We start from the raw sequence: 72089 nt of genomic DNA, 5'->3' as shown, positions 1-72089 counted from the left end.
TAACTATGTTGAATTAGTAATTTTGATGTTGTGTATAAAAGAAAGTATATTGAAAAGAAAAGTCAGTGAGACATAGGAAAGTCTATTAGCCAGATAGCATTATTAGTGAGATAGTTGTATTGGCAATGAGGCATTGTAAAAGGGATATTTATAGATAATCCAATGTGGCATTTTGAGTGATTTTTTTCATTCCCTAGGAGGATTTCCACTCATGACAGATCTTTTGTTACAATTTTTGTACATGTTTCATTTTATCTTGTTATCTATATTCCCTTCATTTGCAAAATTGTTATAAATTTGATACATTGTTTTTATATTATTGACACCCCCCCACCCTCCTCAATGATATCATATATCAAAATTATTTATCCCATCATTTATGAAATTTGACTTTTCTTTTTTGGACTTAACCCAAAGTTTACTCGCATCTCCACCTTGAAAAAATGACAATACGTCTACTCTACAAACTCACTAGCACAATCTTGTCAACCTTTTTTAAATATTGGCTTTTCCATCCCCAAGTCAAATCTCATCTAAAGTTTAACTTTTGTATGTTGGATTGAATGATATACAAACAATGTATCAATTTTTAAACTACTTTATGTAAATTTCACAAATGAAGTTAATATAGATAACAAGATAAGATGAAACATGTACAAGAATTGTAATAAAAGATATGTCCTAAGTGGAAACCCTCCTAGGCAATAGAACCACTCAAAATGCCTCATTGGCTTATCTAGAAATATCCTTTATTAAATGTCTCATTGGCAATGCAACTATCTCACTAACAATGTTATCTCAGTGATAGACTTTTTGATGCCTCACTAACATTTATTTCAATATACTTTCTTATACATACATAATCAAAAAGAATAATTCTTGACATAGTTATTACAATCCAATACCATTCATCATTAAACACAAATATAATTTTATGTTGACCAATGTCTGATATAAGACGATGAATCACTACCTTAATCAAGAATATATTATCACTCCACTGATTGTACATAAAGACAACATATGTTTCATGAAGATCCACACACACACAATACAAAGCTTGTAACATATTCATAACACTTGTTTAAGTCATCCTAGATTATTATAAGAGTAGTTTAAGTATTCAAACTAGAGCAATAGAATTATCCTCATACAATTTTTGGAAATAACCAATACGAGATTTGATGGCTTACAAAAATATAACACTTCAATGCTATTAAATAAAGTCTTTGAAGATATTTTTCCATATTGTCTTAAAGGCAATACAATTGTCTCAAATAATGTGAAAGTTTTAAGAGAAAACAATTAATAAATACATGATTGTGGAGAGAAGAAATAGTCACAAGAGTGCAAGAGCAAATCACAATGATAATTGAGTTGTGGTGTTAGTACAGAAGACTTGGCTAATTCAACACATTATAATTTTAAGTATTATAGTTGATAAACAATTTGAAAAAATATCTTCAATTTATTTTTAATATATCTATAACCACAAGTATAAAAATCTAAGAAAATCACTAATCTCTCATTTAATTTTATCATTCACTTATTATATAAACAAATTAAATCTATTACCTTAATCTACAACAATCTTAAACTAATATAAAACTAAAATATATATTTTCTTTTTTTTCACAACATAATATAATTATATTTAAAAAAATTATAATGTTAAGAGGGAAGGAATATGTATGATATCATGACCATAAAGGAAAGGTTAGGGAAAAAAAGATAATTTAGAATTGCTATTTTTTAATATAAAGATTCTAAATCTAAGTAAGTAAATATATATATATAGTAAATAATATAACTTTATAATACAATAAAATAAATATTCCAAGTTCTATTAATAGATTTTTAAAAAATCATTAAATAAAATCTTTTTTTAAGGTTAAATGTATTAAAAAAGTGTGGAAAATAATTTCTAAATATTTACTCATTTTTAAATTTATTTAATAACAAAATCTAAAACAAATATATTCACAATAGATATGATATATGATTTATATCTTCCAATACTATGAGACAAATTTGATAGAGAACCATCGAAATCAATAATTATTATTGAACAAAAAACTCTTTACTACCAAACAAAGACCTTGGTCCAAATGAATAAAACCAAAATGAGCCTCGGATTTGCATAAGAAAAAGACATGTCATATATAGTGTTCTAACTATCAATTCAAACAAAGAAGGAGAAGAAACACTTTGTATTAAAGGGACAAACTACATGTACTTTGACTAGCAAAATAAAAGTCATTATCCAAGAGCATTAGACTATTAGGTGAAGACATCATTAGCTCAACTAATATAAATATGTTTGATCTTTTAGTTTTATTATTCAACAAAGTAATAAAATATATATAAAATTAAAGTTATAAAAGTAGTTGGAAAAAATATCTATCAAACTTGAATTTACAACCTAGTCATAAGAATGACAAAGTAAATAAAATAATTGCTTAAGATATACCTACATTTATTGAATTTGACTAACAAGTTAAATAACATAATATAAGACTAAAAACTCATAAGTTAACATCATTCAAAAATATAGCACATCATAACCAAGAATGTTTAAACATGACATATCATTACTAAGTAGTGCCAAAATATAGGGATGATTAGTGATTTTAATACTTCGGGTGCTAATAAAGAATCAATGCATACATATATCCAATGGATGGAATTATTATCTCATTAATGTTTGACTTGTCATTTCTTGGTGGATGGAAGCATTGGTCCCATTAATGTTTGACTTGCCATTTCTAGGTGGATGGAAACATTGGTCTCATTAATTTGACTTGTAGTAATGGTAGTAAATCGACTATGGAGAAAAATCTAAAAATTTGGTGGCTATTGGAGTATGATGATTTTGATGAATATAAATATTTACTAGCAATCGCACCTTAGTGTGCAATGAGTACGTAGTAGAGCTATGAAAGGTCATTTAAGTATTTGTCCTTTTGTTCAATACTTTAGCACTCTTTATATCTCCTTATCTCTCTATCAATAGATCTCCCCAACTATATATCTTTGTATCTCTTCCTCTTTATCTCCCCCTCTCAATTTACCTCTTTGTATCTCTCTAGATCTCATTTTATCTTTATGTCACGATCTATCTCTTTCTCTAGTTTTTTAATCTTGTCATGTCACTCTATATCAATTTGTATCTCTATCTTCCTCTTCCCCCTTCATTAGACATATCTCCTCTCTATATCCATCCATCTTCGTCACCTTCTTACTATATCTTTAAATCTCTACATTTCTATCTTTTCACTCTTTTTTATCTTTATCTCTATCTCTATTTTGTTATCTCTCTATTCCTCTCTATACCAATATATCTCCCATTTTTTACTTGTCTCTCTATATAATTTATAGCTTTGACACCCTTCTTAAACCTATAATCTCTACATCTTCATATTTCTTCTCCATATTCCCTTTATATCTATCTCTATCTTGTTATCTATATATGACCCCTATATTTGTCCCTCCCCCTCCCCCAACCCTATCTTCCTCAAGAAGATAATTCTACTCCATCACCAACAAGTTCATGATATGAGAGAGAGAGAGAGAGAGAGAGAGAGAGAGAGAGAGAGAGAGAGAGAGAGAGAGAGAGAGAGAGAGAGAGAGAGAGAGAGAGAGAGAGAGAGAGAGAGAGAGGTTTAAATTTTTAGTCAATTATATGATTTTACCATATTTAAAACCGTAAGTTACTCAAAATTTTATATTTGAATATAAATTACAATGAAATATATTATTTAAGATAGCAAAGATTCATTAATATACATAATTTTAAAAATTAAATTCAACTTATCTAAATTTTTATTTGTTTATATAAATTATAATAAATAATCTTTTGTATCTCCCCAAACTCATTCACAAGAAATAAATTTATAAAGCAAATAAAACATCTTTTCAACACAAAAGAAAAATGTTGATGAAAATATTTTTTAGATATTAATTTTATATTGTTTCAATGTCAAATTATTAAACATCCATTAATACCTACTTAAACAAATAAATGAATGGATGCATTATTATTTAGAAAAAAATTATAAGAAAACATATTATTAAAAATAATAATCAAATGAATGTTTTTAATGTATATTTTTTAATGTGTCTATTTTTTAGTGTTTAAACTTTTATGCATGTCTATTTCAAAGTTTTTTGTCAAACCCAAAGATGATGTTTATGATCTATGATGACTATTCACTACTCACTCTGAAAGACATTCATGTATACATAAATCCTACACATCAAAAGTTGAATTCTGAATTCGTAACGTACTCAAAACTTGTTCAGAATCTGCATTTATCATAAGTTCAATTCTGAATTCGTTTATCATGGAGATTCATACTCAAATCTTGTTCACAATCTTCATTTATCATGGAGATTCATTCAATACAATTTTGTTATAATATCATATTTAAAATCCGCAAGAAAGTATATTCAAACACTTGTATGAATGCAACATTTACTGAACTTTTTTTAATTCTATGAAATTTTTTAGCCCTTATCATTATTCACAAGATGTTTGTACTACAGAAGAAAATTCAAGATGTTGGCTTGATAAACTTTTTCACCACTTGCAGCACACACCATGTGAGGGGCAAGAAAATACCCCATTCTTTGATTTTGAAGCTTTTAAAAGAGAGTTACATCTATTTGTTGTTACTCTTTATTTTAGTTGTTGGGTTAGTGTGAATGAAGGATGCTTGGAGGGTATTTTGTCAATGAGGCCTCCATTGAGACCATGGAGAATGAGGCTTCTTTTGTACTTGCATAACAATTTCCCAAAAATCTTGGTCTACAATACACCAAACATGAAAGTTAGAAAGGACAACCTAGTTTGTTGAGTTTGAGTTAGAAGTAAGTATTTTAATGAAGCCACAAAAGACAATAAATTAATGTTAAAATATGTTAACTATCAACTCGTCACAAGATTAAGGAGAATAGCATTTGAAACATAGCTAACCACCTTCCGCTACAAAGGTCAAGTTAGGCCTAATAACAATTTAAGAATTGATCATTTTGGGAGGAATAATAATGGGGATTAAAAATAGAAAATGGAAGACACTTATAAATCTAATTTTTTTATTTTTAATTATTATTTTTGCTAATTTGAATGATAAAAGTGCATTATGTGTTTCTTATTTTATAAGTTTTATGTAAATTTAATAATATTTTTTTAAAAAGATTAATTTTTATTAAATAATGTGAATATTTATAAAAATGTGAAATAATTTTATTTTGTAGTATCAATTACTAATTGATTTTATAATTTAATTTAATATTATATGCCTCTACCTCTGTGGATGATAATGGAGGGGTACTCATGTGTAGAAACTGTAACACAAACTACAATCTTTATCCTACGTTTTGTCTGTAGTGGACTACTTCAATGTTGTTATTTCTATCAACCCAACAAATACACTGTGCACTACCAGCCCTACTTAATTGAAGATCAATGGTAGCTGCAATAGTGCTTGTAATGTATTTTACACTGACTGGTACTACTACAGAGGTGCCAATGTCACCAACTGCCTTGCACTGAACTACTCGATAATGTTCAAGCAATATTATTTTTTCTCGATCAAAATGAAGTTTTTTAAGCCAAGTGCTTTCACTTACTATATGTTGTTCAATATGCACCCACCTTTGTGTTCCTTTGTCATCTCGATTTGTCTGGCCCATTTTTGAGTTTGTTAGTCTTTGACAGCTTGTATGACAATGTTTATGTTTTTAACACTTCAGTTTATATAGCCATTAATCTGGTGGTTGGTTGTTTATGTTTATGAAAATTTGTGTATTTTGCATTACAATTACAAATATGACTATCAATCATAATGCTTTTGCACCAAAATTCGAAATCTCCAAGTACTTGTTGGTTTGATATTATTTGCAATTTGACATTTTTAACACATAGTTGAAGAATTTCACACATAATATATAAATTATCATACAAGATACACATGAGGATATGCAAATTTATACATAGTGGAAGGTCATGGAACAAAGACTAACATGATAGCACTTTGAGTTGTGTGAGATGGTGTGCAATGAGACCATGTGTTACAAGTAAGCTATGTGTGCTATGAAAAGTAGCTTAAAAATATTAAAGATACTAAGGCACCCAATATTCCTAGGGGATTGTATGGTCACTCTGATTATTTATTCGCTCTTGAGAAGCAAGGCCATCATCACATTTTTAGTGAGTTGTAGAAATTAAAACATAAAGCTAATAAAGAATTGTACCACTTTGTTCAATATAGACACCTTATCAAAATAATGATAAATATATGATGTGAAAGTGATAATCTAAATGATCTCATCTTACATGTTTGTGTCTAAGTGAACATTATCCTAGTCTAAATGTTGTTGAGTTGATGCTTACCCAACAAGAGGAATAAAATACATCTCAAAAAAAAATCATGTTGAACTATTGTTTTATCCCCACTTCTACATAGGATAGTATATGGATCATACCACAAAGGTTTCATCTTTTGATACAGACCCTTGAAATAGTGCTTTTGATTGTGTAAGAAAACCTTATCATTGACCTTGAAAATGAGTTGTACAATGTGTCATAACACTCTTTCTATTTATATTGCTAATACAAGATAATCTATTGGAAGATTGATGAATACTATGTGTGAAAAAAAATGTGTGCTATATTTGCCTCCTATTCATGTGTGCATGAATCTAAGTATTATGGTGGATAATTAAATATGTAAAGTGTTGTCACAACTTAGAACCTAAAACATATTTAGAAAGGATAATGATGTACGATTGTATAAATCTTTGATGTAGAGAAATTAGAAGTATAGTAAGTTGTCTGCTCAAGAAAATAGATGTATGGTTGTAGATTTGTGGGAGTCAAATTTTTTCTTTGATCATTGGTCTATGAATGGAAGTTTATGGACTAATCACCAAAATGTGTTGTTGCATCTTAGGACATGATTAAACACAATAGATGTAGGTAGCATGAAATGTACCCATATGTATGATTGAAGTAAAGATGTATGTTGAGTAATTTATAAGCTTGTTATTATACAAGGGTCTATTGAATTATAACACATAATTTGTGTTAATGACCAAGTAATAGAAGTTGAATAAGTTATAAAATTATGTAATTTTATGTTGTGTAGATGTACCCAAACTTGAATCATCTAGGATTTATTTGTGTATCCTAGCAATTTTTTAACGAAAAGATGAGCAATGTGTGAGGCATCATTTGTACTTTTGCATGGCACAAAATGCACCATTTTACTGAACCTATCAACAACAACAAATACACTATCAAAACCTTGTTTGCTTCTAGGTAGTCCCATCACAAAGGCCATTGAAATGAACTCCCAATGTCTAGAAGGTATTGGCAAAGGTTGGTACAACCCTTGATTTTTGGATACACCCTTAGCTTGCTGACAAATAGTGCAACTTTCCACAAATTTCTTGATGTCATTAGACATTTTAGGCCAATAAAAACTCCTCTTGATCTGTTTAGATGTTTTATCAATGCCAAAATGGCCTCCCATGCCATCATAGTACTTCTCCTTAATGATGTTCAATCTCATAGAACACCTTGGAATACAGAGTTGAGAACCTTTGAACAAAAGATCATTTTGAATGATGTATTTAGAGAAATCAGTGTGATATTTACCTATAATTTCAGAACAAACCTTAAATGCTTCTCCAAAATCTGGATCTCCTATATAGAGATGTTTGAGTGCATCAATCCCAATACTCTACATTTGAACTTCTTCAATGAGGACAACCCTTCTACTGAGGGTATTAGCCACTTCATTTGCTTGACCCTTCTCGTGCTTCAATGTGAAGGTGTATGCTTGCAGTTGCTCCATCCATTTGATATGTTTGACACTTAACTTTTCTTGAGAATTCAAAAAGCTTAAGTCATGGTTGTCAGTATAAATAACAAATTCCTTCGAAAAAAGGTTATGTCTCCACTCTTTCAAAGCCTGCACTACAACATACAATTCAAGGTCATAAGTTGAGTACCTCTTCTTAGCATCATTTAACTTTTCAGAGAAGAAAGCAATGGATTTTCCCTCTTGACTTATGACAGCACCAATGGCTAGGTTACTAGCATTAGTTTCAACAATAACACCTTCCTAAAATCAGGCAAGGTTAGAATAGGATATTGAGCCACTCTATTCTTCAAGTACTCAAAAGCATTGTTAGCTTCATTAGTTCACAAAAATGTAGTCTTCTTACCACCTTTGATTGTATCAAGCATAGGAGTACATATATGACTGAAGTTCTTTATGAATTTCCTATAAAATGTTGCCAAACCATGAAAACTCTTCACATCACCTTGGTTTTTAGGAGGTGGCCAATTGATGATTACTTCCACTTTTCTTCAATCCATCTTTAGAGTTCCTTGAGATATAACAAATCCAAAAAAGGTGAGTTCCCTTTGCATGAATGTGCATTTCTCCAAATTGATGATCAACTTGTGCTCATGAAGTCTTCTCAAGACTTTCTCCAAATGGTTCAGATGTTCTTCCCTGTTGCTGCTAAAGATGAGAATGTCATCAAGATACACAACAACAAATTTACCAATAAAGTCAATAAAGATTTCATTCGTGAGCCTCATGAATGTACTTGGAGCATTACTTAGTCCAAATGGCATTACAAGCCGCTCAAATAGTCCTTCAGTTGTTTTAGAGGTTGTCTTCCACTCATCTCCAGGTCTAATCCTTATTTGGTGATATCCTAATTTCAAATCTATTTTGGGAAAATAGCAAGCATTTCCAAGTTGATCAAGTAGGTCTTCAATCCTAGGCATAGGAAACCTATACCTACTGGTGATTTTGTTTATAGCTCTACTATCAGTGCATAGCCTCCAAGTTCCATCCTTTTTAGGTGCTAGGACAAAGGGTACTGCACAAGGGCTTAAACTTTTTTGAATTAGACCTTTGGCAAGTATTTCCTTGATTTATTTTGTGATCTCTGCATTCTGATTTGGAGTCATTTTGTAGGGTGCCTTGTTTGGTAATGAGGATCTAGGTATGAGATCAATTTGATGAGTAATATCTCTAAGGGGAGGGAGGGAAGAGGGCATGTCACTTGCCATGACATCATTGTATTTCTCTAGCAATCCTTTGACTTCTACTTGTATAGGTGATTTCTTATCAGATTTATCATTATCCTTAGGCTTCATAATCAGTATGAAACCTCCCTCTTTTGATTCATCTATGGTTTTTATCATCTCTTTCTCCCCTATTACAATCCCTATTGTTTCCTTCTCTTTTTTTGATTTTTTATTAGGTGAAGGTTCCATTGTGAAGGTTCTCCCATCTTTGATGATTGTATATGTGTACTTCCTACCACTATAGGTGGCATCCACATCATATTGCCATGGTCTCCCTAGGAGGAGGTGGCAAACATCCATTTCCACTATGTCACACAAGACTTTGTCCTTGAAGTCCCCAAGAGAAAATTCTATTGTGGTTTGTTCAATCACTAAAGTTTGTTGCCCTTTAGTAAGCCAAGATATATTATAAGGAAAAGGATGTGGTGTTTTCTTTAATCCTAACTTCTACACCATTTCTTTAGAATCTAAATTCTCTGTTGAACCAAAATCTACAATGAAGTTACATACCTTTCCTTGACATTTTACCCTTGTTCTAAACAAGTTCTTCCTTTGGGGTGGCTCTTGAGTGTGTGGAACCTACAAGAAAGTCTACCTCATCATCAAGACTACTCCTTCTTCAGCCTCTAGTTCAAAATAGTCCTCTTGGACCAATTATGCTCTCCTTTCACCTTGGTTATTGTTATTTCTTTTCTCAGGGCATCTACATGCATAATGTCCCAACTGGTTACAGTTGTAGCATTTTATAAGGTCATTGCCTCTACCACCTCTACCTCTAGTAAAGGTTTTGCCTCCTTTATAGTTTCCTCTGGAGTTTGACTCATTCTGATCCTTGTCCTTTGGATTCTAATTAGTAGTTGTTTTGTTATACTACCCCTTGCTCCATGAATTATTCTTGCCTTTGAAGGATTTATTGTCATTGCCTTTGGCCTTGTTCTGATATTGTTTCCTCTTGTACTTTTCCTCCACTTTTATTACCAACTAGTAGCATTTGTTTACAGAAGTAGGAGTATGCAAAATCAACTCTTCTTGAATGGGTAACACTAAGCCATTCATTTATCTAGCAAGTTTCTCCTCTTCATCCTCTACTACATTTGTCTTCATGCATAGTTTCAAGAATTCCTCAGTGTAAGAACTTACATCTAAGTCCTTTTGCTTCAAACTTTGCTTTCTCCTATGGAGTTGAACCCCATAATCATCATGTACATAGGTCTCTCTCACTAATGCCACCATTCCATCCCATAATGAGATCATATTTCTTCCCTTCTTCACCCTCTATGTCTAGTTGAAGTTTGACCAACTTAGGGTTGCCCCCTTTAACTTGGATTTAGCCATCTTTACCCTCTGCTTCTCTAGAATGTCTTCACATTCAAAGAAACTAGTCAGGGCCTCTATCCAATCCAATGCTATGTCACCATTCATTTTGCCATTGAAAGTTGGCAATTCCAACTTCCTTTCCATGGTTCTTTTCTCCATGGATTTGAGAGCATTCAAGAGTGGTCTCTATTTAGCAGGTACTTTACCTTCTTCTTCAAAGTCATCAGCCTCAACATCCTAATCTTCATCATCAAATTGTGCCCCTTTTTTCTTATCTACCCTGCCTTCCAGTTCGCACAACCTCTTTGCAAGAGCAACATTGGTTGCTCTTTGCTCTCTCATCAATTTTGTTAATTCAGCATTTGTCACCCTTGTAGGGATCCTTCATCTTCTTCAGTAAGAGCCATGCTCTGATACCACTTGATGCCATGGAACTAGCAGTGGGTTTGAATAGGGTTCCTAGAATCCTCTTCACTGAAGGTTATGAAACAATAAGTATCTTTACAAAACCAAAATACCCCAAACACTCATCACAAGTGTTCAATAAGATGGATAAGGTTATCACAACCCAAAACCACTCCAAGGAAATCCCTATCACAAGGAAAAGCCTATGACAAAGACAACTAATCACTACTTGCTCTTAAGGGCATTAAAAGACATATTTTGACACAATACTCCCCAAACACATATAAGGACCAGGGGTGACCCTAAAGCCTAGACATGGTCTATTTAGGTCCTAAGAAACATGAATCAAACTTTAATTTCAAGCTATGCAACATTTATTGAATAGTTGGTTCATAAACCTAAGGCAAGGCTTATGGCCCTTAGAAAACTAAAAACTTGATTTAGATCCAGCAATCTCCACTCAACCCAAGGAATGAATCATAGATTTAGATACCCTTTTGGGGTTTACATAACATGTAAAAGCATTGGGATCCCAAGATGAGAATGCAACAAGTAAAACTTGAAATCTCGCTTGGTGTGATTAGGCAATTAGGCCTCCAATAACAAAGGAAGTACCAAACTCCTAATCAAAACTCAAATCCAATACTTGGAACATGAGGGGGTTCATATGACATGATCACAAACCAAATCCCAAGCCTTGAAACATTCTCTGTGTCAAGTTATGGGAGATGTTGCTATAGATCAAAACTCAAATCCAATACTTGGAACATGAGGGGGTTCATATGACATGATCACAAACCAAAACCCAGGCCTCGAAACAATCTCTGTGTCAAGTTATGGGAGATGTTGCTACAGATTCCTAGCATGCACATGGATCTTACATGCCTAGGGCATCAAGTTTCTCTCTCCTGTCTGCCTTTTCTGTCCTAAAACCAAAAGAATCTTAAAATACATTGTTTTAACTTGGATTTCACCTAGGGCCGTTAAATTCCCATGATTGAATCTCAAGATATTAGAGAAAATTGATGAAACCCTAGCTAGATATGCAACACTGTAATAACAGTTAGTAAAGTTAAAATATCTGAAGTTATCCAATGAGTCAAGATCTCATTCCAAGTGCAAAAGAAAGGTTAATCACCAGGTTATCCAACCATGTCAAAGTTCTGTACGTATGTGTTAGAGGGTGTCCGTACAACTTGCTAAAACATCAAAATTGGCAAAAAACTTGGTATATTTTATTGATTTAGAGAAAAATTACACATTGTTCCTAGGAAGTACCAAACTCCTAATCAAAACTCAAATCCAATACTTGGAACATGAGGGGGTTCATGTGACATGACCACAAACCAAATACCAGGCCTTGAAACATTCTCTGTGTCAAGTTATGGGAGATGTTGCTACAGATTCCTAGCATGCACATGGATCTTACATGCCTAGGGCATCAAGTTTCTCTCTCCTGTCTGCCTTTTTTGTCTTGAAACCAAAAGAATCTTAAAATACATTGTTTTAACTTGGATTCCACCTAGGGCCATTAAATTCCCATGGTGGAATCTCAAGATATTAGAGAAAATTGATGAAACCCTAGGTAGATATGCAAAACTGTAATAACAGTTAGTAAAATTAAAATATTTGAAGTTATACAATGAGTTAGGATCTCATTCCAAGTGCAAAAGAAAGGTTAATCACCAAGTTATCCAACCATGTCAAAGTTCTTTACGTATGTGTTAGATGGTGTTCGTACAACTTGCTAAAACATCAAAAATTGGCAGAAAACTTGGTTTATTTTATTGAATTAGAGAAAAATTACACATTGTGTGTCTACCACCCGCTTGAAAGGGCTATGTAAACTATTCCAATGGTTAAAACAACCATTTGAACCAAATATAGTCATTGGGAGTTCAATTTACAACTTCTACAAAAAGTTGTTGAAAGTTGCTTGACAACTTTTTAGCAACTTTGCAATTTTAATGCAACTTTTGCCTATAACAACCAAATTGGTTTCTAACTGATCCAACATGGATCAAAACATATTAAAACATGAAAAACTAATCTATCTTAAGAATCTAGGTTATATGACATCTTTGACCATAGTTGACCAAGAGCTTATAGGGCACCAATCTTGGAACTAGGTCTTACAAATGGGTTATTATGAATAGCCAACATTACTAATCAATCCTAAAGATTTAAAAGACTTCAAAGGAGTCTTAATATTGCATATTTATATCATTTATTAGGGTGCCCCTACACCAATGACTCTCATTTTGTTGTTCTTATGCACAAACACAACTATAATAATGCGCAAAATCTTCAATGAAGAGTTTGAAAGTTTATTATTGGTTAACACAACTACAGTAATGTTCAATCATGTTCTTAGTGTGAGTTCTTTTGGAGGCTAGGTTTTCCTCAGAAAATTTTATCCTTGGGTACATATTCTAGTCTTGGTTGTATACAATTTACATATTTTACAAGTTATTTTTTTTTGTCTTCGGATGCATTATTTGATTATTTTCCTACACATAATTAAATTTTGTTAGATCATTGTACAAATTTGTTCTATTAGTTTGTCGTTATTGTTGCTTTTAAATCATGCAATTTGTTTTGATTAAGGTAGAAAATAAGGAAGGGCCGAGCCAAAAAGACAACAAAACAAGTCTAGCAAGAAAGCATTGTGAAATTCAAAATAATATAATGAAGGGAGGACAACAAGGACTACGATATTCATTATTCATTTAGCTTTAAGTACAACAAGAGAAAATGAAACATTTAAGACTCTTTAAATCTAACATTGGCCAAAGAGCTCGAAATGAGGGCTAGAGCATTAAGGAACTTCCTATCATTTTTCAAAGAACAAAAGTCATTCAAATAACTCACAAACATATTAAACTCTTTTTTTCACCTCACATGAGACTCCACGCTCCACCATCCCCATTAGAGTTGTGATTTTCTCATTCATGCATGGATTTATTTCATTGGACGATCATTTACATTGATTTATATCTCTCGTAGATTGTATGACACAAAATAGTCATAATTTCATTTGCACATATAAATGTTATCTTTTACTTCATTTTAAAATCCAATCCATGACACAGTAGTATATAGACTATGATATTTATTTCATTTGAGCTCAGAACAATGTTCGCATTCACTAACTCAAACTACAGCAATTTTGGTTACATACTAATGCAATTAGTATACTTGTTTGCTTCCTAGATTCTAGCATCGTTGCTTTCTATATTTCCATTAAATATTTAAGGGATAACTGAAAATCACATAAGAAAAGAGCATGTAGAGAAAACTTAATAGGTATCTTTATAACGAGTATATATAAATATATATGAACGAGAGGAGGAAAGCAGTTCAATCACCTCTACATCTCTGTACATGCATGTGCTGTAGCATCCTTGTGAAGTTGCGAAGGGGAGATAATTTCTTGAACTTTTTTTATGAAAATCAAATACACCCCGCTGTAAAGCCTTTCAATTCAGAGGCCTAATCAACTGCCCCGGCCTACAAATGAGCGTTTTCCAAGAGCGTGTACTAGAACACGCTGCACATTCTTAATTCATAATGAGAACACACTGCACATTCTTAATTTATAATGATAGAAAGTTTCTAAATTTGCCTCAGACGGTACTTGTAAGGCGTCTCTGAAACACCATTCTATGGAGAGGATAAACTTCGAGGCATCGTTGACTAGATGTGCCACTTTGGCTAATGGTAAGATGGAGGAAGAAGTAATAAATCATTTTTGTAGCGCATTGAAGAATCACGTCACCAGGTTAGGTTATATAGTTCATTGGGTAGCATTCTCAAATGAGGCATTGGAAGTTGAGACAGTGCTCTTAAAATTTGTTTTTTCTTTTTTTTCATATGAAACAAGTGGACACGGGCATGGAGATTTTTTCTCGTCTGCAACTGTTCTTCAAGATTGGGAATCGCTGGCCTATAGGGTAATTATTCAACACTTTTTTTGTTGGTATCTTTTGTTCTGTAGTTTGTTTTTGGAAGAAGAGAATTACACCATGAGGAAACTCTATGCAGATTCCTGAAGAAATGTGCAAATATTATTCTTTGGGTGTTCAATAGACCAAATCTATTGTTAAATTACTCATATTACTGATTTAAAACTATTGAGTTGATGTATGTCTATTAAGTTGTAATTCTTCTGTGGGTTTAATGTTGAAGTCATCGCATGAACTAGATCACTGTTTATTTGGCTCCCTATCCTTATACATATGATTGTCTTGATTATTTTAATTTAATCCTTATTGGGCATGCAACACACATCCATAAGGCTTTATGTCGGTACAAAAGAATCGCTGGTACATTGTCCATTTTCAGTTGACAGTGCACTGAGTATTATAAACTACCCTAAGAACACATAGAAAAAGACCTTCACCATAATGGGCCATGCTAATTCCTTGGATTTATTTTGTTGATAATGAGGCTAGTGTTAATAATTTATTCTTACAACTAAAAAGAGGGCAGCACTTATTCGTCAATTACCGCCTACAATTGAGCATGTCAAGTCCAGAAGCTGCTCCCCGTAGTTTCAACAATTTGGTTATGCGTGCAAATAAGATGAATGATTTGCTCTGGCCATGTCGAGTGTGAAAACCCTACTTGATTAAACTCTCACTCGGTATTGTTTAGTATTGGCTGATGATGGAATCTAGTGGAAACCTTTTAGAAATATACCACGCTCAGCATTTGCAAAAATTGCAATGATTTTATTTGACAGAGATCCCCAAGGGAGCCATGTTGATGTTTATTGTACTAAGAAAAATATATGTCGAACTTCCTAGCAAGGCCAGGTTCTGAAGAAAATGGCGGTCAAGTGGTCATACTGTAGACATTGGCACTATATTAAGAACAGAAAAGGAAATTAATTGGCCATAATTTTTATTTCAAATTTGAATAAGTAACCTATGCTGAATCATTTTTAAGATAAACACAAGACTCTGCAGGACACGTTACAATTTTGGATTTCGCTGTTGTTCCATTTCTAGAATTCAAATCAACCATCTGATCTAATTTTTACTATTAAAATGGATTAGATATAATGTGAACCCTGAAACCTGAATTGAATGAAAATAAGACTAGTTAAGAACGTGTCAATTTTATTTTTGACTTGGTTTATAACAAATTTAAAACCCAAAACAAATCACAGTGCAAATAAATAATAGCTTACTTAACAAATGAGGATCATTTTGATCCCTTCCAACAAATTCAAATTAACCCAAGGATGGGCCTGCACAACTTTCTTTACAGACTATGTACAAAATATCTCTGGCTAGTGGCTGACATGAAGCCCTTTCTTAGCAATGCTAACCCAACAACGAGATAATGCCACTTTGCCTTATTATAATCTGAATTTCACTCAATATCTTTTAGGATTCTGGTCTGCCAAATGATTAACTGGAAACCATTGTTTGTCAGCTAATACATTATAAACATAATCATGCTAATCCATACTCTGGGTTTCATCGTCCCAATCATGATGGTGAAATCTGCAAGTTGAGTAGATTCTGGATTGGCTTAGCACATAGGGATGCCCAGCAGATGAAAATGCCCAAAAACCAGGTTAAGAGTCATCTTCTGGACTCCACATACAAGAAATCAACAATAATCTATAGAACTCTTCACAATCCCTACAACATATAAAGTTGATTAGAATTCCTTCATTTAATTTACAACTGAAGGGTTAAAGTTTATGTTGTCAAATGGATTTCAGGACCAGAAAATATTGAACACACTGCAGTTTCAAACATCATTCAAGCATAATCACTTGCAGTAGGTTAAGAGCTGGTTCGTACGAACACATCCAGTAGCTCATTCAGAATGATCCCATGCTCACTCTGTTATAACAAGAAATATGATCAGTTCTATAGTAGTTCTTGAAGCATTCACATCAACACAGTCCCTAGATAAATTGAATGTGACACTAAAATGTCTGTATTCTGTAAGATTCATTATGCAGAAGATTGAATTATTCTGTACTTCAGATATTAAAAACACATTCTATTTTTGTCTGAAAGCTACATAAATTTCTCAAAATAATAGTTAAAATAAGACAATTATACTTCATAACTATAAAATAGGTATATCCCTATGTAAAGATCTTAGAATTCAAAATCCAGCTAACAAAGCTTACCTTCATCACAGAAAGGGAACATGCCTCCTTCCCAGGCATCCTCTTCATGTTCCCCTCTCAAGGAATGCTCCTTTGTGCTACAATGGTTAGTGTGATTAGCATCCCCCACCACATCATCATTTTGAAACTGGATTTCAGAACCATTTATACTACACATACGACTTCCAATCAAATTCTGTGTTGAGATACCCCTCACAAGCACTTCCGAAGAAATGGAATGACTCTCATTCTCTTCGTCCACCTGACAAAAATTTCCCCTAGAAACTTTTGAACTCAAATGATAATCCGTATCTATCTTGACAGATGCAAGATCATCTGTAAAGCGTCCTTCAAAAATTACCCCTGCAGCATCACTAACATCATTTTTTATGACATATTTCTTGCCCATTCCACAACCATAGGCTGGAAGACTCCTTGAGCAATTATTCATCTGGATTGAATTCACACGTGCCTGGGTATTACAATCAGCTACTTTGTTACCTCTTGGAATATCTATAGGTTGCTGCCGAATAGCAGTTGGATGAGACTTTCCATTTAAATCCATCTTTGTGACCTTAAAATTTATTGCTGATTCTAATGATTCTTCTGTTTCTGATGATGTCGCACATGGGAGATGATGAAAAAAAGTGGTCGGTGAATCTGAATAAAATCCTCTATCCATGTGATCTTGGGAGTCTGAAAAAGTGTGTAAGGCAAGATCACACATTTATGGAACCAGTTTCCAACCTTAAACAAATAAAGTTTAAACAATATATATGTCTCTTCATATTCAAATATACCTTGATGTGCATGATGATAGCCATTTGCTACAATTGTATGTCCGGCAAGAATTCCACCTACAGAACCACAGCTACTACCACTGCTGGAACGTTGCATGGGTCCACAACTATAGTTTGTACCATCCATTCCATATTGAGTACTTTCATCTTTATGTTTGACGTTCATAGTTTTAGCAGCTACAAGACTTCCACGGAAAGAGGATCTGCATAAATAAGGAACTATCAGAACAAAAACAATTATATAAAGCTCTGGATTAAAGTTTATCAATTTGAAAACCAAAATACATTGACTCATTTGAATGGAGGGCTTCATATGAATTTGAAACAAAGGAAAATAAAATTAGTAAGGTCTACTAGACAAGCCAATTTTATATCTTTTCCCTGTGAGAGACTCATGAATTGGGTACCAACTCATCATGCACTGTTTTAGGCACAAAAATATCCCGAAATGACAATGCCCAGTACACATGAACACAAACAGCACTATTGCATTAGTAATAAACAGAATTGCTTGCCCTCAGCTCAACTATCCGGAACAAGATGTTTCAGGTTGTCACAGTAGTGCTCACTAAGCTGGACGTGATAGCTTTGCATCAGATATTCAACACCTTACTAAACAGATATGAATAGAAGTTGTCCAACATCAGAAGAATAGGTGATGGCTAAAAAAATTCAAAAGCTCTACTGGCAATCACAGTATTTCCACAATGAACTGGTCAAGAACAGCAGACTAAAATAGGACTGGAGAAAATTATAGATTGAAATAGTAATATAAGAATGGACAAAAGTTCTGCTATACAAACAGGAGAACACATACACAGTGTACTTTATGAATAGATGGACTGAATGCATCAGACATGTGAACAGCCAAAGTTGTCCTCGATGAAGCCAAAAAAAGGTTTCTATTGTCATTACTGATATTATAAGTATGAAAAGCATATACGAGTTATACTGAATAGTAACCTTGAAATATGATATTATATTATTATAACAGATTTTTGTGGGATACAAAGATATAAATGGCATTTAAACTGAATGTATCAGCAATAGAGTATAAATTATAATTCCACCTCATGTTTAATGATTCAACAAATTACATATTGTAATCCAAATGTGTGTAGAAATACAAGCCTCGATGCATTTTGTTAATTATTTTCTGTGTACTGCAACTCTCATGCTAATATATGCATGCTACCATGAATTTGAGACCTGACAGACTGTGTCTCCCAGCCAGCCTAGTAACATACTATCAAAGTCAGAAATACATCATGCATGTCTAAGAAACTTATAGCAAATGACCGAGGCCAATCAATATCAAATCAACCAAAATGTAGAGGTCATAAATGAGCTGTATATACAAGTATACACAAGAATGTTTTTATAACAAACAAAGAGAAATAGAAACATTTTGAAGAAAGAAAAAGAAAGTTTCCATATTGAACCGAGAGAGAATATGGAAAAATAGAATAAGAGTGACCATTAGAAATAGAAGTAAACCTATGGAAGAGAGAGAAACAAAAATAGAGAGACTTAACTCTAATACCCTCCTTTAACGATCAATCTTGTTAGGATAAACCATGGACAGAAATAAAAACTACATGCAAATATAACCAATAACAGAAAATAATAGAACACACAGAAATGAACACAAGGCACCAAGATTTAACGTGGTTCACCCAATCCCTGGGCTACGTCCACCAAACAGCAAGTCCGATCTTATTACGATCCAGTGATTACAACCTGATTACAATCCATAATCCCTTACAGCTCAATACCGCCGCAAGAACTAATTTTGTATCACCACATATGAAAAATACCCAACCCTAAGCCCTTTTTATACAAGTATTAAACCGCTTTAGGGTTATAACATGTCGGCCATATGTCGGCCATAATATGTCGGCTACCATGTCGGCTACTTCCCAAAAAAAAAAAAAAAAATTTCGGGGCGATGCCCCAAACCCCACTATTTATGAAGTATGTACAATACTTTCCTGATCAGTCACCACAATCTAACAAATCTAACTTCAAAACAAAAATTTGCAAGGGAATCCGCTCTGTATGTTCTGCAATAATGGTATGTGGTAGGATGAGTGTCAGTACCCAGAACAAGCACCTCAAGGGGATAGTATTTGAAAGTTGTCATCATTCTCTGCTTCCAAGTGTTGTAGTTCTTTCCATTAAATCGATGACTGCCTTCTAAGAGAATATTGGTGAGCAATGTCATGACATGTTTTGATGCAAAAGAAAGTGAATATCTGAAAAGACACAAACTTCGACGCAGGTTGACAGAAGATGCAGAAAAAATAAAAGGACACCCAAAAGAGATCTTGAAAAATACAGAAAGAATCTGAAATTAGTTTCTGAATCTATTGGCTCAAAAATTGATGCACAGAAAACAATGCACCCAGGAAAAATAGGGACTGACCTAGTTGAGATCTGCAAAAACCCACTAAATTGTCTGCAAAAATTTTTTAAAACAGCACAGAAAAAGAGAGTATTGAAAGAAACCTTAGCCATTTTTTTTTAAACCAAGAAAACAGCAGATTTTACAGTAAAATGGTGGATATGAAATTGCTCGATGAAAATCAGAGACAGAGGGTTTAAAACACCCTAGATGCCGCCCTTTGCAGAAGATTTGCAGAAAAAGTCAGGTCGAAAATGCCCAAAAAGGTGACGAAATTGCAGAAAAAACAGGCTCACAAAAAAAAAAAGTCAAATGCAGACCCAAAACACCAAAAAGCCAGACATTTTTCATAGGAACACCGCCCTTTGCAGAAGATTTGCAGAAAAAGTCAGGTCGAAAATGCCCAAAAAGGCCATGAAATTGCAAAAAAAACAGGCTCACAAAAAAAAACGTCAAAGGCAGGCCCAAAACACTAAAAAGCCAGACATTTTTCATAGGAAATTGGTCGCGTGGGCAGGGAGAAAGCAGAGAAAAAAATATACAAAAATCCTAGACAGATTTTTTTTTTAAATATCCCCGCAAACAAAATTTGAACATACCTAGGCAAAGGATGTTGGAAATCTTGAGACTAAAATTTCATGAAGAAATTAAAAAATTTTAAAATCTATTTCGAAAAATAACTCCGAGAATTTCAATAATGAATGTGTTACTAAACATAGATCATAAATGATCTATATATACAAGTATACACAAGAATGTTTCTACAATGAACAAAGAGACATAGAAACAGAGAAAGTTTCCATATTGAACAGAGAAAGTATGGGAACATAGAAGAAGAGTGACCATTAGAAATAGAAGTAAATCTCCAGAAAAGAGAAACAAAACTAGAGAGATATAACTGGAATTGATTCCACCTTCTCAAATTACGATAAACTTATGAAGACTATACTATGTCTTAAAGGTTTTACTATCCCTAAAAATCCTTCACAATACATCAGGAACCACTTAAAGACAATTCCTTGAAATGGAAATTTTCAAATGTTTCTGGGTTGTTTCCCAAGCCCAGAAACACTCATCTGTTGAGAAAAAAATCCATAAGAACAGAAATGGTACACGAGAATAAGTAACTGATCCATATAACTGAGACTAAGAGTCTAATTATTAATCTAGAGTTTAAAATTGAAATGCTTGTTGACATTAATTGGAATGTTTATTCTGAATAGAAACCTGATTCTATATCTAGGTTTAAATTAGAAATTTGTTAACACTTAGTTGTATACTAATCTTCACATACATGGGTTGAAGCAGAGTATTGAAGAAGAGTTGAGTTTGGTAAGAATGTCTACCATTGAAGATGCATACCAATTTTCTTTGAAGGTAGAAGCAAAGCTAAACAAAAGATTTGAGCCAAGCAAAATGCAAGAGGTCATGGTGAAAGGACTAGTGAATGGTCTTATGGAATCTGATGATAAAAAAACAGAATGATGAATCTGGTAGCAGTATGAATCAAAAGGAAGATTGTCACTACCACCCTCATGATCAAAATAATGGAATTCGCAGATCTTTTATTATTAAAAAGATGGTACTTTTCTTGAATCTGCTACAAATTCAAAAACTTTCTACACAATATATTATTCTTTCCAATATTCTTTACAAATGCTTTTACAATGGTCTTCTTTTACAATGCCTTAACAAAATTGAGATCTCAGTGGCCATGTTCAGCTTTTTTTGAAGAAAAATGAATACAGCAATTTCCAAGATTTGGGAGTTGTGTTCAAACATCATATCTGTTTTGAAACAAAACCTATTTCCCAATTTCAGGTAGCTTATCTAAAACTATCACTTTCAAAACTATGTAAGCATCCTTGGGAACTCATGTTTCCAATTAGCGATAAAGGGAATTAGCTTCAGTACATCATATACATAAAGAGTTAAGACTGAATTAAAAATTTGTTACTCCATGGCAGTTTCAGTGTCTCTAGAAAACCCAACAGCCTGGGAATAACTGCACATCAAGCTAAGCAATTGGATCAAACATTTTCTACCATGTCATCAGACATGTTTGCATCCAACGTTCATCTAAGATGTCCCTCAGACGTGTCTCTAGTTCAGTGGTTGCATCCCTGGGTTATGAAATAATCAGTTTTGATAACATAAATGGAAATCAAACTGTACAATGTAAGGCTGTGTGAATTGGAATAGCATACACGTGCAACCTGTTCATCTATTTGAAGGATGAAAGCATTTCTTTCAGTTTTACAGGAGCCATTAATAGACTACACAATTCAGAAATTTTTGTAAGATATGCTGTAATAAATATTGCACTGCCTGGGCCAAACTCCAAAACATGGTAGACAGAGTCATTAAAAGAATAAAACATGACAGGTTTACTTTAACATTATATACAATCAAAGAAAGAAAAGAAAGAAAGAAATGTGAAAAATTAAATACTGAATTTCCTAAAAGCAAATATCCCCAAGGACCTAGAGCTTCACATTAATTTTCCAAATTGAGATTAGCAAACTATAAAATAAAGTGGATCAATATTGAACTATCCTCAAGACATCTAGGAAGTATGGTAGCCAAAGTCATGAAAAAAACAAAACGTGAGAGGTTTAGTAAAATTAAAAACATAAAAAATATTCATCGAAAAGTAAAAATCAGAAGAAATGTGAAAAAAAAAAAATACAGAATTCCTTCCAAGCAAATATCCCTAAGTACCAAAAACTTGACATAGAATTTTCTGAATTAATATTATCAAAGTTTAGATAGCGTGGATCGATCTTGAAAGACCCTTAAAACAACTAGGAAGTATGGTTCTGTTTACAATTCAAAGGTCCTTTGCTACTGTAGTCCATACTCAGGAACGTCTAAGTCAGTATGCAATGAATCTCTGAGAAAATAAATGCATAAATGCAATACGTGGAAAATCTCTGGTGACATAAATGCAATACGTGGCTTGAGAATGAAGGACACTGATGATGAAGTTTAGAATTGGAGAGTCTAGAGTTTGTGTTTGAAGTCTTTTCAGGAGTTTGTAAAGTTTTTGGTAGGCTACAAAAGAGGCAGAGGCATTTGGTTTAGAGTGTGTGAAGTGGATTTACAACCATGAAGGCTGGAATCAACTTGAAGACAGACAGGCAACAGCTTGCCCTTCTCAAGCAGGTCTCTGTGAATGTTTGAAGGGAATTTTTTTAATTCAGGAGCCATTTTTTCTGCAGATTGTCGACATTTTTGGGAGAGGAGATTTTGAAAGCAGAAAACCACTGCAAAGTGAACATGGATATTGTTTAACATGATTCTCACCTGGGCACTGGAGCTGGGCTTTCTTGGGGAGGCAGAATGGGTATTGCAGAGCTGTGTTGAGGAAGAGTGGCTTTTTGGCTTGGATGCTTTGCTGGAGAGTGCAGTGCTTGGCCATGGTTTCCATACCAAGTTTGGAGATTGGAGGGACTGTGGATGTAATGAAGTCTCCACCCTTTCATTATTTGAATTTTTGTTTCTAACAAAGCCGAGCAGCGTGCAGAGGTCAAGGTGGAATGGGAGTCACTAAAGGAATTCTTGAGAGAATGGGTGGCTAAACGATGAGTGGAGAATGCTGCTAAGAAAAGGGAGCCAAAATTTGAACCCGGGGATTATTGGGTCCATAGTCCAGTGAAGGATATGAAGACAGGGCTTATGTAATAATGTGTCTGCCTAATCAGGTTTTTTGGATTTTTCTCCTCAGGTCTAATAGTGGTTTTTTCTACTGTTCGCTTGTTTCAGGTGTCTCTTTTTGTGGTGCCGGTCGTAGTTTTCATAATTGTCCCATCTGTTGCAATTAATTCAGCCATGGCTCTCAGTGCATTGGTTGCATAGGTATTGATCATTTGGTCAATCATTTTGGAAAAAATATTGTATAGGGGTAACCGAATTTTGTTCAAATTATTTTGGTTTATTCGTAACCACTAGAGGATAAGGAAGTTATGCTCGGGTGTTCTGGTAGGGGTGGTTGTTGCTGGCTAGATCTCTGTTGGTACATTCCAAATATAAATCTGATGTATGTAAATCTTTCTGCTATTAATAAAAATTATCCTAAATATTATCAATCAGAAAAAAAGCTTAATAATAATAGCTCGCCCGAAAAAATTAATACCTCACTAAGAAAGGTCATTTGCTCAGTAAACTACTCTCCAAATGATATCATCTGAAATTTTTTGGTCTTGTCTCATAAATGAAAATCAGAATGTTGGTTCTGCCCAAAATCAATATGCTTGCTTTTGACGCACGCTTATACCCATCCTTTATGACATGCTGTATTATATTGTACATAATTCTTTATATGATGCCTCAAATAGAATGGTTATGTATTAAGAATGGTGCCTTGGAAATAATTTTCCACAGGTATGATGTGTGCATTCAAAATGTATTTGCATGAATTCTTTGGGGAACTGTCATATTATTTTATACATAATTCTTGAAATGCTACCATAGAGGTAGTGATCAATACAATATATAAAGAGTTGTCCCTAGAAATAACTTCCCACAAGAATAACGCATGCACATGTAATATAAGCATACATCGGAAAGTGCATATATAATCACAACTATATTAGGTCACAGAATTTGATGAATTTTATTACAGAATATTGAAATCTATCAAATTTGATTACAATCCCCGATTATATTCATCCACAAAAATTGTGCATATGAATGTGCACAAATGTATTTGGAAATGCTGGTAAGCATTTTAATTCACTGAATAAAGTTCTATAATTCCAAGGATTATAGTTTTCCCAGGCTTTCATATTCTTTAAATCTTTCCATTTAACTGACTTCAAATTTTGTGTCATTTCCCCTTTTTGCCAGGCACATCACTAATTAAAATATTGGAATTAAATAATAATCAAGTGTTATTGGCTTCAAGCTTTATAAGTTATTCAAATTTAATTCTTATCAAACAGTCACTTTCACATGAGTAGGGATGGCTTAATTATGAGGCTATTTAATTATTATGAGGGGTTTAATACAACCCTAAGTTTGATGTCTCCATGAATGGTCGACTCTGTAAGGGGCAGATCGCATTCAGTTGGGGGAATGAAATACTATAAACCAAGACAAATTAAATAGTGGATGGCATCTTCAATTAGTGGCCAAGTTAACAATTTGTATGTATTATTGAAGAGGGGGAGAATCAGAGAAAGACTAACAAAAGAGAAGATTAAAGTATATAGGCATTGTGGAGGTCATGGCAATGGATTTTCTGATGTGATATCCATCTTGATGGTTTTTAACTTCTCCAAATCAAGAGTGGTGGAAATTTACAGTTCAAAACCCCTGTAGATAGTTCATTCTGGATGGCACCCCAGAGGAGGCAGTTCAGTAAATCCAGCATCAACTTTCAGCATGATAGGTGGTGAGTTTGAGTGCAGCTGAAGACAAGAAAAACTGCTCAAGGTTTATATACAGCAATCTGCAATAAACAGAGAGAGCCTCCATCAGCTATAATGCAAAAGTATCCAGTATATAAAAAGCAGCAACTTGATATCTCTGTTGTTGGCGTCAGGAAAACTTCCAGTTCATAGTCTGCCATACATCTGAAACAAATCCATAACAGCAATCTGACCATGGTTATTGGTATGTTCGATTTAGAAATTTGGTTGATGCCAAACCAGTTTATGAATTAGTTTACTCAAACTTCATTATAAAACTTGGTAATCATTGCTTAGATTTTCTTAGTGGAGTTGAAAGTCAAATAATTGTTGTACAAATCAATTTCTTTGAATGAATAAATACGTATTTAAAATTTTGGCATAAGTTTTCCTAGAGTGATGAAAAGAGCATTTAATTTTGTTTAGCAAGTTTACATGTAGAGACTTTAAATTTTAATATTTGGGGACAACATGATTGATTGTTAGGTATTTCCTCTTTTATCTTTGATGTGGAATAGTGTTGCAAGAACAGAACTGCTGGAGTGCTGTTGTAACATATGAATTTTACATAGCTGAAAATAGATAATCATGCCCTTGGGTGAGGTAACATATCATTTGTACTAAGCTAAAATTAGATAACTTTCCCTAGGGTTATAATCAAATGATCAAAACCATAGATGGAAAACTCGCCAAGTACTCGGCGATTTTTTCACCAGTTAACTCGCCGATTTAAAAACTCGGCAGTCTAGTAAAAACTCGCCGAGTAATCGGCAAAAACTCGACAAGCTTTTAATAAAAACTCGTGATTTACTAGTGAAAGTTTTGCCCGCAGCCTGTGACGGGTTAAAGCGGCAGTGAGCGTGTTTTTTCTCATTCTTTCTTGTATTTGCGTTGTTTAGAGCCTTGAGGAGTGAAGAGAAGGTGGTTTGGAGGCATTCTTAGCTGATTGCAAGTGATTCAAGGCGGATTTGAGTGGATTGTAGAGGATTCTAACCGATTTTAGAAGACAAATTTATTTCCAGGTATGTTCATCTTATCATAGTTTGAAAACTTTTTATAGTTTTATAACAAATGTTCTTTTGTTTTTGTTGTTGTTTGTAAATGTTTTCAAATCATTTAAAATCATTTTGAATCATTTGAAACCCTAGCTTCTAAGGATATGGTTGAAGTTTGTTGTTTGCTAAGGATATGGTTGAAGTTTGAAGTTTGAATCATTTGAAACCCTAGCTTCTAAGTTCTAACTTTGTTTATTCATTTTTCAATAAATTTATGTTAGGGCAGCGGTCAAGCATTAAAAAAAATGACAAATCCGCAAGAAGAGTGGCCACAAACACCATGCCCTTCTGGATATATAGGCACTCGGCCTAAAAATGCAAGAGATAAGACATGGCGGTTTGCCTATGAAGCTCCAAATGATGTTGGGAAAGTGATATGCATTCTATGTGAGAGAATTATTTCTGGAGGCATAAACCGCCTCAAATACCACCTTGCAGGCATAAAGAAACATGATTCAAATCCTTGTCTCAAGGTAACTGATGAAGAAAAAAGATTCATCAATGCCCTACTTGCAGCTGCTGAAGAGAAAAAATTGAATAGGGGGAGGGCAAAATTAGCTATCAGGGCAGCCATAGCTGAATTTGAAGGAACTCCTTTTGATATGCAAGAGGAAGAAGAAGCACTTGAGAAAATACTAGGATCTCTTCGTGACCCACGGATCCGCAAACAAAATTTCTCTTTTACCGGTTCCACTTCTTCTACATCTCCTACTTCTTCATCACCATCCGAATCCCCATCAACGATAGGGGGTTATTTTGTGCCCAGGAACACACCTGGAGCACAGCCATCATTAGAGGGCACTGCATGGTTTAAGGAGGTGCATGAGCAAACTGATATTGCAGCATCTGATTTTTGGTTTTTCAACAATATCTCAATGAATGCCGTTGATAGTCCCTATTGGGTCAATATGGTCAATGCAATAACAATATTAGACAAAGGGTACAAGCCGCCTAAACGCAAGGATATGAGTGGAGGTTAGTATTTTACTATTTAAATTTTAGTAATTGTAAATAATTGTGATTCACTTTAGTTCATTGTTATATTTTAAATCTTAATTGTTATAACTTATTTCCTATTTTTTACTAACACTTACACTTTATTTAATATTACACCTAAATTTTGTAGGTTGCTTGACAAAGCGGTTGGTAGGGCAACATTATTGATAGAAGACCAAAAGAAAGAGTGGAAGAAGTATGGCTGCACCATTTTATCTGATGGGTGGACAGATGGAAGAAGTAGAACCATTATTAATTTCTTGGTTGCTTGCAAAGATGATGTGGTGTTTTGGAAATCTATCGATGCCTCCAACAAAGTGAAAAATGCAGCCACATTGGCTTTAATGTTGGAGAATGTTGTCATGGAGGTGGGAACAGAGAATGTGGTGCAAATAATCACGGATAATGCAGCAGCATATGTGGTAGCACGTAAATTTAATTTTTTATATTCGAATCAATATGAATCATAAATGTAATGCTATAGTATTATTCAATTTATATTTGATGTAATTTGTAAATACTAAATATGGAAAGTTTGTTACTGATTATTGATTTTTTGCTAATCTTTTAGGTAGAATCCTCCAAGAGAGGCATCCCACACTTTTTTGGTCACCTTGTGCAACACTTCCTTGACCTTCTTTTGGAGGATATAGGAAAACTTGATTGGGTGAGTCCAATTGTGGAAGATGCTAGGCGAGTCACGAAATATATCTATAATCACCCATGGGTTCTCAAGTTGATGAGAAAAGCCACTAAAAGCAAAGATTTGATGAGACCTGCTATGACAAGGTTTGCAACAATCTTCTTGACGTTGCAAAGTATTATTGAACACATATTGGCTTTGAAGCAAATGTTTGTGTGTGCTGATTGGGTTGCTTCACCTTACTCAAAGAAGCCCGAAGGAAAGGCTGTGGCACAGATAGTCTTTCATGATAGCTTTTTCCCAAAGGCTAAGGAGATTGTGGAGGTAACTTCAAAAATCAAAACATTATATTTTTAGTTTATTCAAGTTTCATTATCAATTCATAACTTACTATGTTATTAACTAATTTGTATTTTTCAAATTTCAAATGTAGATGTCTCTGCCCCTGGTTCTAGTCTTGCGCATATGCGATGGACAGCAATCCCCAATGGGAGGTCTTTATGAGGCCATGGATAGAGCGAAAGAGGCTATTAAAAGTTACTATCATGGGGACAGTCTCAGATTTGACCCCATTTGGGAAATAATTGATAGGAGGTGTAACATCATTTTGGAAATGATCAAGTAACTGAAATTTGTAAGTATTATAATTCAAAACAATGGCTATTTCTATTTCACATGAATGATAACAAATTAACGTTCCTAACTAACTTCTATCATACATTTAGAAAAGAACTAGAATTCAAATCTACATTGACGAGTATACATAAAAGTAAATAAGAATTTTAGAATTCATTGATGTTTCTGAACTAACTGTCGATGTGTTGTGCAAGCCCTGGCATCCGGAGAAGAGGAGAAGCATTGACATAGGCTTAACCTCTCAACCGCGGACCTTATCATATCCCCACACAATCTCTTACGAGAAAGGCCCTCCCCAGCCTAGGTTAGGATTGGGGCACTATACTCTAGCCATTCTGAGCATACCGGTGTTAGAGTGTTCGCTCAGCAACAGACAAGGTTGAGGATATACCTCCACTAACGTTCTCTCTATCAACTGGCACCACCAACCTCTTTGTGATCCAACTAGGTAAACATGCCTCTAATCTACCTTGGCTGAAGATTTAGATGGGCAAATGAATAGCCCACTCACCACCGCTCGACTTGACAATAGAGTTCAATTTGGACAATCATGAGCTGACTTGGGTTTAGCAACTTCTTTTAAGATGTTTTAATGCATTAGAGTTCTGATCATAATAGTTTTTCCCTTGCAGGAATCCTCTCCTCTTCACCCATTCACACTGGCTTCACTAGCCTTGGGTGCATCCCAAAAGACTACTATTAATATTGTGATCTTTATCATATAGTTTTCTTTGAACACTTCTCTGATTCATGCCACAGCTGATATACAGCAAATACTAGCGTGCAAGACAATGTCATAACTCTGATTTCAGATTCCATACAAGAATACTCATGCAAAATATAATTAATAATATGTGACAAGGGAACTACAAGCCGTCCCTATGGTTATGCGATCGACATATAAAGATTTGTGGTTCAGAAGTAAATAAAATAACAAAGCTTGAAACATGTTTGAATTTATTTCCAAACTGAAACATGGTTGTGTTTCATGGTATCAGTAACTTTTAATATGGTTATCTTTGTACCAATGAAACAGATGCTCAATGGCATTAATGAGAGCATAGAATGGAAAGAAAGGTTGATCGTGAGTATCCATAACCTGTAATGATACCAGTTTAGTTGATGACAATCGATTCAGCAACAAAGCTTTTCCCCCGTATGGCAAAGTAGACAAGACCAAGATGCCAATAGAAAAGGGAAAGAAGAGAATAGGAAGTATGATTGAAAGGAAGAGCACAAATCTATTCTGAGATGCCGCACGATAAATATGATTTCCTTATGTTTCAGCTACCTGTGGACGCGAGAGTTTATAAGGAATATCAGTTTAAAAGAATTTGGTTTCAAAGAGTATCGATCTCCAAGCAGGCTTCGAAATTCAAATATTTAAAAGTTAACGCCAATCTTGAAGGTGGTCTCTACTCACAAGAGGAGTTATAAGGATTATATTTTTTTATGGTTTTAAAAAGAAACACACACACACACACACACATATATATATCATGATGTTATTTTGCTATATCTATAGTCGTACCTATATGTATACATATATCTATATACGTGAGTTACATATGATTTATTTCTAACATCATATTCTCTTTATATATACACGCATATATATACACATAGGTATGATTCATAGATATCATCTGAGTATCATGGTGATATCATATATGTGTGTGTGTGTGTAAATTCATAATGCTAATCACTTCTGAGGTCTCAAAGCAAGAGAGATAATTGTTCTTATGATTATTATTAAATGTTTTTATGTTATAAAAGATAGACCAAGTAGCTCATGACTGTCCAAGGTGTACTTTGTTGCCTAGCCGTTAAATCCTTTATCAAGGTAGTTAAAGTCCATACATGATGGTCTAACAATGGACTAAAATAGTGCCCCATTCCTTAAATCCCGTTTAGGAATGTTTTTTCCCCTTCGTCTACTCCTGCAACCACAATTGCAACATTTCCACAATAATATGTTTCTCCATTTAAATCGAAATATTAAGAACATATTAACTAATAACTATAGAAACGGCTAACCATCATTAACAGTAAACAAGTATACATGATAAATCTTTTTTATATGATATAACAGTTAACCATAATTTCCATTTCACAAGATCATAACAAATCAACTAAGAAGTGCTTTTCATATGAAATAAATGGTTAACCATAATTTCCACTTCACAAGATCATAACATTCGATAGTTTTATCTTAACCAAACAACGGCTATAAGCTTATTTTAAATAGGTCAAAATTTGGGATGTAACAGTTGTCAACTCTGCTTAGATTCTGGCAACTACTATTTTGTCACATAGTATTCCCTCAATGCTTTGCTGCCCTACTCTTTATTCCTCACTAGTTACTTTTCTGCCCTAGTCTTCATTGTTGTACTGCAATTTTCCTGTATCATGTAGTTGTAGTGTGTCACAGTTCCCACATCACTCTATCATTCAAATATTAAAATCATAAACTAGTAATTATCTGTATAGTATAGCTCTACAAAAATAGCCAATGTTTATATTAAAAAATTGATACGTCAAACGAGTGGTGTGGATCCCTTGCCCTTTATATTGACCTCACAAAAAAAAATCATGCACATCAGCATTTCAGAAGCAAGTTTCTTCATTGGCTCCTATCAAATAGTCCTTGTATACTACCCGCAAATTTTTTCGTCCAATATCTGATTGAACAAATGTTGACAATTAGCATGTGTGCTAGCAATACTCAAACCCTCATCATCGTCCTCTAAGTGCTCCGCCAAATTAACCCCTACAACCCTTTGCTTCTCCACAACCCTAGTGAGCAGAGGGATTAAAGAATGGCTTCCAAAGACCATTTAACTCAAAAAACAGTGAAGTCTCCATGAATCTTGTGCCTAAAGGAAATGCAGAAACAATACCTTAGAATTCATCTCCTCAAACCTGGAGTAGTCCGATGGAATGATTAATGCCATACTTTAGTGCAAGATAAGGTCAACACCTAACTCAAGTCACAGAATACAACCTAAGTTGTCGATTCATATTCTGGTACGGATGCGGGTTCGAAATTCATCCTAATGTTTTTTGGGTTGGGTTCAGGTTCGTTTTGGTTTCATCCATACTATATATATATATATATATATATATATATATATATATATATATATATATATATATATTTTTTTTTTTTTTTTTTTTTTTTTTTTATAAATTTATTTATTTATTTATTTTTATTTTATTTTATTTTATTTTTTCATGTGCACGCACACACAATTTGGTCCTTTCAAAGCTCATCTATGTTTATGCATAGGCTATGACTGAAGACTAAGTTCCCAGTTCAGATGCGGGTTCGAAATTCGTCTAATTTTTTTAGCCTTGGGTTCGGATTTGGTTTGGGTTTATCTATACAAAAACATACGTTTTTAAAAAATATGTATGTGTATATATATGCAACAAAAAAAAAATCCATAGTTGAATCTGTTGATAGTAAAGGAACATAGTAAAATACACCACCAAATATATAGTATAATTGCATCGTTTAGCCTTACATACAACTTGATACACTTGCTTGGTCACATGAATGGAACATATTTCCATATCAAGGAGACCATTTTGAGAATGAAAGGAACTATCAAAAGATAAGTGCAGTTATTTGAATTTTTATTTTGTATTGGTTAGAGCATTTCTAACCAAGCTATATCAAAAGTTGAGATACAAATTTAAAGTCCAAGATTCAAAGATATCATATCCTTTTAAAAACATTCCTCTATAATCATCAATTTAGATGTCACCTCTTGTCAATTTGGATTTCCTTTACAAGCAAGTTTTCATTTCCATACACAAATGCATTAATGACATATAAACATCTTTTCTGGTCATTTTAGTGGTCACAACCAAAGTTCCAAATTGCGCAAAGAAAGTATCAATATAGCGGCTTCTTGAGAGAAGTTGGAGCTTTCAAGAGAAGTCATGTTTTTCGCGTGAGATTCTGAGAAGAGAAGTTTGAAACTCCTCGGTGATAAATTTGCCACTTCTCGGCAACTTCTTGCGAGAAATAAAGAACTTCTCGTGAGCTTTGATAGTAAAATTGGAACACCCAACAAGAAGCAAACCCATACATCATTTGCAGTGTTGTTGCATTCATTTTACCTTTTCACTTATCCTTACCCATGTTTAAGTTCTCATCTTGACTTTATGTTTTTTTATGATTAGAGGAGCATTTTTCCTTGTCCATTTCCACAGTGGACTTGTGCATATCTAACTAATGCTTTGCAATTTTGCCCAAAAAAAGCCCTTCTAAGGTAAACAAGCAATATTCTTATGTACTTCATTAGCACATCCCCACTAAGTAATACCATCTTATGGAACACACTAGGCTACTACCGGATGTTTTGACCTTGTCTTTGAAAGAAAAAGATAAATGGAAGTTCAAAGATAGAATGAACTCCTCTCATTTGAAGATCAATATAATCCTTCAAAGTTGTGAAGAGGCAACATGAGCTTCACAATAGGTGAGCACATGTTTAAAGATCTTTAAACAAGCAAAAGCGATTTGTTATTGTGAGTTATGCCAACTAAAGTAAACCTCTGTTGATTCAACTTCTATGCAATTAATCTCATCGTTTAATGGTTGGACATCCATCCTAGTTTTAGCCTTGCATAGGATTGTGTTTTCAAAGATGACTTTCCATGAGGAGAACAAGTCTTCTTGAGCTACTCCTCTCGTTTTAGTTCCCTTTTAATGGACAACTTCCAGGTAACACCTTCCCGAACACTCAAGCATCTGAATCTTTCCCATAGACCTAGGCAATCATTGCAACATCTTCTTACAACTTCTTGAATACAGATGTCCTACAATCCATATCTCTCTATCCTTCTTTAGCCATTATTCGCTAAAAGCTCTATTCCATTCCCTAGTACCAATATCATTTGAAATGTTCTTAAATAACCTCTCTCACTTGACCTAGTATTGGGCATAAACCTGAAATTTCAACAAACAATTACAAAATCAAACTACCAAGTGATCCTAAGCTATCGATATCCACATACTAACTTGACATTCCAATACAAGCTCATCTATATTGGATTCCAAAAGCTAGGTCATCTTGATAACGCTTCAAATAACATTGTCAATAGATATATAAGGAGAATGCATGTCAATGTTTATACCAACAAAGATAATCTAAAGTTTAAACAACCCTCAAAAAGGTAAAGTCTATAGCCAAAGTGATATTTGGCCACTCATACTACATATCCAAGCTTTTACAACCTACAACAATGTCCACTATCTACAAACCCAAATCTCATAGTATCAAATCCTTCAAACTAAGTTAAACGTGAATCCCCAAAGAAACAACATTCAAATGGTAACAATAATATTTGATTGACCCCTCATGACCATTGGGGCATCAAAACACATTTCCTAGTCCTTGGAGCTGAAATGAATCAACAAAAACTTTCCTTGCTTTATTTAAACAAGGGCAAATCACTACTTTCATCAAAGACATTTGCATGTTTGCCATGAATAGTTGATAGCATTTTTCTTGTCACTGATGGTATTTTTCCAGCAACTAATGGAAACTGGTGAATAAGTCGTATATCAAAAGCCATTTTGTTTTAATGCCTACAAGTACTTTGTCTACCCTAAGATGCTCTAGACCATCCCAAGTCCAATTTTGACATACACAAACTCCTTAACCTCAAACTCAATCTCCGTATAAAAACAACTCCTCAAACATTTATGTTTGAGTGATGTCGAGCACAACCAATTGCTTGATTGTGAGCTTAATTTCCTTTCATAAATCAAAAGTTAGCTAGAAGATATACCAACTTGTTTGATTTTCTATACCAATTTTTGATAGACCAACCTTCAAAGTTCACCAATAATGACCATATCATTCATATAATATTTTGAAATGTCCTTTTTTGGGAGAGCCCATTTTGAACATCATTTATGGTGACGAAGGAGGCTGGAAATGAAATGGGTGTCACTTCCCCTCTGGTTTTTTAAATATCAATTCTGATGTGGGCCAGTGAGAGCAAATCTTGGAGCATTAGGTGTAGGATGCATCATTAGGGATTGCTTAAGCTCTTTTATCATAGCCACTTATAAAAGCTAGTTGGAGGAACTTACAACAACTTTTTTTGATACTAAGCCCATCAATGAAAGAAGGTTTCAAGAGGTTCTTATCTTTCAACGTCTCCACGTCTCAAGATGTCATTTGCTTTATAATTCCTTGATTATCTTTATGAGACATGATTGCTTCTAAAATTATAACTTTTAGCCTCCCCAAAGCTTCTTCTAGAATCAGAATTGTCATTTCAAGAGTGCACCTATTTCATTATTTCCAAGCCTGCTAGATAACGCTAAGGGATTGACACCCCAAATGTATGAGAATATCATGTTTCGATGAAGCAACACGTGGCCCAAAAAAGTTGAAAAGGTAATGCACTTAAATAGCTTAACTTGATGCATGATGTATCCCAATCCACAAAAAGAAATGAATAAATGAGAAGATGGTGTGTTGTTTATTCTTCCTAGAGGTAAAATACAGGGGTAATAACATTCCTATTTCCTTAGCCTATCTAGTGCAAAAGTTCTTACATTTACAAAAGTCCAAGTAAAAGAACACTTAGCCTATCTTGTGCAAAAATTCTGCCATGCATAGAAATCCAAGTAAAAGCACATACTTTTGGAAGACTTGCCTTATTTCAACAACCATAAGCCAATTGTTTTGAGATGAAAGGACCATTGCTACTAAATATTGAATAGTCTACTTTTGTTGTGTATCTTCTTGACTTTACACAAAAACAACAAACTTTATCAGACTCTATTAAGAAATTGATTTATAGTGTAGCCAGTACCTCTTTCAATTATCTCTTTTGATACCTCCAAAATGGGAGTGTCTTTCAGGACCTTTCCTTGGAGTGTCTTTCAAGATGACAGAACTAGGAGACAAGTTTCTGGGACAAGCGAACAGAGGAGCCTTAATTTGGTAAAGGTGGGGGCAGGGGGGGCAGTGGCAGGGGACGGGAGCGGTTGTTTATACTATACATATGGTACTTAAAATCAATGTAACACGGGGACTTGCACCCCCTTCCCAAAACTCAAAGTACCCATCCCCAAGATGTCCCCGCACTGAATACTTGAGTACCCAAGTACCCCCACCTCCACCATTATGCAACCATGTCATTGTTGGGATGAGTACTTAAATTTCTATTTGAATTTTTGTAACAACCAAATTTCCCAGGCCTTTATTAACAACTAACATAGTCAAAGAATTACAGCTATTACTTCATTTTCATAGGAAGAGAGTTAAATCAGTTTCATTCATATGAAAGAGATTGACGATTAAAATCAGTTAAACAAAATTTCTTAACTAAGAACTTAAAACACCATCAAAGAATTTACTATAGAAATTAAAATCCACATACCAAGGGATTTGAACTAAGAAATCATTGTAGGGATGCTTCTGCAATCACCCAGATTAGTCCACAAATAATACTATAACAATATCATATAACGACTTCCATCCAATACCGCTATATCAAAAATCAAATAATAATTACCATTATTTACCACTATATAAAATTAGGGCATCATATACCATTGTATCAATTAAGGCATCAATTACCATTGGATCATTTAGGGCATCAGATACCACTGTATCACTTAGGGCTTCAGATACTACTGAATCAATTAGGGCTTCAGATACCACTGTATCATTCCTTTCCTTCTTCTGATTTCTTAACTATGGCAATAACTTAAGATTAGAAGATGTGCTCATATTCAATATTCATATAAATGAAAGACCGAAATAACAATTCCATCAGATAAAACTATCTCTCGCAACTAAGTGTAAAATAACTGCAACGATAATATAACTCAATTAATCTTACCTTCTTGCATATACTTCGTAAAAGTAAAAATACCTGTTTCCGACAAACAATTGAATGCATAGCTTATCTTTTTCTATTGTACATCTGACAACTTGGGAAGAGGTGAAACATTGTCAGGGGCTTAACCACCCAACCTCGGACCTTAACTTATCTCGACACAATCTTTAACGAAAAAGGTCCTCCCTACCTGGAATAGACAAGGATCATTTTGTCATCCACTGAGCATCCTCGTATCTAACCATACCACTCGTCTTAACAGCAAGAGGTTACAATAACAGGATCATGCATGAACTTTTAAATAATTCGTATTAAAAATGATAAACATTGTTATGTCATGTCTGGTTTTGTTTCATGTTATTGCAAATTCCTTTATCTCACCTCTCCACCCTTTCCTTAGCTACACAGTTGGGTGAGTCCTAGGTGTTCAAAATTTTCAGAACAACCGGTTCTTTCTATTGATTCTCAACTGTTTCATAATTAACATATATATATTCCAACTTATCACAATCTGTGATTTGTAATGATATTCTTAAAGATTGCATAGTTTATTGTTTAATTAATTAATTTAATCATATCTGATTTCTCTTCTGCGTTCTTACAGATTCATTCCACCTCTTCACCTTACATGGCTTCATAGCCGGTGATTCCCAGGTGCTTGAAAGATTATGAGCACTCTGCCCTTTTATTTACACCTCTTCACCTTACATGGCTTCATAGCCGGTGATTCCCAAGCGCTTGAAAGATTATGAGCACTCAGCCCTTTTATTTACACCTCTTCACCATTTCATGGCTACATTGTCGTTGAATCCCAGGTGTTAGAAAATTCATGAGCATTCTGCTCTTTATATCCTCTATCACAAATTGCGACAACATAAAACATAATTCCTTTTGAGATCAGCATTATTCTTTGGACAGTAACTTAGACTTTAATATTCTTACAAATGGGATTGTATCCAATTGACTTAAAGAAATTTAAGGAAAGAGGACTGATAATAAGGACATTGAGTAAGTAGCAATTCATATTGAAAAAATAAGTTTAAAATGATAAAACTTCTAGACGCCTAACTGGCTGCTTTGGAAGAAATAAGAATAATACTGGAAAAGTCATATCATGACCTGATGTATCACTGGATATGCTAGAATCCTTGCAACCCAAATTTGGAATTTGTCCTCCTTTAATTGCAGACGTCCCAAATGCAGATCCGTCCAAGCTGGGTTCTTAAAGCATAATTGCTATTGTATCGAATGCTCAGGCTAGTGGTATAAAATGAAATCTTGGTTCAAGGCTCTTGTGGATTCAAATGCTAGAGAGGTTATTACAGCAAAGTTCGTAGTGGCATGATGGTAGCGCAGATGCTAAGTTGAATGCCTTAATATGGCAACGCAGACGAATATATAAGGAAAGGTGCCAGACTCCATTCACGGCTAAATTAAAAGGAAGGTCGTGCCTTCTTGGCTTCTGCTGGTTAAAGATTATAAGACAATTCGAATTGCCAAATATTAAATCAATTTTTAAGAAAAGGGAAAAGTAAAAGGTTGGAAAGAGTTGGAAAAAAAATTATAATTTGGTTATTGTCAAATTATCATACCAAGTGTTAGTCGGTTACTAACAAGGAAAAGAATAAAAGACGGACAAAGAGTTGGAAGGTTATAATTTGAATATTATTATTATTTTATATTTATATATGTACAAGTAAATATATTAATGAGGTGACATCACTTTATTTAATTATTATAATATAATGGTGTCATTTCATTTTTATATCTATATGTACGTATATAGATATATCTATTATAATAATAAGGTGAAAAATCATATTAAATCCTTTGAGGTACATTTTATATTTTAACTCAATTATTTTATGTTTCTCAAATTATTTATTTAAATAGCTCATACAATTTCATCGATTGTATCCTGACGTTCAAGTTGCTAGGTCCTTAACCCATTTGCCCAATGATGGTGATGCTCTTGTGCCTAATTCTTATCTGACAATGCTTCCACCCCTTCGACGTGTTTCTTGCAAGGAAATTCTACGCAATTAAATCATATTATCATAACAAGTTATAAATAATCATAACGGCTAGCTGCCTTTTCAATTCAATGAATTCGTGATAAATAATCAACTAGCATGTTATCTTCACATGAAATTATAACGACTAACCATCTTATCATTTCACAAGATTATAACCAATTTAACTGTCAACTACCTTCATGTGAACCTCAACGGCTATATTTTAAATTAGGTCAAAACTTGGGATGTAATAATTTTGATTTTTTAATATTACTATTGGGAATCTATATGTTACTATATTGAATGTTCAATGGTTCTAGTTCATGTTGCAATTTTGCTATATTTGAGTATTTGATTTGGTATGTTCTAGTGAAACATTGTTTCATAACTAGCATTTCAAGTTCTATATGTATACTACACAACACCTCTACCTACCCCGTCCATCACTTGCCGTCGTCCCCCCACCGTCCCAAAAATGAAGCCCATTTTCTCCCCATCTCGAAAACTCGTCCCAACGTACCCTAATACTGGTGTTACACTACTTAAAATGCTAGTCATGAAAAGATTTATTGCAATATAAGATATAAAGATGCAAAAGAGTAGATACTTGAACATTGCATAGAATTGGAACATCGAACACTGAACATAAATGGTTGAATCAACATATATTCAACACCGGGACATTCTGCATCCTCGACAGAGGTGGCGAAATCAGGGGGCGCCAATAGGGATTAGGAAACAGAGTCCCAAAGTCCCCAATACGTACCCATCTCGAGAACATGGGGCAAAAAGGAGGGGACACGTACCCGTTCTACTATTGTTGTGACACAGCTATTTCCACTATCCTACTCAAAATATTAACACACTTTTCAACCTAACTGACAAAGAATAGCTCTAGCTACTTGATATTCTTCACAATATTGACAACCCTTCTACCCCAAGTGATAAAGAGTAATATGACCATTCCTAGTGTCTTCCCAAAAATTAAACCACTGCCAATTCCAAGCTTCTAAAGGGAGGTATTTGTTGTTATCAAAGTACATTCCACCATATATTCCCAAATGTGAGACCCTCTAGGCAGATTTGTTGTCATCAAAATTCTTACTAGGCAGCCTACATCTAAACAATTTGTTTGCAAGAATTGGTTCCGAAAGCTGTCTTATGGTTTTCCAAGAACAAATATCTGCCGTACTTTTCTCTCTAGGAAAGAAAACTTTATCCCAAGCAACAAAAGGAATTTTCCTCTTGTCCTCTAGACCTTGCCAAATAAGTTTTCTCATTATCCTTTGTTACTTCTGCCACGGCTGTGACCGCTGACATCAAATAGCCCAGCAAAGTAGCCAAAACTGGCTTTATTACTATGAAAAATCATCTCAACTATAGAAGCTACTTGCCCTTCCATGTGCTTCACCTGGCTTGGAAAGTGTCACTAAAATCTTTCCAAAAAATTGATCTCTTGTAATTTCCCACTAGTGAAACCATTTTTAAAAAATCAGATTCCTTCTTATTTATGATTCATCATAAAAGGTTGTCACATACTTTGTCATAATCTCTTTCATGGTAGCAACTTCTTTTAATATTTGTTTTACTAGATAAAAATACATCATCTACAATTAGTTGATAAGCGAATGCTTCTATCCCACCTGCCACCACTGACCCTTTCAATCTTCCTTGGTTGTGAGCTTCCATAATGGATCTCCTAAAATCTACCATCAACAGGGAGAAAAATGGATGTAGACAGGCAAGGAAAAAAAAATTGGACTTAAATGTGTAAATGCTAACAATCAAGGTCCAAGGATGCAAGAAAAGACCCATTCCTCCATGCAAGCCACCAGAAGCTCATTGCTAACGGCCATGAGTAGAAAGCAGTCTGTCAGCAGAGGTGAACTCAGCCATCTGTGCTTTGCCTCTTTTGCAATTTCACAATCTAGACCCCAAGGTTTGTGAGAACAATTGTCATGGCAGCAGCAATAATTCCTTGTTTAGGGTTGTCCTGGGGTTGAGGGGATCTAAGAAATAACTAAATGCAGCTTGTAAAAAAGGAAGCGATCCTGACAAAAGCACATCTCTAAAAATATGGACACTTTCCTATCGAATGTCTAGAATAAATCCTACATTAAGAATCTATAAGAGAAACTTTCTGAATACTTCTCTTACCTTCAAACTATGATGCAGCACACTGCATTAACAATCCCAGAACACCATGATTGAAACAAGAACTAGATTCTCAAATATATTGGCACGATCTTGGCAATTGGGTCTCAAGACTCCTCACTTCCCATCTATTGTTCAACTGTGAAGCAAATAAAGTAGTATCGCTCACTGTATCTCCACCACTCCATTTACTTTACAAAACAATTCGACTACTCCATCTCCAATCTTTGCAAAAGTCCTGACCCTTAGAACTGCATTTTGAAAGAAATCCTTCACCAAATCACTCTACAAAGTTCTTGGTAAAAAAATTAATATATATGCACTCCAACTTTTAGGCTCTATTCAAAACCTGCCAACTGTGCCTGTGTAATCTCATTATCCAAAAGTCTTCCCAACAAAAATGTCATTTTCAATCCAGTCTTTTGACAGAAAGCATATGCCTTGAAAGTGCATACCACGAATCTTAAGGAACGTAATGTTGCCAATACAAAGTAAATAAAGAAAAAACCTGCCAGGCCACACACTCTTTTTAAGTAGAATCCTAAAATGAAAAATGCCTTAAAATTAGCAATTATAAGTAGGAGATAATTTCCACAGCAAGTCAAACTGTGATATTGCTATCAGGATTTAACTGTGTGATTTTGAGTCAAACTCATTGACCCATGTTTCATGAGTAGTGATTCAACGTGAATCCATCTCTCATGAGAATAAATGGAACACTTAGTACTCATTGGATCTAGGTGATGCTCACAGGGATGAAGCACCAGGACTTCCCGGGAGGTCACCCATCCCAGTACTACACCCTGAGTGCACTTAACTACGGAGTTTCCTGCATGTTTAAACATGGGTCAATGAGTTTGACTCAAAATCACACAGTTAAATCCTGATAGCAATATCACATTACCAATTATGTTACAAATCAGGAAAACCACTTGATTCCTTCAAAACCTTTGAGAAAATTGAAATACGTGAAAGAACAAAATCTACCATAGCATATCACCCTTCACTAATCTCACCATCATCTACCAGCACCAACATCACCTATTGCACTTATAACGGGGATTCATCAAGCTACAATCCCTGGGCATTGTGTGAAAATCTAAACCAACAAAGGCATACCTTTATCCCTACATACATCTATTGCAATGGGAAAAAGTAAGACCAATAATAGACATGCCCTGATACAAGGGATTTATCAAAAATTATATCTATCCCAACATGAAAGAGATTGTTACTCTATCATTCCATCATCCACTTTCATTGATCAGTAATAGATATCTGACTACTAAAGCCTAAAAGGTATGCCCAATTAAAGAATAAAATTTTCAGGCCTTACATGCTTCGATATTCAATCCAGCTAGTTGGTCAACCTGTCTCATTCAATCGGGAAATATCTGTTTTCCTCAGCAATTGTTACTCTAACAGATTCTACAAGTATGTCTTAGCGCAAAATAGCACCCCCTACAAATTCCTGAATCAATTAATTCATCAAAGCTAATTTATCAATAAAATGAAACTGTCTTACAAGAAAAAAAAAGGTTAACAAAATAAATTATAAAATATCAAAATCATATTTGATATCCACGAGTAACCAGAGTAGTTCTCTGGAATTTGTAAGTACAACCAGCTAGCTAAAAATCATACTAGGGTCAAAAAGGAAACTAGAAGCTAAAAAGAGACAACAAAGCAAAGAATGCCAAAAAAATAGTATGACAAACCATAAGATACAAGTATAGATACAACAGCCATGTGAGGACAGGTTCTTCAGCACAAAACAAAATTAAGACCAGAACATTAGATCAAAGGTGGAAACCAGCATTGGTACATGCCTATATCAACAATTGGAACAAAAGAAATGCGCAAATCAATTTCCTGAAAATCTTTTCGCAAGGAATACAGAGTACATACAATTGAGATGTACTAATTCAGAGGAATTTATCATAACTCATAAATGCCTATCACCCAATCAAGTGTTTAGCAGGAGCGTGCAATGTCACTGTATGTTTTACATGATCTGATAATTAAAGCCCTAACTGTCCAATATGGTTATCTTTGCATGCAGTGACTATGATGTTCGTACTCTTGAACATGTCCTATATTTTCTGCATGCCAGTATTAAATGAATCATAACAGTTTTTATGTACTCATCCTGCTTGGATTTTGCATTTAATCCATGAAATTGGTTTTATCCTGTCATACATGAAAGTAGTCCACGACAAAAATAAAGTGTGCACTTTCAAAATTTATGCATGTGCTGGATAGTCTTGTGTTGTATCTTGCTCAACCACTTTCAAGGTAGTTTGTCTGTTCTCAACTTGAGGCCTTGAGATTAAGAAGTGATAGTAGTTAACTTTCGTTGTGGCTGAGAGACTATTCTGCTATTAGTCTCTTTACAAACTTGGTAGGCTATATTCTACACCCCTGTTCCATTTTTTCATTTCAACAATTAAATGCTCCTATTTAAAGTCATTTGGAAGTTAAATTCAGATGCTTCCATAAATTCCAGATACAGTGGATCAGTTGAACTTTTCAAGACAATGCATTGCAATGCTACTTGATTCCATTCTCTCAAACATCAAAGTAGTTATAATATTATGGATAATATTTATATTGATTTGAACTAGTCATATATGTGGGGGAAAAAGACCCCACTACTCATTTCTTTCAAAGCAGATTCTCGTATTTGGTATGAATAGAACTGAAAGCCAACTACTGCAATAGAAAATTAATTACTAATTAGTGGTTCTAATTCTTATTCTCACTGTGAGCTTCATATGTTTTAGTATTGGAACACAACTTAACGGAACTTCCATTCCGAGCTCTTTAATCATGGCTGTGTCATCAAAACTTCCACAGCCTGAGAGTAAGAACTCTCTCGTTCCAGGTGTAGGGAATTAACATATTGATTCATATTGACAACACAAATAGAAGAAAATAAAATTGCAGGACAGGGAACCTTTGCACTGCTACATTAACACAAAAAAATTAAAGAAAGAGAGCACCACTGGATGCTGTTAAAAAGTTAAACACATACCTATCATTTGCTTGGGGAAAAAGGCATGTTCATTTCAACTTGCATGTTGTTCAAAAAATGTTTGTATGAATATCCAACTTGTTCATTCCACTATTTTTAGAAGGGAAAACAGACATTTGTTTCCCAAACTTTTGCATTTTACTATATAGAGTAGTACTACCAAGCCAATGGCTAGTAGGAAATGAATGACAAGCTCTTCTTAAATAATAAGTGCATAAAAAAGAAATGTGTGAAAGCAATAATGTGTTCTCAGGTTAAAATCAATACCTTTCCTCATAGACTTCTTTAAAATCTTGGAAATTATCAAAAACAGGTATCAAGTCTTTTGTCCTAACTTCGAGAACACGTGTTGGAACCTTTTCGATTTCAATCTCCCCAGAATATACATCTTCATTGAAAATTGCAGCATCCATACATTCAGGCCTCATCACTTGAAAATATACCTTCAGACACAACCCACAAACAGAAGCTTGGATAAGAGATAAATCACATGCATGATAAAGGTCCAAAAGTACATTCATACCTCAGATTTTGCCCAAATAGGGGTTCTAGTTTGAAGCATCTGCACTTCAGCATTCGACAGGTACCAATGATGCTTCTCTTCCAAGTCAATCCCTCCTTTTCCTAGCCCTCGGCTATTGGTTGGAATGGTTCCATTTTTATAGTCTCCTAAACCATTTCTGCCAGTCAGCTCACCTGAAGTCACGTGTTCAGAAAGATTATCTATATCCTCTTCTCTTTCCACCCTGATGGGTATTTGACAAACATCCCATTTTCTAAGAGTCTCAACAACTACTCTCAAATGTTGTTCAAGGATTGGTTCGCAAGGTGCACCACTTATTCCGGAAGGCATATCACTGCAGTGCCCTGTTTCTACCCCATTAGATAGCCGCAGAGAATATTGTATGACATGCCCAGAAGGAGAGAAGACCCATAGCTCATCCTTTGAACTAAAACTTGCACTCTCAGATTGCATGCTGTGCCCACCACTTCCACTACGGAAAAAAGAAGCAATGGCACCAGTAGAAGTTGTCCTACCTGTTGCCACAGCTGCAGCTCCACTCATAGTACCTCGCCAACCACCATTCCCATTCTTTATCCTGCTCACAACAGATAAGGTTATAGCAGGCGAAGGCTGTGGAAGGGGCTGCTGATTGGCCCTCAATGGCCCAGGGCTTAACCACCAATGAATTGTTCGACTGGGTACCACTAAGGAGGTCCTCTTTTCATCCACAACATTTCCCTCATGAGTATGCAAGCTCACAGCACCACCAAAAGGTGATATGGCAAACAAATGGCTTGTGCCCCTGGATGAGCTGATAGCAATCCAGTGACTGTCATCACTAAAACTGATGTCCTGTATAACCTGTTAACCATAACAACACCCAAAACTACAAAAATAAATGAGTACATTAAAATAATCATCAAGCATAAGATACAAGTCAATAAATAATTAACATATGATCACTCCTTTACCGCATGTGTAACCCCACGACTGAGTTTGTAGAGATGGGCATATGAAGTATTCACATCAAAGCTTGAAGAACTAGAACCATTCCCGCTTAACAAGGGCATAATTCGAAATACATTAAGATTATGCCCATGAACAGATGCAGTCACAAGAAGAGTGCCACTGGGATCAAAGCATAAGGCAGAGAGGGGGCTCGTATGTGCTCTAAATTGAGCAACAACTGATTTGCTAACATAATCTCTCACAATAACCTGCATAATTAAAACCCTTAGGTGTCAGACTTACATACTACTATAAGAAAAACATGAATGTGCATTCGAGAACAAAAAAATTGTGAACTATTTTAGTGTTGGCATGAAATTCAATAAAGAAAATTTATTTGTTAGTCACTCCTTGGGAAAATAGTTGTTCTGCCACCAGCGTACAAACAATAGATTAGACATTAAGAGCCATTTCCTATCAATAGATATAAGCATTGAAAGGCACACACCGTTCCAGCATAATCTGGCTCATGCACATGCCCAGGTAAACCATTACTGTTGTGTCTCCAGCTCGGGCTTCCTGATCTTGGAGAATTAGCTCCATCTGGACGAAACTCGGGGCAGTACTTTGTGAATGTCTTGTATCCCATATCTCCAAGGGTTACGATCCCTGCTGCAATGTGCTTGCTTGATTCCTTTGCAAAGTGTGTAACTAAGCTTCCATTTGCAGGTGATGTAGATGGGCTCACACCAGGTGAAGGAGTAAGATGTTGAGGACTGATACGGCCTGTACTTGAATAAAGAGCTTGATTACCAGCATATGCCAACCACCGTGGACCCACAGCCAAAGGACCATAGCCTTGTACACCTTGAGGTGTAGGGTATGTGAGCACACTGAATGTATCTTCAAGAGTTATTGCATCATAACAACGTATCTGCCCAAAAAGTGTCAAGATGAGATCCAAATATTTGCAAACCTAAGATATTTTAAGGTAGTGCTGAATTGAGTTCAAATTACTTACTTGAGAAGCAAGGGCAATGGCAACAAATCGCCGGCTGCATCTAACTGTGTAGACAGCTTGTCTGAACCTTAGTACATGGGCATAACTGTGGGTTCTCATTGAGTAGAACAGAACAACTGTAGGCACAAAATTATTGCTTCCTGTTTGAGAAGGATTACCAATAACTCCCCCATATCCAGAGCCATATCCACTTTGAACACTCCCTCCAGCTGGTGTCCCATCCCCCGTAACGATCAACAGTAGTGGCCGAGCAGCATTAAATTTCTCATCTGCTTGCTCTGTGCTAATTGGCCTTGGCTGCATCTGCAAAAATACAACTCGTCCATCCTGTTTTGAGATCAGCTCCCGCACATCATCAACATCCTCTATATCCCAAACTTGGAATCCATTCATAAAGCCAAGCAAGAGAACACTGTGAACAACATTTTCTCTGACTTCTAGCTTGTCGAATCCAGCCCACTGCACCTGTGTCACATAAACAATTAAGATGTATATAATCTTTCTCCTCCTATAACTTTGGTGCATGAATAATACCAAGACATTTTTTACACAGCGCCCATTAGACTCTTAATGCTTGGAAGACAATTCTTATCAGTTAAAATAATGCAGCCCCACAAAGGTAAATATTTCATGCAGAAATTTCATGAATTGCATATATTTCAGATATCATTTTGTAACTTCGTAATTTAAAGAAACCAGCTGTTGTCACTATTACGGTTAAAAAAATATCAATTTTTTTTTGACAGCAATATTGGTTTGGAGTCATTATAAAAAAGCAATGCTCTTGCTGGATGCTACGGTTGAAGTAAATATTGATTGATTAAATGATTACTCAGAACCTTAACCACCACACCTCTGTGTTTGAAATCATTATCATAAAGCCAATGATCAAACGGGAGCTAAGATTGAAGTAAACATTGATTATAGATTGACCTAAGTTGTTGAATCGGGAACGGGAACGAATGAGTACGAGGGTACGAAACACTGGTATGGCAGAATATTATTTTAGTGTTGCATACATTTTCAGAATGCTCACATATACATACACACATACATATACACAAACATATACATATACACATACATATATATTATACACACACACACACATGCTTATATATATATATATATATATATGTGTGTGTGCATAAATAGGCAGCTAAAAAATAAAATAAGTTTAGAATGCCATATACCAATGCATATGCTAAACAAAACCATTACAAATTTCAAACTTTGAAACATATCATTCTAATTTAAATTTAGTTTTCAGTATCAAAATGATCTAACCAGAATCTCATGATTGATAAATTCAGAGATTGCTAATCTGCAGTGTACGTCTTATAAATATCAAAAAGAACAAAACAAGAGTCACTAAAGATTTTGACATTTAGAAACACAAATCCCAAATGTGTACACATGTGAGATTTGTTTCAGAATTCGGTTCCAGTACATTTCATACCTGAAATCGCCCGAAATGTCCGACGATTCAGCAACTAAGAAAAAAAACCATTTAGAACATGAGCAAACATACATAAACACAACCCAAACGAAATCTTGAGATGATATATTTCCAGCACATGAAAATTTATGAAAGTTCACTTCAACATCTTCCTTCAAGGTAATCTTTCCTATACATAGCATCCTTTTTTTTCATATAGGAAACATGTCTGTAAATTAAGCATCTTAAAGCTTCATATGAAGACCATTTACTATTATTTATAGAACTTCATAAAAGTTGCCATTGAAAGGTGATATTTTAGACCAACATAACCATTGTTTTAGCTATTTTTTATGAGGTTTAATTTAAGGTTCTGTTCACAATCTGGCAGAGGAAGTGGAATTCTGACAAGCATTCAAACCATTGATTAACTTATCAAAGATCATACAAAGTCAGAAATGCAGGCTCTCATTCTGCAGATCCACCAAAGAAGATCTTCTTGCTACTACAAAATAAAAATGTGCCTGCTCTTTTTGAGGAAAATGGTTTTTTCATTTTGTTTGCTAACATTTTTCCGGACTTCCTAATCCACTATTGATGATTGGAAAATATATACTGTAATATTCTCCCAAATGATGTAGAGAGTCAATTCCAAGCTTCCACAAGGCATAGGCAATATCCTTTGAACATTGTTGAAGTCAATCCGCTTCCAATTGAAAAAAAGGTTACTGCCACTGAAACATCCTTTGGCACCTTCTCTCTGTCTTTATAGAATGTGAAAAATACACTAGTTAATTTCCAGTTCCACTATACATAATTTTTAAGAGCTCCAAGAGCAATGCACAATCAATATCTACCTATGTTCCCCCGAGTTTTCAAGTGATAACAGGGGACGGGTTTCTCAGACGGCAAAAAAATTTGCCAATTTTGGGGACGGAGGGGGGCAGCAAATGGGGATGGCTATATAAATAAAGGGAAAATATTATATATATATATATATATATATATATATATAGGGAAAATATAATATGTATAGGAAAATTTGCATATATACATTACATTCATATGAAGACATGGATAAACTATAGAATTTAAACATCATAGAACCTTAACATACAACAACATTTCACTAATCAAACTCAATGCTCAATATGTTATAATGCATTCATAATTTGGAATTATTGTCAATGTGCATGTAATATTTAAAAAATAATATAAAAATTGAAATATTCCCAAGAACATAATTTAGAATTCATTTTCAATAGCAACAAGACCAATAACCCACCTTCCAAATTGAAACACACTAATTCTAAAACTACTCCCAATTCATTGTAAGTGGACTGATATTAATACAAAAAGGTCCTCTATACAGTTTTGATCATGATATAGGTTTGTTATAGTAAGATGGTATCCTGATGCAACTTCCAATATTCATCATATCTTCCACGAAGAACCCAGATCAACCCAAGACTAAGCAAGCACTGATGTATTACCAGAAAATGACATAAGGATGCATGTTCTAAGTCTATAATGCACTTTTCAGACTTTTCCAGCACCTTGCAAACAGTCTGCTATATAATTTTGAGCGTGTAGCGTGACTGTAACAACAATATTAATTCCATGATTCTTAACGTAATGTTGTCAAATACTTAACTAGAGGGCTCCAAATAGCAAAAATTAACTACCAAACAGTAATAAGCACAATAGGGTAAACTTGGAAGGAAGGGCCCAGTTTAAAATTAAAAAAGAGAATGTTTTATACAAGAAAAATATTTTACAAGTGCTGATGTTGTCTATAAAGTTGGGGGACACCCATCTGTCCCGGCGACATCCAAGGCGTTCCCCAACCATCTGTGGGACGTAGGAACATCCCCAAAAAAAATCCCAAAGTCCCAAGTTTCCAGAATGTTTCCTAGGAATTTTCAGGAAAGGGGGATGCGGTGGGGACGTCCCCAAGTCCCTGAAATGTTTCCAGTACGGAGACGGGGTTTCTTAGGTGGGGGACATGTCCCCGGCTAACACAGATATCTACCTAACATATTCAAAGCATTCAGTCTCTAAATAAAAAAATATTAAAAAATAAGGGGTTGTCAATCAGCATTCTGTTATTATCAAATGGAAGCCACCAAAGGAAAATTGGTTCAAACTCAACATGGATTGTGCCCCTTAAAGCAAACAAGGGCTGGCTGCTACTAGAGATAATTGTTTAACACCAGTCTCATCTATTTTCAGTTCTTGATGGAGGTTCGGTACAGCTTTTAGTACCCAGTGGAAGCTTTAGCTATATAGAGGGGAGTTATAATTGATATTTGCATCAATTACAGAATACTATAATCAAACTGACTCTCAGGTTTTGACCTTAACTCTCTCTTGTAATACCAGCAGCGAAAAATAAAATTAGCAGCTTAAAAAAGTCCCTACCCCCACTCGGTTTCTCCTGCCAAAGTTTTGAACCTTTGCATCCGCCATCTTAAAAGGGGATGCCAATGTTGTGGCCAAGTTTGGATTTATACAGAAGCTGAGTTATTCCATTCTGTAATTCAGCTAAGCCTTGCATCCATAAGCCACAATGACAAGCCCTCTACACTCTAATCATGTCAGTACACACACCAAGGTGACCCTTTAAAAGATGACTTTCCTACTGATTTGTGCACCATATTCATTCATCAACCCTTACCTTCTTTTTTGTGCAATGTTTTTTTATCAATTTCTTAAGCAGATCTCATTATTGCCTTGTAATTTATGTTGCCCAGTCTTGGCATTTATTGCAGCACAATGATGACCTCAAGGTATCTTGACCACATCTATCTCATCACAGAGATGAACTCAAGGTTTATTGACTACAATCATTTCATCATGAAATGAAGCTTAAGGTTTCTTGACCACATATACCATGATAATGCTCAAATAATCTTCTCTATATCATGTTTTCAATCATTTTAATCACTACTGTATTCCACTACATTAACATTTCATTTTCATCTTTGATATGACCTTCCCAGCTCTACAACCTAGCCTGCTTCAGATTAGCTCTATTGGCTTCCTCCTCACAATATTCTAGTATGTCAAGCAATGGCCTAACTGAAACAAAACCGCCAATGGTTAATTAAACAACAATTTCGAAACTTAGCTTCTAGATAAAATCAGACTTTGCAAAAAACCTTGGGTAGATGGCAATCTCATTGAAACCATCAAGAATTTATTTACTTTTTACTTGACCGAAATTTGGTCAGAGACTTGCAAGCCAAAAATGACTTCTTTAATTAAAAAAACTCATTCACAAACAAGGTTATATGGCCTGCTGAACAGAATGCACCGAGAGTTATCCCATTGAATAAACACTCCCAAAATGGCAATGACTGGAAAATGCTGGTGATGACCAAAAATGCTAATGACACTTCTGATCCTTATCACCAATCATAAAACCAAACCTTGAAATGGTTTACAATAATAGATGTTATGCTGTGTGGCCATTGATAAGGCACTTCAGACAAATTAATAATACAATTAAAGCCACTTAAAACACTACTAGTGCCTGATAACCTTTTATTAACTGGCACAGCTCCTTATATGACTGACGCAACCTTCAAGAATGTTGGAACAGTACCTTATATGACTCATGTAACCATTAAAGTCCGGACCAATAGCTTTAATGACTGATAACCTTCCAGAATGCTGGAATGGCACCTTAAATGACTGGAAAACCTTCTAATGACTAGAACAGCACCTTATATGACTGATGTAACCTTCTGCTGACGATAACACCACCTTACATGATTGATGTAACACTGGAGATGATAGCTGAAGGCTGGGATGTAACCCAGTGAAGGCTAGGATTTACTGATCTTACTGCTCCAAAGGTAAAACTTAGCTAGGGTTGACAGGAAATGTTATAAACGATCCAGATCAAGCTCTTTTTAATTCACAATAACTCTCTGAAGTCCTGAAAATCAACAAAGAAGCCCTCAAATATGATGGGCAACACTATAGATCCAATGGGTGAGATCTTCCAAAACTACTATAGCAACCCTATAGCAGCAACATGCACACTTAAACATGTTTCCAAAACAGCCCAATTGCAATCTCCAAATTAAGTAGCCCAAAATAAGAGAGAAGGGGTTTTCATCTGATCTCAATTGTTGAAATCCAAGAGGGTTTTCATCCCCTCAACCGTGAAAAAACCAAAGATTTTGTCCTTGAATGCACTAGATTGAAAAAACTACTCATATCTGAAAATTGGATGCCAAAAAGATAACCTAAACAATCATGAAAGAGGCAAAGTGCTCCTTGTTTAGTCACCTTTTCCGAGCCATCCATATATTTAGTTTTAATTTTAATTTTATTTTCCCTAAGTATTAAAAAGCTTCTATGTAAACGGTTTAAATTGTAGTATTATTTAATTGCCCCAAAAATAAAAGTGACCGGACCCAACTCTAAAAACTATTATTAATTATAATTTATTTTAAACAGGAAATGGAGACATGATAATACTATTCTGCTACATTATCATTTCATTTTCATCTTGCTGTGACCTTCCCGGCTCTACAACCTATCCCTCTTGATGTAAGCTCTATTAGCTTCCACCTCACAGAGTTTAGGTGCTTTCGTTGGCTATCTAGTAGATTAAGTAATGGTCTAGTGGACATAAAGCTCCAGATCTTTGAAGTTAATTTTTTTCATCTTGTGTTTTTCTCTCCTGCTTCCTAATTCTAAGTGACTGGTTGTGCCCTTTCCTTTTTTTTGTGTATTTCTATCTTGAACTTTCAGCTTCCTCTAATGGCGAGTTAAAAAGATGGTTCCCTTCTTAACCCAATTACTTAAAGGGATCAAAGTCTCTAGTATCACTTCAAAATGTCCACACAAATTCTTAAGACTTGAGGCAGACATAGGCTACATCCTATCCAGTATCATTCAAATTAGATGATCAAATGCCACGTCACCTGTTCAATGACAGGCATTACCATTTCTCAAGAACAATGAAGCTTTATTGTAGTTAAGAACCTGGAAGTCATGTGGCTTCAAATTATGCAAGTAATCTTCTCATATGTGAGAAGAAACTAATGTCTACGAGTGACCAAAACTATGTCGATGGGACACAATAATGCATTAGTTTATGGTAGAAACTTCGAAAAAGAATGTCCTAGGAAAGCAATATAAAGGAATGAATGCACCAAAAACAAAATGAAGCAATGTAATATTCACCATAACTGGTAATGAAACCAAAACAAATAGTAATACGAGTGGAACCAAATCCACAAAGAGCAAGGACTGAAGACAGGAAGAATAGAATCCAAATTTCAACAAATATCGCTGTCAGGGTCCAGAAATGAGGAATCAGTGTTGCTATTGTTGATCACTATGATAGGATAGGCACATGATTATAATCAAAACTTGATTACACAAAATTGAATAGTTCTGGAGGTGACATGTTAGGGAACCTAGTTGGCAATGGGTTGGTGGTTCAAAATAACAAATAGAAAAGGAGCTAAGACTTGGAAAGGACTGTCAATCTCAGAAATCATTACCTGTAGGCACCCTATCCATCCTATAGGCTATAAAGTAGTTCTGAGTTTATGGAAAGCTAGGGAGATCATTAAAGATAATGTCACTAATGACAGTTTTTAAATATTTGCCTTAGCAGTAATACAGTGTTTGGTGACAGGCCTATATGGTGGAATCTTGATCATAATAGTAAGATGCTAGCCGTACTCCAGGGTGCTTTGCTAAAAAAAGGAGCCAGCTTGGTATTTACTGCTTTAAAGATATTTTTAAAAATGGTCAGTTAATTGATTGGCCTTCTCTTAGCAATGCTAAACATATTCCCCCTCCTAATTGGAGGACATATTTTGCGTTAAGAGAAGCTTAAAAGAATTTTAGCTTTTCTGTTTTCTGTCTTAATGGAAAGGAACAATACAACAAGTTTAAATGGATAGATGGCTCTCATTGACTAGGATTAAAGCTAAAGATATTTATATAATTAATTAGCTTACTTTGAGTTTAAATCGATCGATGGTTCCCATTTAAGTAATATTAAAGCTAAAGACGTCTATAGTCAATTAGCTAACAAATCTTGTAAATTTGATATTATTAATAAGTGTTGGAATATTTAGATTCATGGTAAGAATTGGTAAAACCAGTTCAAGATGCTTTGGTCGAAATGCTTAGAGCCTGAAAAGGCTTGCTCCAGGTGGTTACTGTTGTTACAAACACTCCATACAAGGTGCAGCATGCTGATACTAGACTATGCTCTATGAGTACAAATTCGAGGCTATCAAGCACTTTTTTTTAAATGTGATTTTTGCCAAGGAAATATGGAATATTTTCTGCAATGGCTTTATATAAATGGGATCTAAATAATCAGAATTCTTGGTTGGAAATTCCTACTGGAAATATGGAGAATAGTGGAAAAATATATAATCTCTTCTGGTTGGCTCTTTCAACTGAAATATTATGGTTTATATGGAAGGCAAGAAATGATGAAGTATTTAACAAGAATAGGAGGATAATTACTGAACATTTTAAAAGATTCACCATTACTCATGTTGCTATGTAGGTTACAATTACAGTGGGAATTATGCTATGTTGCTAAAAAAGAAAAAGCTAACTAGATATTTATACCCTCCCTTAATGGTTAATCTATCTAGAACACCAAGCTGTCCTCTGAATTTGACAAACTTATCAAGACCAAGAGGCTTGGTGAGAATGTCTGTAGTCTAATTTGTGGTAAGAACATATTGCAAATCTATAGTCCCGTCTTCAACCAGCTGTCGTATGTAATGACAGTGAACATCCACATGCTTGGTTTGTTCATGGAAGACTGGATTTCGTGCTAACTTGATAACGCCTTCGTTATTGACAAACAGAGTAGTCGGTCCTACTAGTGACATTTGCATATCCCCAATCATCCGACGAAGCCAAACAGCTTCACATCCTGCCTTAACAGTCGCTCTGTATTAAGCCTCTGTAGAGGAGAGAGAAACTGTCTGCTGCTTCTTAATGGTCCATGTGATTGCACCGGATCCCAAACCGAACACATATCCAAAAGTTGACTTTTTATCATCAACAGAACCTACCCAATCTAAATCTATGAACCCACTGAGTTTAGGATTAGAACTTCGAGAGTACAAAAGTTCATAATCTGAAGTGCCCTTCACATAACGAAGCACACACTTTGCTACCATCCAATAATCAGCCTTAGGAGTTGTCATAAAGTGTGAAATATAGCTAACTGCAAAGCTCATATCAGGCCTAGTAGCAAAGAGGTAGATGAGGCTTCCTACTAGTTGCATATATGTAGTATCATCAACGGAAGGAGAATCAGACTTTGCTGATAACTTGAGACCTTTCTCCAAATGTGTAGATGCAAGCTTGCAATCCTGCATACGGAATTTGTCTAACAGGGCCCTAGCATATTTGGACTAAGATGAATATACCAAAAGACTCTTGCCAAACTTCAACACCTAAGCAATAATGCATGAGCCCAAGATCAATCATATCAAAAGATTGGCATAAATTATGTTCGATTCCCTGAATCAAATATGTCGAACTGCCAATGATGATGATCCACATAAATAACCAAAAGGATGATGTCACTGTCAGTAGTCTTGATGTACAAATTTGAGTCTAAAGAACTCCTCTTGAAGCCTTGATCACTAAGGTACCTATCAATTTTTAAGTATCATGCCCGAGGGGCCTACTTCAAGCCATAAAGGGTTTTTACCAATCTGAGACCCTGATGGTCTTTACCAGCAACTTTAAAACCAAGAGGCTACGTCATGTAGACCTCTTCATGGAGATCATCATTCAAGAAAGCACTCTTGACGTCCATCTGATAAACCTTCCAGCCAAGCTGTGCTGCCATGGCTAGGACTAACCTAATGGTGCTTATCTTTGCAGTAGGAGCAAAGGTTTCCTCATAATCAATACCCTGACGTTGAGAAAAGCCCTTCACCACTAAACGAGCTTTGTACTTGTCCAAAGTACCATCTGATTTATATTTGATTTTGTAAATCCATTTGCAGCCAATGGGTTTCTTCCCTGGTGGAAGATCAGAAAGGACCCAAGTGTTGTTCTTCAGCAGGCTCTAGTGTTCAGATTGCATGGCTTGTTCCCACTCTGGAATTCCTTTAGCCTCAATTATGTTTGACGTTCAAACACATTGTGAATTTTGGCCATGAGAGCAAAGTTAACAAAATCTGTAGTTTTGCTCTTTTTCCGCGCAGTTCTCCCATCAATGAGCTCATCATCAAAAAGATCAACAAGTGTCTTAGCACACCACTTAGGCCAGACAGGATAATGACCAACATGAGTATTAGGAGATGCATGATGATCAGGTTCCTCGTCAAAAGAATCTGGAGTAAACTCAGGTGAAGCATCTACAAAGCAAGGTGAACCAACAGGAGAAGCTGGAGGTGTCTATACAGGTCTCATTGGTATAACTAGAGCTACAGGAGCTACTGGAGCCCTCCCATCAAGTAGACATAATGGAAGCTGAACTCCCAAATCATGAGCCTGCATAGGTTGGTCTGCTGGATTAGGAACAGGAGAAACAGGCATGAAAGGTTGTTGTTGCTCATCAAAGACTACATCACCACTGTAGATGAGACGAGATGTCTCAACATTGATCAAGCAGTAGGCTTTGTGAAGACTACTATATCCAGCAAGCATGAGTTTCTGACTCTTGGCATCCCACTTGGTACATGACACATCAAGGATCCAAACAAAAGCAAGGGAGCCAAAAACCTTCAGGTGACTGATTCTAGGCTTGCAACTTGACTAGGCCTCTTCCAAAGTTTTACCTTTAACCGCCACTGTAGGTGAACAGTTGAACAGATAAACTGCAGTGTTAACAACTTCTACCCAAAACTACGTCGGAACATGTTTGTGTTCAAGCATGGTTCAAGCCATCTTGGTGATTGTCCTATTTTGAAATTCAACTACATTGTTATGTTGTAGCTTGTGGGGTATGGTTAACTGGCATTTGATGCCATGTGTCCAAGAAGCTGGAGAAAACATTAGAACAAAAATCCCCCCCATTGTCTGATGTAAGAGTAATAATAGATTTCCCAGACTCTTTTTCAACTAAAGGTTTAAACTTCTGAGATATAGGAAATGCATCTAATTTCTTTTTTAGGAAATACACGCACATTTTTCTACTGAAATCATCAACAAACAACATAAAATACTTGGATCCAAGAATAGGAGTGGCCATAGGGTCGCAGATATCGGCAGGCTCAAGTTCCTGAGAAGCTCGCCATGAGTTGCCACTAGTGAAAGATGTGCGATGTTGCTTCCCAACTTGGCATGCCTCACAAACTCTAAGCTCTTGAGTCTGAATCTCTGGCAATCCAAGAACAAGCTCATCCCGAGCAAGCTATGAGAGATAATGCAAATTTAAGTGCCCATATCGCTAATGCCAAAGTGTGCTTACAAAAGACTGCCGAGCAGCCATAGCTAAGTCTTGAGAATCACCAGAATCAGTAAGTCTGAAAAGACCATGATCCTCAAGACCCACTGCAATAGTAGATTTAGTCGCCCGATCGGTGATGGTGCACTGGTGTGAACTGAAAGTGACTGCCAAGTGTACAAAATGTTGCAGCACTTGACTAACTGAGAGTAGATTTAGTTCCATCCCTGGAACATAGTACACATCAAGGGATATGACATTCCTCCCAACAGACTGAATCTAAATGTTGCCTTTGCCAACAACCATGTACTCTTCTCCACCACCAAAAATAACAGTCTGAATAAGGCTAGTAGTCAGTAAACTAGTCTCTGCGGTAAGTGAAATGATGAGAGGCACCTGAATCAATGTACCAAGCAGATGACTTGACATGATCTGCGGGTCTTTTAACCATGAAGGCGTAAAAGGCAGATTCCGCCTACTCGATGTGCTCTGTACTATTCACTTTGGGCTACGAACCCAATTGCTTAGACTGTGCAGCTAAGCGTTTCCAACATTCAACCTTCATGTGTCCAAACTTGTGGCAGTAGTTGCATTGAATGTTCTTTCGAGAACCATCTGATGCTAAAGCAAAAGACTTCTGCTGAGATGGCTGTTGAAACTTGCCTTTATCCTTCTGAAAGGATTTCGTAGCAAAGGCTTGCTCTATGGAGGTGGAACTGGAGTTGCTACCGAACTGTTGTTTCCATCAATCTTGCTGAAGCAACAATGTGCAAAGATTGGTGAACTTCAAATCAACACCAGAAGATGTGATGTTGAGAGTCTCGATAAAATGCTCATAGGGCTTTGGTAAACTCCGAAGAGTGATAACCACAATATCCTCTTCCTCCATCTTGTGACCAATGGCAAGTAACTGATCACAAATTTCCTGAATCCAATTCAAGTGTGCCTAGAGCGAGGTGTGCTCGTCCATGACAATAGAAAACATAGTGTTTTTCAAAAAGAAAGCTCTGCTTTTGTCAGAAGTCTCATGAAGACCTTTAAGATGTGTCCAGACCTCGGCAGCTGTCTTGCTGGATGGAATTTGTGAACGCTGATCATCAGCCACGGATAATTTGAGAAGCTTCACCGCCTCTCGATTATTCAGCTCCCATGTATCCTAATCAAAACCAGGAGCAGTTAGATGTTTCGTAACACCCAGAACAAGACGACTGGTGTTCCAATGTTCAAAAATTGCGATGATCTGTTGCTTCTAAGTAACATAATTTCGACCATTGAATTTGGAGTTGTGCTTGAGCAGAATGTTTGTCAAAGATGCCATGGCACGTTTTCCAATGAAAAATAGTGAAAAATCTGTGAAGGCACATTCTTCAAGCAAAAAATGGAAGATCCAAAAAAACCGAAGAGTGACCCAGAAGAGAGCTCGAAAAACTTAGAAGGAATATGTTGTCATTTTCTGGATCCACTGGCTCAAAAATCGAGGTACCCAGAAAAAATGGATGACAACCCAGTTGAGCCCTTGAAAAACCCACCAGGAATCAAAATCAAAATATTTTTTCAAACTCAAAAATTAGGGTTTCAAAAAAATTTAATCGGCAACAATGGAGGCAAAAAATGGCAGAAAAATGGCCAATTTCTTCTATAAAGATTGATTTCCTGCCAAAACGTCACAGATTATGAAGAAATAGACACCAAAAAATGTTGCTTCAGGCACTTTTTTTTAGAAAAACGTGGATGTTAAAAACATCTTATAAAACACACGAGTTTGTGTCAGATCACGACCATGGAAAAACGGCAACCTTGGTTGTGTATAGGTGTGATTTGTTCTTCGAAAACAAAACCAGACAAACCCTAATTCGAAGCAAATATTCCAAACAAATAATTTCGAAAATAGCTTCTGATAATTTTGGAAAGGAAATTATTATTTTTGAAAAAAATTAAAAACCCTTGCTCTGATACCATATTATGGAAGTAATTGGTAAATACTTGCTTGTTATTAACAGAGACCCAAAGGTCTATATATACAAAAGAATAAAGCAATGTTTCCTTAGGAAACTATCAAAAAGAATAGAAATATTCTATTCTAATAGATAAAGCTAAAAAAGCAAATGTTGACTAAAGCTAACTAGATATTTACAATAGATTACCATTAACTAATAATAAACAATTATCTATTATTGTAATAGGAATATCAAATGCTAAATTCCTCAAATTTCCTAAGGATGGAATAGTAATAGTAATCAGGCTAAAAGTTAGATAAGGTCATACCTAGTCCTGTAACAATAGTACTAATCCAACATTTCACAAGGAGTTAATGAAGTATCACAAGAAGTGCAATGAACTAGCTGAACCAAGCAAGACAGGCAGAGAGAAGGAGCACCCTGGTGCCATAATCTTTTTCAACTCAGGTAGGAACTCTGACATTGAGGAGGTTCGATCTAATGATGGCGTTCTGTGGTCCCCCCCTCCTTTGGGGTATTGGGATGGGGAGAAATATAGTGAAACAAAGGCTTTATGTCTCTTTGGTTACAGTGGTCTCCAGAACTATTTGGTTGTTTTTGTCATGCTTTTGCTCTATATTTTATATGAAAATAAATTCTACCTGCAAACATGGTTCTCTTTATCAAACCAAACTATAATCAATGGACTTCGTAGAACTTTGGATCCAAAAATCAACATGATGCAATGATCACTGCTAATAAATTGTTGCTACTACAAACTATTTAAAACCACTCACCATTCAACAGTGCTCTGAGCTATATCACCGAGCTGATGTTTGCATTAAATTACAAAGCAACTACACAATTAAATCAGTAAATTAACCATCAAAATCCTGTCATTTTGCAGGATATTTCCTCATACTTCCACACTTATTCAATAAGGATTAGTTGCTCTTTTTTTCACAATTCATCATAGTTACACCGCCCTGGGAGATGGGGGGGGCGAGGGGACAAGTTTTCGAGACAGGGAGACAAAGGGGCCTTGATTTGGGGATGGCAAGGAGACGACGGCGGGGGACAAGGGGGTGGCGGAAGGAGCAGGGGTTTATATACTATACATTTGGTACTTAAAATGCTAGTTATGAAAAGATGTATTACAATTATACAATCTAAGATACAAAGATGAAAAAAACTTAAACAGTGAACATTGCATTGAAGTTTTCAACTGGAACATCATGATTCATGATCAAATGACAAACAAACAATGAACATTGAACATGAACATCGGCAAATCATAAATATTAGTCTAGACTCTATATATCAGCCTTTAGACCAATAGTATGAGTATCTAGATTCTACTATCTAACAGTAATCAATGATCATATGAGTCATGACATAAAGATGATTACAATAAGTATCATGTGCCATGAATCATGATATCAAAATAAGTATATAATGCAAACAAAAACTACAAGTCTCCAAGAGTCCAAATCAAAATGTCAAATCAATGAAGGAGACTCCTTGGTGTCCCCCCAGACCCCCACACTCGGAGATGTCTCCCCTCTCTTGTAGACCTCTCCCCCGTCTCGGAGACCTCTCGCTGTCTCCGGCGGTGGCACTCTAAGTGGCGCCGCCCGAAATGCCAAGATGTCATCCCGGGGACATCCCCATCTCTGAGACAGCCTAGTTTTTGGGGGGGGACGCATCCCCGTGTTACACTGCAATTCATTTAAAATAAAGATATCTCTCAGCCTGACTGAAAATACGACCACATATTTGATAAGCTTACACATAATTTTTTTAAACTTCTCAAAAAGACAAAAAACTAAGATGCTAGTTATAAGGATCAAATTTATCGGATTGTGCACGTATTTTTACCATCAACGTTTCAGATCCAAAGCATTGGATGGATCACAAAATGTGATCCGAAAGATTGTTGCTAAAAATACATACACAATCATAGCCAGAAGTTCTTGCATTTAGGATACTAATAATTACATACTTCAGAATGAGGCTTTCCTCAAAACAATTTCAATGAGCTGAGGGTTTTACACAAATCTTTTCTGAAACAGCATTTTTAGTCCACAATTAAATGCATGTCAATTCAATTCCTTACCAAATCCCTCATGTTTGCACTAATGAATACTAATAAGCTGGAAATTTTCTATATTCAGTTCAAAAACCTAAATTGCTAGGAATTTTGGGTAAACGTGCTTAAATGATTTTCGTTAAATTTTTGGACATAAGTTTCAGGATACATACTCATTGAACACTCCATAACTGTAAATTTACTAAATCTTTCTTCATATTTCAAAGCTGTACATTTAAGCGGGGTAGATCTCAAGAACATCATCAAATGATTTGATTTCCGGCAAATACACAAATTAATGACACTCAAAACATTCCCAACAATCATCATACTAGGCAATATGTCAAAGAAATTAATGATCGAGATTTAAAAGAAAAATGCAAGCTGATGATTGACAAAATTCAAAGGGATCCAGTTAAATGAAATGATTGAGCGGTCAAAGCCCATGCAGGCTTTCAAACAAATGTAAACTGCAGGAGACGTGATTAAGTGTTAGAACTAAATTAAATACTTCAGCCAACACGCAAAGTGCAGTGTACACCAATGGGCAATGCCAGGTGCAAGTCATGGGGTTGCCTCATTCCTGACATCTATGCCAAGAACATCTCAAACGGGGAAATTTACTAAATCTAATGGAAAGTCACCAAATTATGTTCATCTCTAAAATGTAAAACCATCATTTGATCCAATGTTCACCGATCAGAGGATGTGAAAACTTCAAGCCCTTTATAATTGCAGAGAAAACATTTTGGACTATTTCAAGTTTTCAATGAACAGATGATTGTAGGAATCCACTAAAAAGCAAATACATTTTGGAATACCTTTTAGAGCCAGTAATCCCAGTAAATTTATTTTACCAATTTATTTTAATTAATTACCACTGGTGATCTATTTACCTTGCAAACTACAAAATGAAGGGAGCCAAAATTATAGAAAGATCGAGACAAAATATGCAGACATGTGGTAAACTTGAGGTATGCAATGGCTCAGAGTTTCAGCTCCCATCTCCATCCACAATTGAAACCGTAAATCCTAAATCGTAGCTTCTCCACATTTATAGAATACGATTTCAAATTCGCACTGTGGTAATTCAAAAACATGCATGGGGTCGCTGCTATCTTAAAAAGTTAAGCAGTAGGCGCCAGCATGGAACCATACTAGAAAATCCAAATTCTAACAATTAAGTCATGCTCTAAACTATTCAGCGAGCTGGGATTTCTGGGAATCCATCACCACCAAAATATTTGGAGTACAAACTGATATTCATTTTAATTTACTAAATCTTTACTTGTACTTGCAGCTACCAACAACAATCAGCTGAAAAATTTTGCTGAATCCAGTTCCGAATGACACACATCTCAATGGTCAACCTGATCAAGAAAAAAAAAAATAACATCCTTGTAAAAAATTAATTAACTTTGTGGTAAATAGGAAGCTGAAATGGTAGTAACCTCAGGTTGCAGGAATCTAATCAGCAACTATATTCACAAGTCTCAACTTTTTCCTACTTCATTACATTTTTTTATTTTTTCTCGTATATATTCATCAACAGCACTCAGGAGGAAATATAATTCACCTGAATTACTGAATTTCTAGACCAAATAACTGCATCAACTGATTAAATTCCCAAGCGGAAAAAAATGCTCAACTACTATAGACCCAATTGAAGAGAAACAAAAGACTAATTACCTCATAAACAATTAATTAAATTTCCAAACAAAACAAAAAAGCTCAATGACTACAAATTTCACTACAGGCTCAGATTCATCTTAACAAATTCAATTTAGTGCTCATATTTACATCTGGTGATGCTGAATAGCTAGAAAAAATCACAAATACAGTTGAAATACCTTACATTCTTGAAATAACTGAAAGGGGTCCAAAATTCAACTAATTAAGAGCCTTGTAATAATTAAACTTCTTGGCATGCAGATTTTTTTGTTTCCAGATTTCAGCCTTGTCATGATTGATTGAGTTTATGAAAACATCCAATCATCTGCAGTTATAAACATTTCCCACAAAAATTCCATGATTAATCTTTACTAGTAAGGTTCTTAGTTTTTTGACATGAGAAATCTAAGAATGCATAATGATTAAGTGGCTAAAAATATGTGTATACTTTCGTTCATGTCAATTACTAAATAGTCCGTTCTATTTAAGCTAACTAATACTTACCAGCTAAAAACTTTCCATAGTCCAGTTCAAAGAACAAATTTTCCAGTGGTTTCCAGAAATCAGCTTGCCATTCATAAGCTTCTGGAATTGAATATGAAAATATATAATATGAAATTGATCAATTTGATCATAAATATGAACTTGAAATGGTAAATTAGCAATACTTTCCAGGAATCCATTCAACAAGCACAACATTGCTGGAACATATATCTGTATATCATTGTCAGCGATCCTCTTTATTTTACCATATATTGGAAACAAAAAGATCAGATTATATATTCCAAAAGTGAAACATTCTCGAAATTATTTCAATTATCTAACAACTGAATCTATGTTAATTTAGTAAGTCTGTTGTAATTATACTGAATAATACCAGTTAGTGGTTAAATTTCCATCCTCAAATTTTCCATCAACCATTTCTCTGCCTCATTGGAAATAAAACATAAATTGGGAAACACTGTGAATAATTTATTAATTACTTCAGCAACTCTACGTATCAGAAAAAGCTTGAGTTGTGTTTATATATCAAACCTTTGTTCAAATTTATACTGTTTAACATTGTCAGCTAAAAGTATTTCCAAATCGACATGAACTACACAAATTCCTGGACGTATTGAATGAAAATTAAAACATTAATTAGTCATTTTAAGATCAAAATTGTGTTTATAAATTAAATTCTACCTCTTAGTTACGTTGATTAGTACTCATCCGCTGGAAATATTCCAGAATCTAGTTCAAATTGAGACAACTAAGTTTCTCAACCTAAATGGAACAAAATAAAACTACTGATTGAAAAAAAAAAATTAAAACCATAAAAGGTTCAATGTTCAAACTTCTTGAATAAAGAATCTAAAACTGTTCAGATACCTGAGTTTCACAATATAATTGAAATTTAAAAGCAACATATTTTGACAGCCTTCAAGTAACTCATTTATTTTTTCATTGGTGATTTCTAGATTATCTTGTTTTCATCCTCGTAACAGTAATATTAATAGTATACATTAAAGTTTTGATCATATTTACACCTAAATATGTTCCTGAATTTGGTTCAGGTATGTAACTTTCTCAAACATCATAAATTGGTCATTCCAAGATCAAATTGATGTTTATAAATTGAATTCTGCCTCATAGTACATTCATTGGTACTCACCAGCTTGAAATATTGAAATAACTACGTTTCTTAACCTAAATCAAATCAAATAAATCTACAAAGGGAGAAATATTGAATACCATAAAAAGTTCAGTGTTCGAACTTCTTGAAATAAAGAATCTAAAACTGTTCAAACACCTGACTTTCACAATATAATTGATATTTAAAAGCCACAAATTTTGACGGCCTCCAAGGAACTCATTTGCTTTTTTCGGTGGTGCTTTCCAGATAATCTTGTTTTCATTCTCGTAGTATTTATACATTAAAGTTTTCATCATGTTTACACCTAAATATGTTCGTGAATTTGGTTCACATAACTAACTTTCTCAAACATTATAAATTGATCATTTCAAGATCAAATTCATGTTTATAAATTAAATTCTGCCTCATTGTTACATTCATTAGTATGATCAGCTGGAAATAATCCAGAATCTAGTTCAAATTTAAACAACTAAATAAAACTACTAAAGTGAAAAAAATTAAAACCATAAAAAGTTCAATGTTCAAACTCATTGAAATAAAGAATCTAAAACTGTTCAAATACCTGACTTTTACAATATAATTGATATTAATAGCCACAAGTTTTAACAGCCTCCAAGGAACATTTTCTTTTTTCGGTGGAGCTTTCCAGATAATCTTGTTTTCATCCTCATTATATTAATACATTGAAGTTTTCGATCATGTTTACACCTAAATATGTTCGTGAATTTGGTTCACGTATCCAACTTTCTCAACATAATCGAAAATAAACAACAACAAAACTGATAATCTTGTACTAATTAAATTTCTTTTAACTGATCATCTAGAAAAATGAGTCGGGCTAAAAAACCTAAAGACCTAAGACTTGTTGACCTGACAGAATTTTTCTGAGCTTGTTAACCCGCCCAATTTTATTTTTCTAAATCAGCGATTCGATTTCCTTCTAGTTATTATTCACGAATCGATTGAAAATCCCTAAATCTGTAGACGTAATCGAAATCCAAACACAACCTTGGATTATTCCAAGTGCCTATGTTTCCTGGCCTATAGAAATATAATAAGCCACAAGTTGCTCAAACACCTAAATTTTTCAACCGTACAAGGGGAAAAAAACACCAATTGTGTAAGCATCGAAGTCCCTCAATCTAATTCAAATAAAAGGCCACAAATTTTATAGTCTCGTAAGATCTTTGCGCGCAGTTTTTGCCCCTGGAAATTCGTGTTTCCGTTCTCGTAATTATAAGCTAACTCAACGCAAATATAGACCTGAAATTGCTGTTGTCATAATAAAATAAAAAATACCTGGTCGCGGTGTGAGTCGTCCTCGGGAAGAGAAAGCGAGGATGCAACAGAAGCGCCGGCCGAGCGAACTGTAGACGCCACGCTAGTGGCGTTCCGCAAGTAGTTCTGTATCACTCTCAACGAATTGGGGAAAAATCCTCTGCCGTTGCTGCTACTGCGATTCGATCCTTGGCTTCCTCGCCCGTGCAATTTATTATCATTGCCGGTATTCCTCATCCCTCGAAAGAAACCCCTTTCAGCATATACCCCAGGGCTGTTTCTCTTCGGCCCTAGAAACAGCCTTGGAAAATCACGCTCAGAACTTTCCCTCCGCCATACTTAGCCCTCGGAAAAAATAAATATTCAAAGCGCAAATTTTGCAGAACCAGCCAATTAATCGCACACAAAAAATAAAGCCGTGCTCGCTGGCTTCAATGAGGCATGCTCTACAGAACGATTTAGTTAGGCGCCGTGAAGAGAATTCCTCTTCTGTGTTTGTTAGGTTTTGGTTTCTTTCGAAGCAATCGGATTCGAAACCGAAACCAGGAGAACTTGTTTACTAATCTGGATCAGATGACAATGATAATAATAATAATTAGCATGCGAAAATAGCGTGCCGTCTGCCCCTCTGTTTGACAAAATTACCGCTCGCCATGAAGGTAATTAGTGAATTTGACTCGTAACGTGAAATCGCTTTTTTAACCCCCTTTGCTTTCTGACGTGGACACATGCACCCATGACGACGTGACATTTCCCGGTAGAGTAAACTGTAAGTGCAGGACATTTTGTTTGACGTCAGTTTAGCGGCGACTGCCGCGCCGGCGAGATTCATACATAAATTGGTCAGAATGTATATCTCTGCGGAGGGCATCTGACACGCAGTTGTTGGATAAAACGCGCACGTGGCATTTATAAGATTGGTGGGGGAGAAGCGCTTTTGGGCACGTCGTGTGTTTTGATAATTCGATGAGCCTTCAAGGTGGTCATATGGAGCTAAATGTTTTATAAAATTCTGAAAAATGCCTTGTGTATAGAGCTTTTAACGTCTGCCTAAACAATTCGACTCAAAGCTTAAATTTTTGGTCCCTGCCTTTTTAAAAGGCAGGGAACTAATGTTTTCTTTTTACCCCCTACAATTTATTTTTCACTACTAATCATCCATCATATTGTAAAGTTTTGGAGGCAAGATTAAAAAAATCTAAATATTATATGCTAATTTCGAATTTTTCATTGGTCGGGACTATTTTAGCTAGGGTTTAAGTCATTTTGTGAAAATTAATATTAGGCAGAAAAAATAGGAATTGATCAACAAAGTTGTTGAGAATTAAAGTTCATTTGTGTTGTGTCAAACATGCAAAAGAAGTAAGTCGGCGGGGGAAAAGATGTAATAAATATGGTTGTAGCACTGACATTGCAGGTAGATTAAAAAAAGTGGATTGCTTTTCAGTTTTAAAATGAGTTCCCAGCTTTTTTCTTGATAATTGCATTTTAACAGCATATGGTTTGTTGTATCTTAAAAAGCATATATGCGTGGTCCAATGAAACCTATTTATTAATCTTTCACTAGTGAGAATCATGTTCTGCAAAACCACATAGATAAATACTCCTGCTTTGCACAGGCAATTTTTATTCTAGCATAGATGTGCAGGCTAGTCAACATTTACCTCCACACATTCCTTTGCCACAAATCCTAGTTTAACATTTTAGGTATCTGATTTGGCCACGCACCAAGTCTAGTTCAACATTGTATGTTTCTGATTCGGCCACACACCATATGATTTCGTTGTCCTCCTCTGAGATGCAAATTTTCCTTTTGTTTAGTTCTTTCTTCAAGTTTAAGACCTGCTGCTCTATTAGATTCAAGCTTTCCAATGACCTTCATCCTTAGGACGCATTGAGATGTAATCACTTACATGACATCTCCACTGTGTTTTAAGTGTATTTCGAATTTTAGAAAATTTCTAATTGGCTGCTAGAGCCGAAGCCTCTGTCCGTGAATATTGGCTTTTTTTACATATTTCATTCCCCATGCGCAATGTTCAATGATAATGTATCTACATTGCATTGTGAAGTTCCAAATTGTTGATCCCGTGGATGGTTTATTGTGGTGAATATTGTCTCGGTCTTAATCTTTAATTTTTTTAACTATTATGATAAAATTTAAGCAATTTAATATCTAAATAAATGTTTTTCAAAATATTCAACAATAAGAATCATTCATAATTTATATTTCAAATTATAAAGAAATTTGAGATCAGTTTTCAATTTAAGTCAATCTCTTTTTCAAAAGGCAGGGACTACAGCTCTCAAAGAGTTCTTGTTCATCAATAAATCATATACTTGATCTAGAAAAATAGCAAAGAGAAAATGTATCATGGAACATGGAGTTTAATTTGTTGAGGAGGTGGACTCTTATAATATGACTAAGATAACAATAGGTCATAGTAAACCACTTACAATGCAAGTGTCAAAAAAAGGCACTAGTAGCACATTGCCAACAATCCATAGAGTAGCATACAATGGGTAACAGTGTGGTGTCAAAACCACCCTGAGGCGAAAAAAGTAACATATCCCTAATTAGAGAGCTCCTTTCTGCCTCAATATAAAAGGAGCCCACATTTAGTGGTGGGAAATGAAGACGCCAACTAGGAGAAGAGAGCACCACAATTCCATCACACACCTAAATAGCCATAAAAAGGCAAAGCTTGCATTAAGCTACAAGTCTCCTCAATCACAAAGCATGTCTCCACCTCCATAGGAATCTTGAAAGAGGAAGAAGCAAATAAAACATATCACACCCCCATGAAAGCCGACAAACTAGTCACAAAAGTAGCTACAAACTTTAACCAAAAACTACACACTAGTCCTAAAAGCAAGTGCAAACTTTAACCCAAAATCATAGACCTACACGAGCCTTTGAAAAAAATTAGAAAATAATTGGCCACAAGAAAAAAAAAAAAAGACCACTCTCCTTACCAACTAAAATGGATAGTCTCATTAAAAAGGAGGAACCACGATAGATAACAACTTCCATTGTAGCTCAAACAAACACCACTAACTTCATATTAGCATTGAGAGAGGTACATGTGTGGTGCAGGAGCACCCACATAAAGATTGTACATGTTGCCGCATTTCAGACTCTATCGAGTTGCAAAAGTTATCAAGCACCAAAAATTGTTGTAATTTATGTTGAGTTCCTTCGTATGTCAAGTTACCCTGTTTATGTCGAGCGTCAATATTTTGGACGTGATTTTTGCATGAGCTGACTTGAGGAATTTATCCCAATTTTGTCATTAGGATAAGATTTTTTCTTGGGATTGTTTAGACCATTGTGGGGTCATTCTGCCCTATTCTATATTGATCTAGAATATTTTGTAAGCTATTTTGGCGGGAAGTCTCTTTAGATCAGTTTTCCTATATTGTAATAATGTAAAATGTTCTATAGACCATCCTAGCAAGTATAAATAGAGTTTTTAGGTTTAGGTTTAGTCAAGTTTTTGGATACGAAGTTACGGGGAGAAGAAATCTTTAGGAGAGCAAGTGTATATATTGTTCATTTGGTGAATCAATTAGAAGAATATTGTTATCTATCTCTTTTTGGTGTTGGTTCCTTTCGTTTTTGCTTTCATTGAGTTTATCTCTGCATCATTTTTGGTATCAGAGCTTGGGGAAAGCTCTTGAGGCAATTGGATTTTATGTCTAGATCAATGTCAGAAGCTGAAACATAAAACATGGTCACCAATGTTGAACTAGCAAAGAAGATGCAAGAACATGAGAAAACCAATAAGTGGTTATTGGATGATTTTGAGAAGCTGAAGGATCAAATGGAAAAGAAAGTAAAGGTTTCCTCAAAGCAAGAGGAAGAAGGGGAAGAAGAGGATACCCTTGAGTAGGAGATGGTTAACTTACCTGCAAGCCAAAGATACTTCATAGAAGCCCTTGAAAGAGTTGGCAAGAAGGATGCCAAAGGTGACCTACCCATCTTCTTGGGAAAGACATATGTTGATGCTATTGTGGATTGGATAAAAGCCTTAAACAACCATTTTGAATGTGAAAATATAGCAGAAAAGAACAAGGTAAAAATTGCCAAGTCAAAGTTAAAGGGACCAGCCCTCACTTGGTGGAATTTCATCCAAGGAGAAAGGGTCAAAGAAGGTAAGAACATGATAACTTCATGGGAAAGGGTGTGTGCCAAGGTGAGAGAAACATACTTACCTAGGGATTAGAAAATCCAACTTCATCGAAGGAGACAAAGCTTAAGACAAAAGGAGCTAGATGTCACAACCTATACTGAAGAATTCCAAAAATTAAGCCTAAGGGCAAAGCAGAGTGAATGTGAAAGTGTAAAAGTTGCTAGATATTTCAATGGATTGAGGTTGAACATTCAAGAAGAACTTAATTTATTGTGTCCTGATATAGTACAAAAATGTTATCAACTAGCATTGAAGGTGGAAGCCAAATTGAAAAGAAGGCAAGAACAAAATAGTAGATGAAGAGGAAGAAATCAAAGGGGAAGAGGAAATTTCCAAGGAAGAGGACAAAACCATGAAGATCATAAGGAGATAAAGCAAGAAACCAATCAAATCAAAGGAAATTTCAGAGGTAATTTCAGAGGTAGAAGAGGCAATTCAAGAGGTGGATTTGGTGGTAGAAGGTCAAGTCTGATTATTTGTTTCAATTGCAATAAGGAGGGACATTATGCATCTAGGTGTCTGGATAGAGCTAGTTCAAGTTCACAAGGTGAAAGAAGAACACATTTGGTACAAGATGATGAATACCAAGAGAAGGAGATGGCTGACTCAGATAGTGTACCTAAAAGAGGAGAAAGTTTAATGATGAAGAGAACACTTTTGAAAGTGCCTACTACCATGGAACCACCACAAAGGAAAACTATCTTTAGGACTGCTTGCAAATCTGGAGGTGAGGTATGTAAAGTCATTATCGACTCAGGATCTACTAAGAATTTAGTTTCTCTTGAGATGGTTGAGAAGTGAAAACTTAGGAGAATACCTCATCCTTTTCCCTATAAGGTTTCATGGCTAACAAAGGGTCAACAAACTCTTGTAAATGAGCAAGCATGGGTTGATTTTTAGATTGTGGAAAGTATAAGGACTAAATTTTGTGTGATATAGTTCACATGGATGCATGCCACCTATTATTTGGTAGGCCCTGGCAGTATGATTTGTAGGCACAACATGATGGAAAACTCAGTATATACACCATCAAGAAGGATGGAAAGGTGATTAGATTGATTCCATTTGCTGATCATGAAGAAGTACAAGAAAATAAAGAGAGGGAAGCCAAAATTATGATGGTTGATAAAAAGGAATTCTTATGGGACATGAAGGATGAACCTAAGCCTTGTTTTCTTTTGATGCCTAACCCACAACCCCAAGAACCCATTGGAAATGACAGAAAGGAGGCTGAAACAAAGAAGGCAATTCCTAATGAAGTGAAAGAACTTTTGGATAAGTATGAAGGTTTGATTTTAGAAGGTATGCCAAAGTCTTTACCAACTATACGAGATATTAGTCATTGTATTGATTTCATTACTGAAGCTACTTTACCTAATAAGGCTACATACAAGATGACACCTCAACAAAACGAGGAGATTGCTAGGCAAGTAAAGGAGTTACTCGATTCTGGCTTGATTGCAAAAAGCTTGAGCTCATGTGTTGTACCTGCTATTTTGGCACCCAAGAAGGAAGGAACCTGGAGGTTGTGCATTGATTCTAGAGCCATTAATAAGATTATAATCAGATATAGGTTTCCAATGCCAAGAATTGAAGATTTGCTTGATTGTTTGGGAGGTGCAAAGTATTTCTCCAAGATTGACTTAAAAAGCAGGTACCATCAAATAAAGATAAGATTTGGAGATGAGTGGAAGACAGCATTCAAAACCAATGATGGATTATATGAATGGAAGGTAATGCCATTTGGACTCTCTAATGCTCCTAGTACCTTCATGTGACTTATGACTGAAATACTCAAAGACTTCAATGGCAAGTTCATCATAGTATATTTAGATGACATATTAATTTTCAGCAAGACAAAGGAAGAACACCTAGAGCACATTGACACGGTTTTGAGAAGACTTCATTAGGAGAAATTGGCAATAAACTTGGAAAATTGTTTGTTCATGCAAGAGGAGCTGACATATCTTGGTT

The 72089-nt window shown here is 35.2% G+C and overlaps 1 protein-coding gene across 1 annotated transcript; it reads right to left on the bottom strand.

Annotated features, from left to right (window-relative positions):
* Window positions 1–16007: 16007 nt before the first annotated feature.
* Window positions 16008–66524, bottom strand: LOC149553479 (autophagy-related protein 18h-like). Its single transcript, XM_089788926.1, has 9 exons — window positions 65944–66524; window positions 46468–46932; window positions 45955–46380; window positions 45470–45715; window positions 44517–45359; window positions 44261–44436; window positions 17771–17973; window positions 16992–17666; window positions 16008–16695 (listed from the first exon to the last, which is right to left on the bottom strand). Exons 1-9 carry the CDS (start codon window positions 66157–66159, stop codon window positions 16691–16693), a joined length of 3255 nt encoding a protein of 1084 aa, XP_089645052.1. The 5' UTR covers window positions 66160–66524; the 3' UTR covers window positions 16008–16690.
* Window positions 66525–72089: the final 5565 nt, after the last annotated feature.

Source organism: Cupressus sempervirens, chromosome 6 (assembly GCF_028749045.1).
Source record: "Cupressus sempervirens isolate cs-2001-9-10 chromosome 6, ASM2874904v1, whole genome shotgun sequence".
NCBI classification, from domain to species: Eukaryota; Viridiplantae; Streptophyta; class Pinopsida; order Cupressales; family Cupressaceae; genus Cupressus; species Cupressus sempervirens.
This window is presented reverse-complemented; position numbering and strand designations above follow the sequence as displayed.

What these genes read in the sequence shown, in the direction of transcription:
- LOC149553479 (XM_089788926.1), bottom strand. Translation starts at nt 66,159, where the DNA reads ATGAGGAATACCGGCAATGATAATAAATTGCACGGGCGAGGAAGCCAA. An exon ending in CTATTTGGGCAAAATCTGAG is followed by an intron (nt 44,437 to 44,516) that starts GTATGAATGTAC and finishes TTGTGTCTGAAG; the next exon opens with GTATATTTTCAAGTGATGAG. An exon ending in AAAGAAGTCTATGAGGAAAG is followed by an intron (nt 17,974 to 44,260) that starts GTATTGATTTTA and finishes TTATTTATGCAG; the next exon opens with ATCCTCTTTCCGTGGAAGTC.